Source organism: Rhodnius prolixus, unplaced genomic scaffold (assembly GCF_049639745.1).
Source record: "Rhodnius prolixus isolate KJV_2025 unplaced genomic scaffold, Rpr scaffold_1, whole genome shotgun sequence".
Lineage (NCBI taxonomy): Eukaryota > Metazoa > Arthropoda > Insecta > Hemiptera > Reduviidae > Rhodnius > Rhodnius prolixus.
Genome location: NW_027411581.1, coordinates 60,544,198 through 60,606,655, shown reverse-complemented (window position 1 = coordinate 60,606,655; position 62,458 = coordinate 60,544,198). Strand labels below are relative to the sequence as shown.

Sequence of the window (62,458 nt, the reverse complement as noted above, 5' to 3'; positions counted from 1 at the left end):
CTGTCCGGAGGCCGGCAGTGCACTGGAAAAAGCTCCGGGCGCTAATGACCTCAGCTGTTGATGCGCCAAAAAAAAAAAAAAAAAATAAGTACAGAAAAGATCATGCATGCATCTAACCATTATAACACACTTTCACAGTCCCAAAAATGTACCTTAAATTCAAGGTAACAATGTTTATAGAAAACACTTAAAAACGTATTACTTGTGTGCTCTGGAGATTTTGCTTAGAAACGTAAAACAACAATAAGCTGAAAAATAAATGCCAGTTTCAGTCGTTGAACCACAATTTGAGAGGTACACTTATCACTTTCTAGGTATAGGTAATTATACTTTTAGAAAGCAATTTTATAGAATTCTAATCTGTAAACTGGTAAAAAAAAAATCAAAAAATTTTTTTTAATTAAACTATGGAATAGAATGACAATAATAAACTTTAACATAAATAAATATATATATATTTATATAATTGTATATGTACTTGTTTGTGCGCAATTAGCTATAACTAAAACAGAATCTAATACAAATAAAACCAAAATGTGCATAAACTAACTTCTGTAGTTCTAGACGTATATAAACATATTCTATAAAAGTATTAAAATATATTTTTATGTAACGATATACCAAATAATATTTGTGAGTTAAACTTAATAAAAAGTAAAAGTGTTGATGAGAAAACAGCGAGAGACAGAACAAAAATTAACTCTTTTATAACAAATTATCGGTTCAAAGTCTTTAATAATTATTATTAAAAATCCTATCAAAATTATAACAAAAAAAAAAATAACAACAAAAAATAATCAAACTCAATAATGAATACTAAATTTATTAAAAATGCCTCTTAATAAAACTGAGCAATAGATTTAAGCTCATTTTTGAAACTTAAAAATAAATAAATAAATAAATAAAAACTTAAAATTGTCTTTTTAATCGAAGACCAGGGATATAAAAGCAAGACGCTTAGAGATGACCCTTCTAGCCCTACCAACAAAATATATATTTATAATAATAATAATAATAATAATTAACCAACCCGTTTAATGAAATATAACATGTAAATTAAGAATATAATCTGTAGAAAAATCAAAGACCGGGATGTTTCATTATATAATGAATTTTTAACGAATCTTTTCGTCTATACCTAACGGGACAGAATAAACATTGAAATTTGGAATCTTTTCCACATTCACTTTTCTGATGTCTTTTCAAATGTTGTTTACGTTTGTAGGTTTTCCCGCATGAATTGCACACGTGTCTCAACGGAAAACTATCTGGAAATGAAAATTTTAAATGATTAGCTGTTTTGTCACTAGCATTATTTTACCAAAAAATAAAAATAAAAAGTTTTGTCACTGTATAATTCAAATAAAAATGACTAAAAGTAGTTTTTTTAGATGTTCAAATATTTCTATATTTATATTCATAATTACTTTCAACATATAATTCAGTATTGAATTGTTTAAGTAACAATTTATAATGGTAATTTCTTGAGTACAATTTTAATTAATACATAAAAATTTGACATGCTCATAAAAAAACAATTTTATGTACATAATTAAAATAATTTTTTTCAACAATTTCACAATTTCATATGCATGATGAATGATGTATGCCTGTTAGCAATGTGGGCTTTCAGGTTTTCTTTGAGTTTAGCTCGATAAGGACACTGCGGACATTGGAACTGAGGCTCCTTGCCACATTCATATATTAAGTGTCTTTTCAAATTGTGTTTACTTTTATAACTCTTTGAACATTTATCACAAGGAAATCTTCCTTCAATCTGCCTACCAACTGAAATTAAAGATATCTATTAGAAATTATCATTTTTAAAATAAGAATAATAATAATAAAAAAATTAAAGAAGAAAGTTTATTGACTTCTTGGGCCTCTAAGAGCGCTGCTGGCCTCCATTCGCTTGTTCAACAGAACTTATGAGTAATCAAACGGACTGGCAATTAGATTGGTCTCCAGGAATGAAAAGTCTAATTGTTAACAACCTTTACTCCTATCACAGATCTTAATTTATGAGCTAATTTTATCGATTCTTATTTAAAACATTTTTTTCCTTCTTCAGATATCCTTGATCGCTTCTAATTTCAGCCAGAAATTGTGCATCAAGTTTTAATTACCCCAGTTTAAACGACCAAAGCTTACTTAAGTGAGCTGATGACGCGAATTACAGGAGCAGAAAAAAAGAGCATAATTTTGTAAAATTGAAATGAAATAACAATTTATTAGTGACTCGCCGCGCACATTATGTAAACAAAGCTCTTTAGGGTTACTTAAGAAAGTAAAATTAAGGCGCAGACGACTTATAGCCAAAGTTTACTCCCTCCAACAAAAATTATTCTAATTTTGTTTCTCGGTACAATAAAAACTATTTACAATTTCCCTACTGTACATTTTAATCAGTTAGTTTAATAATAAGACCAGTATTCAAATCTAATCATGCAACTGAATTAAAACAAAATCTTCACAATTAATGAGTTATTAGTAACTTGAAACAAATTCATGAATGGCAAAATTTAAAAAAAAAAATCTATAATTTCTCAGCCATATTAGATGAACTAAAAGAAATCTATATTTAAAGTTAAATCAAATACATTGATTTAATATATATAAATAAAAAAATCTTACTGTTTTAAAAAAAGAGAGAGATTAATATCACAGTATCAAAATTTTTCTCTTTAACCGAACAATTTGTTTTTGAACATTCCGAGAAAGATTATTTTTAGGAAGTGGCGAAAATTTGAAAGAAACAATAGCCAATAGAATTACATTCATAACAATTTTAATATTGGACTAAAAGAACAAAAATTAGTACATGATTTTGGTACATATACTTCATATAGGCTACAAATAGAATTAAGAGTATACATAAACACTTTTAAAAATATGTTTAACAGCGCAATAAGCTAGTAAATACAAATACGCTAACTATAATAATAATTTTGAAAACAAGCAGAATAAATAATATATATATATATATATATTATATACACTAGATTTTTGCACAATATAGGGAAGTTATTTGAAATTAATTAAGAATGCGGTATGTCGAATGGCTATGTGTGATCTAAGATTTTCTTTGAGTTTAGCACGGTATGGACACTGAGGGCATTGGAATTGGGGTTCTTTACCACATTCATAGTTCTGATGGCGTTGTAGATGACGTTTATTTTTGTAAGTTTTATGACAATTAAGGCAGACGAATCTAGGTGGAATAATTTGTGGACCTGAAATTAAAATGTTCATGTATTAACTAAAGTAATAAACATCTAACTATACTGCTTCTACTGCAGTGGCAACTAACCATTAGTTGAGTTAGTTTGCAAGTAAAACAAAAAAAAAAAAAAAAACTACTAAGGTTCTAATTTAATCTATTACTACTAAATAGATAATTCTCAATATTTTGGTAATTCTCTCCAACCAATAATACCCCAAATAAACTTATTATCTTGACAATCAAAGTTCAAATATGTTGATAGAAAAAAATAATAATAATTTATTATATTATTACGAAAACGTGCTGCTTCAAGAAGGCACATTTAAATGTTGGATATATAAAATTTGTTATTAATTTATGGACCTTATATTAATGACGTTAATAAAAGTTATATGTGCATAATTCATAAAGAAGGTTCTACACAAACGATTGTCTTTTTAAAGTTCTGTAGTACTCTATTAGAAAAGTTAAAGGTGAAATCATCTAGCAATATGGTATAAAAGAGTTGGTGCAGATCCTCAGATGATCTTAGCCTTGATAAGAAGGGGGTCAATTAAATAGCTTCTACTTTGGCTGGGCACAGGCCACAAATAAGGTCACAATTCTTTTTTTATTCTTCCAAAAACTATAACATCGAGTAGTGTTTCAGATCAACCCGGATCCATTATCAGTCTCGTACTGAGAACTGTCCTACTTCTTCAGGGGAGATCTGTAACTATTCTCATGTAATAGTTTCTGGAAAAAAGAGGAATTGTGTGACTGTTCCCAATCTGTTAATATTGTAGCTTTATCTGTCTACATAAAATTCCAAATCCAGTCAACATTACCCACGTTTATAAAATGGATGTATTGTTATTTAGAACATAAGACAGAACTGCCAAACCAAACCAAAAAAAAACCTGGCATTTCAACTTATGAAGTCGCACACCCAGAAAAACAAAAATAATTTCGAGATTATTAACAAATTAACTGGGGGAAAAAAAAAAATAAAACTAAAACTTTGATTTTAAATCAAATTTAAATAATGAAGAATCTGGATTATGAATATGTTTAAATCAATAAAATCATTGTAATAACCACGAAGTTGCGCTGGTAGGAATGCTTGATATAATCAGCCTTCTAGGATGTAGTGAAGAAGGCTACACGAAAAGATTATGGAAGGCAATAATATTTATGCAGCTTCTTCTCATAAAATGTTTTCAAAACCTTGATTTTGAATAACGGAAGTAAAGAAATTAGAATATGTAAACGTAATTAAAAAAACAAAACGAGCTACATTGTTACAAGAATGTAAAAAAAAGAAGAAGAAAAATTAAAAGCAAATAATTAAATTATTGAAATATATACGAAAATATTATGTATTAATTTTGATTACATTAGCAATTTATAACACACTTTATCACTAATATTATTAATTATATACATAAAATTTAACAAATAAATTTCAAAACTTATGCAAAATAAAATTAGCATGACGGTTAGCAACGTGCGCCCTAAGCTTCTCTTTACGTTTCGATCTGTGAGGACAATGTGGACACTGGAATTGTGGTTGTTTACCACATTCATACATCTGATGTCTAACGAGATGGCCTTTTTGTTTATAAGATTTATTACAAACTGTACAGCCATATCTTCCAAAATGGTCCATTATGACTGAAAAAAATAAAATAAAAATAAAATATTAGAAAAATTTGCTAATTTAGAGAATATATCTCTTACTTGATATTGAAGATTTTTTTTTTTTTTTTTTTTTTTTTTTACAATGACAAAAGGTTGTAGTATTTAGCACAATTTCACTAGTCTCTTTAGGCCGCTTTATAATCTTCAATCAATCCGTAAATTTATTGTCAAAAGTTCTAATCAGTCAAATTATATTTCTACTTATCAACAAGTTAAAAGTTCCCACTATTTGTTTTCTGTTTATATGTTTCATCAACATATATTACAAAAATAGTAATTTACATTTTACCAGTATCTCTACCATAGATTCAATAACATTTCCAATAAACATATTTCTTTAAGAATATAATAACAATTCAATAAAATTTTAAAATACCAATTTAAAATATTTTAGTGCGTTTTTAAGAAATTAAATGATATGCTCATTAAAATTGGTTCATTAGTTGCAATCGCAAAGAATGCAATGTTAAAAAGTTTAACATGATATTCAGCTGGGATTCAATGAAATCAAAACGAAAACAATCTTTTCAGCCTCCTCATTATCGCTCGCTAAGTTTAATATTACATAGAATGATAATGTAAAATCCTTTCATAAAAAAGCATATTCAGAGATAACACTTATAATAATTACTTCTTCCTTAAAAAAAAAAGGATTGCTTTCTGTGCTTTACATTTCATTTTCAGATTTTTGGTTCACACTGACTGTTGATGAAACCTACATCATATTCAGCGGTCTTACAATCAGATTTTCCAAACGAATATTCAATTTTGTGAATCTGACATGATCGCAATAAGCACTCTTGAGTAAGGGAAAAATAGAAAAAAGATATTTCTAGACCAACTCTAGGATCCAATATATTAAATTGATTGAACTGTTCTCTAGACTTCTAGAGAGATTTTGTAATTTCTTCCTGCCTGGATATCTCCTCAATTATGCGATCATTTCTTTCTCCTAAAACATTATTAGCATAACGTTCTTACTCAGTTTATATTTCTTTAATTTAACTTCTCTAAAAAACTATTTTTAAAATTTCTTTGGAGAAGAGGAGGAGAACTAAGCAAGATAGTATCTTGCTTAAGTTGCGATAAGTTGGAGGCTGAAGTGTAAAGTTACTTTTTGCTTAATAATACTTTTTTTTTTTTTTTTAAAAAAAAAATATATATATAAATCTTTCATTTCTATATAAATGTCTCTTTGAGGTCCATCCTTGGTGTAAATATGGTCCCAGATTTAGAATTCATGTTTAGTAGCAATATGTCCATCAAGAGTCCCTTTTCGTCGCGCTTTGTAAGGGCAATGGGGACAAGTGAAATGTGGCTCTTTGCCGCATTCATAATTTTGATGGCGTTGTAGATGGCGTTTATTCTTGTAAGATTTTTTACAATTTTCACAAACAAATCTTGGTAGTGATAAAACTTCTGCAAGAAAAAAAATAATTCAATTAATTTACCATTAGATCGATATAGATTTTTAGAGCAATAAAATTTAATTATAGAAATGAAATTACCGCATTCATAGTTTTGATGTCTCTTCCAGTGATCTTTACGTTTGTATGATTTAAAACAGGCATTACATACATATCTGAACTCTGAAAAATTAAAAGATCTAAATATTATAATTGTATGAAACAGTTAAAATGATAAATAAAAAAAATTGTAATATTAAAGGTGCTTATCCACCGTTCTAGAGAATTTTAAATTTATTCAAAACGGAAGTCTACAATAAAAAAAAACTCTAAAGTCTTTTTCTATTTCCAGGAGATAACAAATTACCGAAATGTTTGCATATTCCTACATGCGTAATAAGTTTTCCTATATAAGAAAGGATTTTGTTTATAATCCAATCAATAATTATTATCAAATACATTGAGTAAAGTCAAAATTTATTTAATTTCAGAGATAATCGGGTTTGTAAGCATTGAAATTGCAATTGATTGATTAAAAATGATGACGCGGTGCTCTAGAATAAAATTGAATTTATTTCAAATGTGGAATAGACTTCACCTCCCACCAGTGGATAAGCACCTTTAGTTTAAGTATGGTTAATCTTATTTTTAAGCAAAACGACCAGTCAGTAAGTAGGTCTGCGAAAGAAGTTCAGCTTTGCTTTCAAACAAAATATTTTTTTTTTGGTGAAAATAAAATAAAACTAAATTAAATTAATAATATATTTTAGAATACAAAAATCAAAATTTTAATAAATTATTAATAAACCTGAATTATTATTATATTAAAATAAACAATAAGTCGAAATTAAAAATTTAAACTTGCATTAATTTTACAATATATTAATGAAAATACTTATAATTTATTTTACTATGAAAAAATAAAAAAAAATAAAAATAAAAAATATTTTAAATATCACATTTAATTACAACAAGGCTTTAGTTAAGAATTAATTTATCTTACAAAAAATATAACTTTAATATATTTCAAGAAAGAATTATAATAAAATAAAACTGCTACAAAATAAAATGAAAGAAAGAAATAAAAAATAAGTATAAAAATTAATGTGTAAAACAACACAATATAAAAATTTAAATAAACTATCTGAACATATAACTTAATAAAAAAAAAAATTATTTTTAAAACAAAATATAATTAAATATAATCACTAAAATGTTTAATTCCAACGTGAGTTTTCAATGTGCATTTCCGTTTTGTTCTATATGGACAATGAGGACACTGAAATTGTGGCATCTTACTACATTCATATGTCTGATGTCTTGTTAGATGACCTTTATTCTTATAGGATTTATTACAATTTGAACAGGCAAACCTTACCATTGATATATCTATTCCTGAAACTGTTAAAATGTATTAAGTTAAATTAAATTCAAATTATTTAATAATTATTTAAAAACCAACACCTTGAGAGATAAGGTATCTGAAAGAAAACTGACGTGGAAAAAAAAGTTTTATTACAACAGAAATATACAATTATCAATAACAAATCAAATATAATATCTTAATTTTTTTAAAATTGAAAACTAATAAGTAAAATCCATGCTGTGACATTCACAGTAAAAATATTCACAACTTCAATTTTGACACATTTAATATGTAAGCCAAACTAAATATTACTGTTGAAAAGTGAACACCTGATGAACATTTTCCGTGAAGTCCTTTCAAATGCTGCAAAGGAGTCAAATCAAGGAGAAGCCAGCACTAGAAACTAAACCGTTACGCCGCGACCACTAATATTTGAAAGTTATTTACAGCTAATAAATATTATTACCTTCACAGTAATGCTCGACCTACCAACCATTTTTTAAAAAAAAGTAATCTCTCCGCTCGATCATTTAGCAGTGTTGAAATTTCCCATTTATAATGAAGTATGAAGTTTTAATATTTAGTTTTATGAAGAGTATGTGGTTACTTTTTTTTTTTTACTTATAGGCGTTGAAAACGGTATTTCTACTTCCCCCGTTATTATATACAATTTTTAAGCAGAAACTTAGCTTCCTTATTTGGCTCTAAGAACGAAGCCTAAACGTTCACAATTACGATCGAAAGCCGCACATTGTCTTAGTCTCCAGCACATGCGTATTTCTTCACTCAAGAGAGTGGAAAGCTTCTGGAGGCATGTTTTCTGAAAGAAGGGTGCTAGCCAATTGTACCATGTAAATAGCAGCCTTGAAGTTAACTTAATAAAGCAAACGAAATGCTGTTATCTTTTTAAAAGGATATTCTTTTCCTAAATTCCACTTATATATGTTTCATTAAAGTTGGCTTTCTTGCTGCTGTAGTGTGATTTTTTTGGTTTTTGTTATGCGAGCGGTTCAGTACAGTCAGATAGGAAATTTTTTTTTTCTTCTGCAATCAAACAGATCTCTACAAGATGAAAGCCAGCACCAATCACAGATGCCAACATATTTCTACCTATAAATAGAAAAGAATTTTTTACATTCTTTACGTTCGTCAGTTTCGTTTTTGGAGATTAATATTGTCTTAACCCAAAAAATGTTTTTTTATTTTTTGTAATATCTTTCCGAACTGCAAAAATTCTTGAATTACCTGTAACTAATAAAAGAAATTGTTAATTAGGCTTGTTGTTAAATATAAATCCAATTAAAAAGAATCTGGAATAGACACTCACATGCCTTTTATAAACGGCTAATCTCATCGATTCTGCCCAAACTTTGTATTTTCACCATTGACAAAACTTCACTAATAAATAGGATAACTGATATAGGAACGGTACTTTTTGATAGAGGATGTCCCCATCTAAAATCATTGTTCTCCAAAAAAAACAACCTCTCTTCCCTTACAGCATCTGCTCCCTTAAAACATATGTTTCCCTTCAAATGTTTAGAATAAAATTAATTAGAAAATCGCCATCCTTAGAACATCCTACAATTAATGTGAAAGTCTAGAGAACTTTAACCAAAAGTTTGGTTTATTTGGGGTGGCCTCTAAATTAAATTTAAAACTTTTAGCGATTTTCCACTTTTTAAGTAACGCTGACCTCAGGCAGAATTTAACGTACAGAAAATCATCATCACTGAATTTTCGGTAAAAATATTTGAATTCCAAAACTTACTGTTGCGTTTGTAAGAGAAGTGAAAAATTGAAAACAATAATTTTATGAAATGGTATAAAACCCAAGAGGTAATTTTTGCTCTGCCCATCAACTAACCCCTACTAAAAATGTTAATCCTATTTTTGACAGAATATGGTAAATATACTAAAAAAATTAAGGAATAGGATTGGAACACAGTATATGTTTCGTTTCAAATTTATTTTTTATTTTATTCCCTCGATTATTTAAGGAAAAAATTAAAATAAAAAAAAATGTGTGGTTTCTGTCGTACAAATCTTAAAGAGAGAATATTTTCATTAAAGTGATGTCTATTGGTTCGCTTAGATAAGTTTAAAATAAAGCCACTGATTGATCAGCAGGTAGTATCTTCAGACCTTAACGCAATCAGAAATGGTTAAGAATTATTTTATAACTAATTACAAAGAAAATGACATTGAATAGCATTATTCTCTATCAAGAAATTAGTGGATCAAAAAAATTATGTATGAATATAAGCTACATCTTTTCTTTCAGTAATATAATTCTTAAGTTCAAAACTAAAACAATAATTATTTAAAAAACCTTATATAAATATACAGGTATAAAAAAAAAATAAAATAAGCTAAAAGAGTTGACTTAAAATAATAATAAAAAGGTAACTCGTAACTAGAGTTCTGTTATTAACAATTTACAGTAAACCATCGACCATACAAAAACACAGTGTTAATCACTTTTCGATCCATCTCCTATATAAGGACCACAATGTTTTGCAATTACGTGCGTTTTTAAAGTATTTTTTAGTTTAGCTTTGTAAGGGCAATACGGACATTGAAATTGTGGTTCTTTGTTACATTCATAGGTCTGATGTCGTCTTAGATCTCGTTGGGTTTTATAACTTCTTAAACAAACTTCGCACACCAATCTTGGCCTAAATACAGCTTCTGAAACAATATCAGTACTCATGAAAATTGTATTATTACTAAATCACATACTTAAAAAAAATTCAAAATTCTTTTTTACATTTATTGCTTTTAAAATGTATAAAGAGAACAGTTTATATCATAAAGTAAATTATGAAAGAATTTAACTTTTAAAAATTGTTTTCCCAGTTAAATACAATGTTGTTTGTTCAGTGTATAATAGAGTTCTAGGTCCTGGATGCTGTTTTGAAAGGCTTAGCTTGTGTAAGGGATGATTACTACGCAAAAAGTAATATACTGGACTTGAATCATTCAAAAAGAAAAAGATTTTTAAGAGTGGTGTGGAAATAATGACAACTGAAAAGACAACCTTCTCCTTACAAACGGGTGGAGAAAGGAGCACACGTTCAAATGCCAAACTAAGGCGATTTAAACGTTAAAGAAGAGCACATAACTTTCATAAAGTAAAAACAGGGAAAGACGGGATGCAAAAGATTATTCAGGTACATCTTTTTACGCATATCAGATCTTCTAATGGAGGAAGAGGAAGAAGAAAGATGAGGCTACAGAATTTTCACCTGAACTTAATTCAAATCTTCTGAACTAAGTAGCAAATTTAAATTAATTTTTGAAACTATCACATTGCCTTTGAACGAAGTTTATCATTTATGCAATTATTTGAATCTAATGTTACAAAGCCAATATAAAAGAATCATTAATTTCATCACTTCAATGTTTTTCTTTATTGGCATTAAGAAATCTAATATAATTTCTGCTTACTGCACTCATATTTTTGATGTCTTCTTAGATGTCCTTTGTTTTTATAAGACTTTTGGCACTTTGTACAGGCAAATCTTATCGCCGTTCCATCTATACCTAAAACCGTAAAATTGACTGATTTTTTTTTTTTTTAAATTAAAAATTATACTAATAAAATCTTCTAGGGATGAAAATGATAGAAATAAAATATTTAATACTCTTTATTAAGGTAGAAGATACATTTTTTTTTATAAATATAACTCTGTATAAATTTTTAAGTTTAGTAGCCTTTTAAGTGGTTTAAACTTAAGAAAAAATAACAAACAATTGATGCTTGTTTTTATTTGCCATAAATATTTAACGACACCCAACACACAAATTCAAATATTGAATTATGTGTAACTGAATTACGTTATTTCTCACAAATTTCCCATGGCCAACTAACAAATAAGGCGAGAGAGGGGAATAATCAACTTTGACCCAAACTAGAGACTCAAGGAAGCTTCCAATTACTCTCTATATTAACAACTACATTTTCTAGATGATTTCTTCATTAATATCTTTTAATTACAAAATATGGTTCTTGAAGGTTATTGGAAGGAATAGTTTATGTTGCATTCCAAGATTCTCACAGTTTCTAAAGTTTTAGAAATCTAGACTAATCAGGAACATCTTCCCAAACGATGTGCACAAAATGCAGTCATAGATATCTGAATTTAAATAGGCTTAACCATCGAAAATTCCTTCTACTCTTTTTTCTTGCATGAATATTACAATTGTAATGTTTGCTTGTAAATTTCGTTGTATATTTCTGACTCTCTAAAGGGATTCATTCATTTCAGAAGTAGAGAATAAAGATCAAAGAGAAATGTTATTTATCCCATGTAACATTTAAAAAATAAATTAATAAATACAAAATCTGAAACGATTGTACAAACAAATCAACGGTAGGTAATTACATTTCTCTTTAAGATCTTTTACAAAAATTATTTCAAAATGCTTACTACATTCATATTTATTGATGTCTTTTTTAGATGATCTTTAAAGCAGCACTTTTTTTTAGGTCGGGCAAAGTTTGAATGATCTTCAACTGAAAACTGTAAAAACATGTAAAATTAATTGGCAAATAATCTTGGAAGTAAATACATACAAAATAAAAATAGCTTTTATAAAAGTGGTCTTCCTATATATTATATATGCATTTATAAAAAATTTGAATAATGAACAATAAATATCTCATCTTTAACCTGCACTTGTAAATCTACATAATATAAATAATAAGGTCTTTGATTTTCTAAATTCTAAGAAATGAAACGTTAATATTAACATTAAGAGAAAATTTAGTCCTTGATCACAACCACTTAAGGGATTTTAATTCCTACGAGGATTTTAATCAAAATCTGGATCCGTTGATCCTTCAATACAGGGATTCAGATTTAATTCTCAGGTAATAGAAACAACAGCCTATAAACTTCTGGGGAAACTAGAATCTTGTCCACTTATGGAACCAAAAGAGGTTTTAAAAATCAATTAAGGGAGAATTACAATTGTAGAAATTAATAGATTTAACTGCAGGCACTTTTTTTGATTTGTTTTGTTTTTCTAATTTAATGGAACGAAAATAAGAATCTACATAAATAAAATAAATAATAAAAAATTATAACAATAAAGAATAACAGAACATATAGAAAATAAAGAAAAAGCTTAATTATTAACAAGCTATTAATCATAACATATAATACAAAAATGTTTAAGTGCAATATGTGATTTAAGATTGCCTTTCCGTTTCGTTTTGAATGAACATTGTGGACACTGAAACTGTGGTTCTTTGCTGCACTCATATGTCTGGTGCCTTTTCAAATGATGTTTATTCTTGTAAGATTTCAAACAATTTTCACATATGAATCTTTCTCGATGAATTGGATCTGAAATGACAAATATAATTAAGTTAATATTTGAAATGTTGGCTTTTAAAAAAGGTTGAAGTAAATAAAAAAAAAAAAACCTAATTCTTTGACGGTGTAAAGAAAATACGTAGCTACGTAGAACTGCAATTACAATATTGCAAGTATTCGAAGCACGTTCACTTTCCTTTATGAGGCCTAATACTTGATCTTACATATTAAAGCAGTACGCATCACGTAGATGAACCCAGGATGAATCACACCGTCGGTCTTAGATTTTCTATCCCAGCTTCTTAAAGCTCACTGTCCGCAGGTTGGAGCGCACAAAGACGAGAAAAAACAAAAACAAAATTCGGCGCCAGAGACTTCAGATGGTGAAGTGCCTTAGATTAAATATTAATGAAAACTGTTCATATGCGATTTGTTCGTTTTTTTCCAAATTGAATTTCAGATGAGATGTACATGCTTTCAAAAATGAAAAACATTTTTAGCAGCTTACAATGTCTGCATCGTTTGCGTTAATCCTGTCAGAAGAAAAACCTATAAAAAAATAAATAATGTAAGAAGCTTCTATTTTGATCTATATACCCCCCGAACATTATCATCCTTACCTGAGACATGACATTTAATCGCAAGTTAGTTTTCACGGCGAATTACCTGTAATGTTCACTTAAACTTAATTTACTAACTATATGTTGTAGTACAAAGTGCATGTTGCCATCAGTTGACCTTTACTTTTTCAATCTTTGATGTTTTGAAATCTCGTTTGTTGGGTGTAGGTGTTGAGATTCAAGATCTTACTCAGCATTAAGCTCCACTCCAAAATGTAGATCCACTTCTATACATCCTGCACCACATTAGGACTGCTAAAAGCCATTATTAGTCTCATGTTTGAATAAAATTCTGAAAGCTGGAAGGGCGATTATTCGTGATAATGATTGTTGAATTTAGTAAATAGTAACCTTGATTCAATAACCTTAGTAACCTTCTTGATTTAAATAACTAAAACCATACAATTTTTTTTATAAGACAGAACTTTCAATAACATAATTGACATTTAAATACTTGAAAAATTTTGTTATCATGGCCTGATAACTTCTTCTGCTCGAACATAAAAGAACTTAGAATAACGAACTAGCGGTGATAAGCAGACGATACTATGTTATTCTATAGATATTCTAGTGACTTTATGACAATGAGTATCAAAAAATGCATTCCGAATATTAACGTATCGAAAAGTAAGAAAAACTCTTCGCTTTACAGGGATTTTGTAGTGAAAGTTGTCCTATGCTTACGATCCAGAAAGTTCTTTGGAAAAAAAAAGAGGTTATCTCAACGCAGGACTCTTTTTTTGGGACTTCGTCAAACTTAAATTATACCCATTTATTTTGACCATAGATCCACTAATCAAATACTCCTGCCTGCACCTTGTACACAATAGAAATGCCTCTGACCTCACCTGATAATTCTGTTCCAATAACAGCTGGTTAACTAGCCTCTCAAAACAAAGTACTGTCGTCCAGCAAAACGCACATTTGTTTATTACAAACACAATATCTTCAAAGCTTTTGACATATCAGTTAGTCACGATCAAGCAAATGCATGATAAAGATAAGCGACAACTTCTTTGACCAAATACACGCGCAGTAATACCACAACCACCAAGATGAGAAGTCTATTTCTTCATGTAGATCGAAACGGAAGACTGTATCCCCCCCCCTAATGGAAGAGAAAACCAGCAGATTTTTAAATAAAATGAAAAGATATCCAAACCTTCGTTCTCCACGATAGCGTTTCCTTGTACAAATTTGAGTCACATACAATGTTTCGCAATCAAGAGTATGTTTATTTATTTCAAATAGTATCAATACAGGTCAAAGAAATTAAATAAATAAAATTACACATTTTTACAACACACACACAAAAAAAATATTAGAACATTTGATGACATATTTCAAAACACTTCGGACAATACACTTTATTACAAGTTAAACATTGCGTGTCTACTTTTTTTGCTCTCCTGGCAGCCACATCTGATCCACAGACAGTTTTTATATTTTTATAGCATTGTGTACATCGTTTTCTGACCAATGTACCATCTTCTTTCCGAGGAATTTTAGAAATCGTATGTACAATCTGACTTTTACAACAGGTCACTGTTGGCGGTAAATTTTGTCCTGAAATTTTAAATAATTAATTTTGTTAAATAAAGCAGTCGATAAGACTATAAAAATATGTTTGCTTTATATTTTTAATTGCAAGAGAAACACATTAGACTGAAAGATGAGTAGCAACAATACTAAAGAAACAGAGGGCGCCACGGTAGCCGAGCGGTTAGAGGCGAGACCTGCGAAGTTAATATGTATTGTGGTACTGGGTCCGATTCCCGGTCTTAGGCCTTGGATTTTATTTAATGGTTAATAAAAGAAATTTACAGTAAAGTATGTTTGCTAGTCGACTCCGTCCACGACACCTAATTGGTAGTTGGACGTTAAGCCCCGCCTGAAAAAATAGGCGATTACTTTACTAAAGAAACAGAATTTCTACGTAAAAAATCGGGAAGTTTAATTATTTAATAAGTTTTATCAAAATTCTAGTAATTTAATTCGATGTACTGGCTTTATTGAAGCAATCATCTAAAATTATAGAACTAACCCTTAAAAATTAATTTAATCATGTGCAGCCTCCATCATAATCATCCAGCTCTTCCTTAAATCTTTTTTTTTTACCCAACCACAAGATGACCATATTAATGCACAGTCAAAAAGGAAGGAATACAAAGAAATCTGATCATCAAGACTTCTAATCTGGAAGTTCAGGGATATTTTGAAATTAATAACCTAACAAGAGATGAACTCAAAATGTTCCTCTGAAATGGAAAATTCCAGAACAACCCAACCATCCCCCCCTTCGCCTAGCAGGGGCCCTTAATTGATTTTCCCGGGAATTTAATGTTTCAAATAAAGGTTGTGTAGGATTAAGTATGCGCAATAAGTATACAAAAAAATTCAAGAAAATTGTAGTATCTGGTTTTCACATCAAAAGACTGAAAAATTGTTTCAGTATGTCACTCCCAGATGGCTAATTTAAAAGTTATTGTCGGGTCCAAATGGTTGCACATAAACTGATTTATTTATTTTTTTTTTAAATACAATAATACACAGCTCTCTTTTACTTAAAATAAGTTTCACCATTTGTATGTTAACATTTTTTGAAGCATCCTGAATGGGGGGAAAATAATTGCTATTTTAAACAGAGGGAAAAAACAACATAAGGAATATTATAATTTTTTTTTTACATCTCCTCTTAAGATGGAGCTTTTTATTTCAATAGGCAATACATTTTATATCGATTTTAATAGAGACTTATTACTGAAATTATAATTGATTATTGATTTTCTTGAGAGGAAAAGAATTTAGCATAAAAATAAAAACTTAAGTCCAATTAGAAGAATAGAAGATGAACCAAATTAATAAGAATCATTCTGGACTTCCAAAATTTACAAAAAGAATTGAAAATTCGCATCTAGTAAGTGACCATAAAGTTGAAAATTTCAAATCAAGGTAGTACATTTTTCTTCTTTTTTCCAAACAGTCGCAGTAAATAAAGATGGGTGTAAAGATATTTACAATTTACAATACATATGTGTTTATAGACTAAATAAGTAAAAAAGGTTACAGGCTGCAGTGACTGGTTGTATAATCTCAACATTTATCTAGCAAAGATTAATTTTTCACAAAGAAACCATCATTGAAAAGAAATTAACTTATTAGAAAAAAAACTTAACCGTTAAGTTCTTCGAAAATCACCACCGTCTACGTGACGGCCTTAACACATGTAGTAAAGTAAGGCACATTTTAGTCTGTTACACTTTTATTTATTTATTTTTTTCCTAAAACTGCAGTCCACAGCACTAGTATGCACCAAAACATTTGGGTGGAAATACTTTTTAATAATTTTGTCTTTATTAACGGAAAACAATATCACTTATCCTCTATCCATGGAAGAAGGATCGCATAATTTAATACTGACATTGAATATTTTCTTAATTTGAGGATAAAATATTAAAAATAGTATTATAAAGACACAAGTAATAAAGTACCTCTACTCTGGCTACAAACAAACGTTGACGTTAAATTTTAATTCATAATTCTAGAACAAGATTTTAATTTTACTTTGAATTGCTTTCGCTATTTGTTTGTTGCAGTTCAGAATAAATGAGCAACATTGTCTAGTTTAGTGTTTTTCAAAAATGTTGTATGGCTTGCCGCAATATGTACAGTTAGATTGCCTTTTCTTTTACTTTTATAGGAACAATGTGGACAATGAAATTTTGGTTCCACTCCGCACTCATGTCGCTGATGTTGTGTTAAATGATGTTTATTCTTGTAAGATCTGTCACATGTTATACAAGTGTATCTTTGATTCGTGATTCCTCGATTACTATCTGAAAAGGAATAGTATTGTTTTAAGATTAAATTAGGAGAGTAATTGAAAAATATTTATTTAAATAAACAACATACCTTTTATTTTCAATCGTTTAAAATTTAATTCTCTCTTCTTTACTACTTATTATTTGATAAACTCCTTGCTACTTCTCTAATTATGCAGCTTAACTGCAGAGAGAGCATTTAAAAAAATAAATTAGTGGCAGAAGGCAGTGTCCCCTAAGGCAAAGATATCTGCCTGTACTTAATTCAGCTTACTTCAAGCAAGAGTCTCTTGTTTCGTCCCGTTAAGCCAATTGAATTTTAAAGATGTTTAGTTTAGAAAATATTCAGTTTAAAATTTTTAAACTTAACTCTTGTGCAAATGGGCATTTGTGACCCAAGAGCTAGTGCTAAAAAAAATTTGACCCATGTCTCAAAAAGGTTCGCCATCCCTGTGGCAGGCTCTCTCTCAGTGGTTTATGAGAACCCCAAAACAAAACGGTGCCGGGCGCCACGTTAGCCGAGCGGGTTAAGAAGCGAGACCTGCAAAGCTAATGTGCATTGTGGTACTGGGTTCGATTCCCGGTCTCAAGCCTTGGATTTTATTTAATGGTTAAATGAGAAATAGTAAAGTACGTTTGCTATTCGCCTCCGTCCACGACACATAGTAAATGGTAGTTGGACGTAAAGCCCCGCCTGAAAAAATAGGCGATTACTTTACTTTACTTTTACAAGCATGACTTTTTCTTCTACCACAATTTATGCAACAAGGTAACTAACAAAGGAGTTTATCTTATCCTAGAAAGATTAAAAAAAGTTAATGTGCTCATTCCTTATAACCCCTTACAATCTTTAGGGCAATCAAAAAAAAATAAATACGTAAAAAAGAGGATGATCAAGTTTTATAACTTAGTTGGTGAAGAAAGACATCAGAAAGCAAAAGATAGTTTGGAAGCTCATTCATAGGAGAGGTCAAGATTCTTGCAAGACCATCATAATGGCCGGAAATGTGTGAGAAGCTGCCATACAAAAGGGTGTTTTTTCTACTCCTTAAAAAGCGTTTGAATAATAAAATGAATTTAATTACCACTAAACAGCGGGTGTAAATAATTTCAAAAAAAAGTACTTTCAATACTTGCGCATTGAAGTTCTGGCAATTATCCAAATTATTCAATTTGGACAGCAAATGTATACAATTTAATGTTATACAGTTTTTACTTAATACTTTATAGTTTATACTTTTATTAAAAGTAATTAAAAGCCAGTAAAAAACAATAATACCGAATAGTTCCAGAGAATTTAATATGTATCCAATTATGGTACCATCAGCTTCAATTAATTTCAAATTTCTTTTTAATATCAAATTTAAATTATAAAATTTTATAAAATAGAACAAACAACCTGGTAACACTGACTTTTCTTTTTTAAAACTTTGTTGGACGAAATTATTTTATAATAAAACAATCGTTTATAATGGAGCATCTATTTATAATCTTGTATATTAATTATTTTTTTAAGATGTAAACATAATTAGAAGATACATTTTTTTTTTTAAATTTTTATAATAAATGCTATTCTTAAAAATGTTATGCACTTTAAAGTTGGGGAATGGCAAAAAAATTATATCATTACAAAAATAAACTATTAATAATTGAATTCATTTCAAATATTAATAGTTTAAAATAAAAAACTAACTACTAAAATGTTGGGTGACAATATGGACATTGAGTGTTCCTTTACGCTTTGCTTTGTATGGACATAGTGGACAATGAAATTTTGGTTCCACTCCGCACTCATATCGCAGATGTTGAGTTAAATGTTGTTTATTCTTGTAAGATCTTTCACATGTTATACAAGTGTATCTTAGATTCGTGTTTCCACCATTACTATCTGAAAAGGAATAGTATTGTTTAATCTTAATTAAATTAGGCGAATAATTGAAAAATATTTATTTAAATAAACAACATACCTTTTATTTTCAATCGTTTAAAATTTAATTCTCTCTTCTTTACTACTTATTATTTGATAAACTCCTTGCTACTTCTCTAATTATGCAGCTTAACTGCAGAGAGAGCATTTAAAAAAATAAATTAGTGGCAGAAGGCAGTGTCACTTAAGGCAAAGATACCTGCCTGCACTTAATTCAGCTTACTTCAAGCAAGAGTCAAAGGCGTAATACATCCTACCAGAGAGCAACTAATAACACTAAACTGTCATTAAGTTTCGAAATTCAGATAACATCGTCCTGATTCGTGCTATCTATTAGTTACTGCACGAGAGTTTCATTTGTTGTACTACAAATCGTCTTTATTCGCCTAACTACATTATGCGATATTAATAATACTACGGAAGACGTATTAAGAAGAAGAAATCAAAATCCATTAACTTGACTCCACTGCTGTACCTATTTAAACATAGGTTAACTCATACGTAATTAGAGAGTATTATCGTCTCTTAAATTCTCTCTAATTTCCACCAACTTTATAAGTGTAAAATACTGGGGTAGTAGGACTTTGTTCATAGAATTTTCTTACAATCATCACTCGGATGTAAAATTAGAATTATTTAGAGTTAGAATTGTCTAAATAAAAGAAAGATAAGAGAGTAATTATGAGATAAGTGAAGTATGTCTATTGTTGACTTTCTTAATAAATCTTTATTTCCTAAGTTTTGGTCCTGATTATGATTATTATTTTCTAATTATCACATCAATTTTTTTGTAGGTAATTTTAACAATTTCTCTAAACTGTAGAAACTTTAAACTTCTTACATTAAAATTAAACAGTAAAATAATCATTACAACTTGATTTTCCTAAATTGTTTTTTGTAAGTTTTGTTTTTTAAAATTATAAAAGGTAATAAATTCATAAACTTGGATCTACAGTAATTGAGGTAACAGTCAGTTAGTTTTACAATGACAAAAAACTAATACAAGTCAAAACTATTATAAGTTAATTGCTGTTATGTTTTAGACAATTTTTACTCTGTATACTAATCAATTTTGAATGGCAGAATTATTTAAACAGAACAAAAGCACTAAGCTAGGCAAACAAAAAGCGCTAATGTTTACAGACAATATGTGCATTAAGTGTATTCTTCCGTCTCGTCTTGAAAGGACAGTAAGAGCAATTGAAGGATGGATCTTCATAGCATGGATGTTCTTTTAGTTGACGTTTATTCTTGTACGTTTTTTTGCAAACTGCACAAATAAACCTTGGTAATAATAAAGATTCTGTAATAAACAGAAAAAAAAAAGAAAAAGATATTGCAAATTACTGTGTATCTATGGTTCCTACAAAGATGGTGCAGAAGTGAAGGAAAAAATTACTACTTACCACATTCGAAATTTCGATGTCTGTTCCAGTGACTTCTATGTTTATAAGTTTTGCCACAGGCGGTGCAGACATACCTAGATGGTGCCTTAAACGACTCTGAAAATTGAAATTCTAAATTAGAACAAACATTAGTTATATTTTTTTACATTTGATTTACATCAAGTAAATAATTTTCAGTTTAAGAAAGAAATTTAGTCATTAAACGTCTGTTTACTTGAAGATAACTTTTACACATTATACCTCAAAAAGAACGGCTTTATTTCTACGATTTTATTTTTATAAATGAAAATTAAGATTTATTGATTAGGATTAGGATTAAGGAAAAAGATAAATTATTAACCTCATCATGAAAGATCAGCCTCCATTCATTCTTATGGATGAGTTCTATGTGCTGTGGAAAATCCAAAATGTTGATCCACAGTCGTTAGTGAGATGCTGTCGGGCAACCTGGTAGCACTGATGGCGAACCTGTGACCTGCGGGTCAGACACTGACCCGAGCAAGCTTTTTCACTGACCCACAATTGCTAGGCAACCATTTGTTTGTTTGCACGCAGGTTGATTTAGATTTTCTAATTGTGTGGATAATTTATATTCTATCTGTATTTTTTTCAATCACGCATTGACACAAAAGCAATTTAAATGCTATCTATAACCTTTAGTTTGATCATTACAGTTCTAAAACGCAACTAACGACAAATGCTTTTGTATTATTTGAAATAAAGCAAAAGTTTTTACAAAATATCAAATAAAATGTTTAATTTTACTCATATTTTGTTTGTTAAAAAAAAATCGACAACCCAAAGCAAATAACCATATTTAGATTTTCAGATAAAACACACTTTTGTTCAGTTATGTTAGTAAAAAGAGACTTCCATAGCCCTTGTTTCGTCCCCGTTTTACCCGTTAACCCAACTGAATTTTAAAGATGTTTAGTTTTGAAAATATTCAGTTTAAAATTTTTAAACTTAACTCTTGTGCAAATGGGCATTTGTGACCCAAGAGCTAGTACTAAAAAAAAAAAAAAATGAACAAAATTTGACCCACGTCTCAAAAAGGTTCGCCATCCGTGTGGTAGGCTCTCTCTCAGGAGACTGTGGTTTATGGGGACACCATTACAAAACGGAGCCGGGCGCCACGGTAGCCGAGCGGTTAGAGGCGGACCTGCGAAGCTAATATACATTGTGGTACTGGGTTCGATTCCCGGTCTTAGGTCTTGGATTTTATATAATGGTTAATATGAGAAATTATACAGTAAAGTATGTTTGCTAGTCGCCTCCGTCCACGACACTTAATTGGTAGTTGGACGTTAAGCCCTGCCTGAAAAAATAGACGATTACTTTTTCTTTTTTTACAAAACGGAGCCCATGCCGAATGCTTTAGTAGAGTTTGGAATTCTGAGGGGGAGCCACCCATCCGCGACCCCCTTTATGGTGTAAGAGGCTTAATTTAGGAACTATGGTCGGAATGGGTTGACGGTGAAGGAGTTTAGGCTCTCCCCTTAAGTTGGATGCTCGATAACTGTGATGCTCGATTTTCATCTTAATCTCAGTTGGTTGTTATTGTTATTTTATTAAGATGGATAAATTGACTCAGTTTGGATAGCTTAGGGCTTAGGTTTGGATAGCATGATGATGAGAGCTGATGAAAATAGCTTATTTATTTTACTTTTTTTTTAGTATTGGCTAAAAAATAATTCTAATATGAACTTCTGCCTTGTCAGAAGATAAATGCGCACTATTAATTATTAGGGATAGATGTTATGACTTTGTTAATTGCGCAATCTAATATAAAAGAATTTCAGTGTTCTAAGCAATTTAGGAAGCATAAATAACTATTATTATGAACAACTATTTTTTAATGTATGGAAAGGCTAAAAATCCTTTACCGCTTAACAAATAAGTAATTTTTTAAAACTAACAAATACCTAAGTATTATTTTTTTTTAAATTAATGAAAAATTGGTGTTTAGTCAAACTCTAATTTAAAAGAATTATTTACACCGATACCTCGGTATATTAAAGACAGTTCTAACGGTTTATAATTAGTAATCATCAAATCGGTTATTTTTAAGCAGTAAGCTCTTGGTAGAAAGCATTTAATACATCTTAATTCTTCATTTATTAACTTAACAACCACTGAATTGCCTATTTTGGTATCTACTCGAATTATTGAAACGATTGGATACTTTTTATCTATTTGAAGTTCTTTTATAGATTTTGTTTCGACGATATCATATTTCACAGAATTTAAAGCTGATTTTAGATCAGTCATCTGTGAAAAAAATAAAAATAAAAGAATATATATTAAATATAGCTATAAAGAAGTGTAAACCTACATACAAAAATATTGTGATTAGATACTCACTCTGGCAAGGCTGAAGTTCTTACAGACAGACCTCGTTGAAATGAAGTGAAGAGCTTAAAGAAGGCTGTTAAAATATATAAGGCTGCTGATAAATATTCGCTACCACATTAGATTAGATTAAACTAGGGCGCCTCAAAGCCTACACCACTGCGACCCCTTTAGAACTATTGTGGCTGATGACCACATTAATAATGTAATGACCACATTAAAAAAAAGATATTAATATTATTATAAATAATATTATTAAAAGATAACAACAACCGTTGCAGTAGCAAATTTCAATAAAAGATTTAAAAAAAAAGAAAAGATAATAAAAGATATACTTAGCTTTAAATGTAGCATGGTAATTTTCTATAAATAATATTTTTAATATTTTTTAATGAGTGAGAAGCTGCTATAAAAAGGGTGTTTTTTTCTACTCCTTAAAAAGCGTTTGAATAATAAAATGAATTTAATTACCACCAAACAGCAGGTGTAAATAATTTCCAAAAAATGTACTTTCAATACTTGCGCATTGAAGTTCTGGCAATTATCCAAATTATTCAATTTGGACAGCAAATGTATACAATTTAATGTTATACAGTTTTTACTTAATACTTTATACTTTTATTAAAAGTAATTAAAAGCCAGTAAAAAACAATAATACCGAATAGTTCCAGAGAATTTAATATGTATCCAATCATGGTACCATCAGCTTCAATTACTTTCAAATTTCTTTTTAATATCAAATTTAAATTATTATAAAATTTTATAAAATAGAACAAACATCCTGGTAATACTAACTTTTCTTTTTTATAACTTTGTTGGACGAAATTATTTTACAATAAAACAATCTTTTATAATGGAGCATCTATTTATAATCTTGTATATTAATTATTTTTTTAAGATGTAAACATAATTAGGAGATACATTTTTTTTTTTAATTTTAATAATAAATGCTATTCTTAAAAATGTTATGCACTTCAAAGTTGAGGGGAATGGCAAAAAAAAAAAATATCTTTACAAAAATAAACTATTAATAATTGAATTCATTTCAAATATTCATAGTTTAAAAATAAAAAAAACTAACTTCTAAAATCATTATGAAACGAAATTTTCATGTTTAGTGACAACATGGGCCTTGAGTGTTCCTTTACGCCTTGCTTTGTACGGACAAAATGGACAAATGAAATTCGGCTCTTTTCCACATTCATAAGTCTGGTGTCGATTTAGATGTCGTTTATTCTTGTATGATCTATTACAATTTTCACAAAAATATCTTGGCAGTACTAACACTTCTGGAAAAGAAAAAAAAAATGTTTCAATTAATAGAGGGGGGGGGGAAGAAAGAGGATTTCCTGCTCCATATTTCAAAAATTAGGCGATGGAATGTCCGCAAACTTGAGAATAATTGTGCAGTTATAATAGCGTATGTGCCTTTTTTCCAATTCTTCCTAGATTACTAAATAATAATAAGGAAATATCAGTGTTACCACATTCAAAGTTTCGATGCCTTCTCCACAGACTTCTACGTTTATAGGATTTATTACATGCGCTGCAAACATATCTCCCAGATGTAACTATAGGCTCTGTAAATTGGATATAATGCATTAGATCATCATTATTCTATTGAGCATTATTATTGAGAATTTATTCTTTTAATTCTGTTTTAACTTACTACAAAAAAAAGAAAGAAAGAGAATATCGCACTGTCTTGGAGTAACGGCTCTATAAAAATCTTTCCCTTACTTTCAATTCAAAGAAATGGTAGAAATAGTATGGAAGCAGTATGCTACTAGCAGTTCACAATGGCGTGACTGGATTTTAGGGCTTACGACATTTTTAAGTTGCTCGCAAGAGAAATGAAAAAAAATTGGAGTGTAAATTAAATGTTGCATTTCTGCACCTGGAATTATTCTTAAACAGACAGGATCTCGTGCAGCAGCTGTAGAAGTATTACAAAAAAGACCATTTGGTGTGTGTCATTTGGAACGTTATTTCACGGAAAGAAAATTACGATCTCTCCTGGGTGATGAAGGATACAAAGTAAACTAATTACTGTGGGGGTGACAAGAAATATCAACTTTGCTAAAGAGAATATTATTAAAAAAAAAAAAAATTCAAGTGTAGACGCATTTTTTTTAATGTTTCTGGCTGGTTTTGGGTATTAAAAAATTATCTGAAGTTGTTCCAACAGTTTGGTGAGGAGAATTGGACTACAACTTTTCCTATCACACATACTTTACACTTCCTGGTTGTGTGAATGTAGCCTGTAACAGAAACACAAATCTGAAGTAAATTCTCTAGACCAAACTGAGGGGATCAATCACAGATTATGAAAGAAAATAAAAAAAGACGTAGTTGCTGCGACGAATGAAATCAATTTTAGTGGAGGGATTAGCTAGCGAAATAGTGCATTGCATTCCCGCAAGGAAATCCCGGATTGAAGAACTGCATATAGCCCTTAAGATAGGCGCCACGGTAGCCGAGCGGTTAGAGGCGAGACCTGTAAAGCTAATATGTATTGTGGTACTGGGTTCGATACCCCTGGTCTAGGCCTTGGATTTTATTTAATGGTTAATAAAAGAAATTTACAGTAAAGTTTGTTTGCTAATCGCCTCCGTCCACGACACCTAATTTGGTAGTTGGACGTTAAGCCCCGCCTGAAAAAATAGGCGTTTACTTTTTACTTTAGCCCTCAAGATTGTTCCCTACCTATAAGAACTGTTTAATATTTGGTAGTGTCCAGCACTATCTGTAGCTAGAGAACTCTAGGCAGGAAAGCGCTCTAAGGATACGAAGACCTTATTTGTTTACATGCCTTAAATAAATAAACCAAATGACAGCATAATATACTGTTATTTCTGATATCTAAAAATAAAGAAAGTTATGTACTATCTTCGATTACTCTATATACGAATGTTCAGTTATGTTCAAATTTAGTTAATAAAAAAACTGCCCATAAATATATATATAAAAAAAATACTACTTACTTCCAAAGCTGTTGTGATTGCAGAAAAAATTTTTTTTACAGCAGCAGCAATTTTTGAAGATAAAATTACCAAATATTTGTTGAATGAGATTCAAAAAGCTGGATAGTTTAATTTAATGTTAATCTTTAATATGGAACTAATAATCGTTAAGTGGAAAACATACATTTTAAGAAAACTTATCATTATTTTTGATCATGTGTAATTGATGAATAAAGTGGTTAGCCGTCCTTAAGCAAGAATCTTTGTGAATTTTTATTTATTACAAAACACAAATAGAAACAATAATTAAGTAATAAAAATCTTTATTTATAAAACAAAAACTCTCCTTACATATAAGCGCAGGTTTGCTCTCTGTAGGTTTTCTACTTGAGTACACTCTCGAAAGAAGAACCTCGAAAGCAGAAAAAAGAAAATCTAAACTGTTTATTGAATAATGTGACTTGAAATTTTCCTATGGAACACTAATAGATAATGATTAATTCAGATAGAAAACAAACCCGTTCTTTTATTAAGAAAATAACCACTACATGATTGCTTCTAAATCGAGTTAATAAATAATTAAATTTAATGAACAAAAAAAAAAGAAATACAAGTAATTATATGTCCAAAAAGATACTGCTATGTTTAATTGCGAAATGTGCCTTCAATGAATCCTTCTGCTTGGCCTTGTATGGACAATGTGTACAGTGAAACTGTGGTTCCTTTCCACATTCATAAGTTTGATGCCTTTTCAAATGTTGTTTATTCTTGTAGGTTTTGTAGCATTTAAGGCAGACGTGTCTTTTGGCATTATTAATAACTGAAAAATAAATTCTGTGTATTATATTTTTGTTAAAGCTATAAATATAACCAATCAGATAGAACTTTTAAAAATATTCCACTATTCTGAAACGTTAATAATATTTTTTATTAACTTACCTTTTAAATAATTGATTTAATCATTATTTACAAATCTCTGAATCATAGTAAGTAATTGTGTTCGCTAGACGACAAAAAACAACAACCTCCTTCTCTTTTAAAATTCAACTTTTTTCAATTGAAACCTGAAGTAGACAAGACCTTGCAGCCAAAAAATTATTTAACAAATCCATGAAGAAGGACATCGGCTGTGTCCCCAACTTCTGGTTGGAGGTTATTAACTTACAACACAATCCAAGTAAGGACATCTAACCGGAATAACAAACGAATGCTTGGAAGAAAGACTCTTCATTTCAAATTAATTTTAGTTCAAGAATTTTTGTTTTCTCCTTACAAAAATAACTCTTTTATTAACAATATTATTACATAATTCAGGCTGATTCACAAATTACTGCCAAGTGACAAAAGAAAATTTTCTAGTTTTACATCAATTTAATGACTCCTAGCTGGATTTCTAAGTTTTGGCAACTTATCAAATTAACAATTATTTTTTAGTTTTCTAGTTTATAGTAAAGTCAATGGTAATAAGATAAAAATTACAAAAATAAATCTATCTTTAAACAAAATTTGAAAAAGAATTCATTTTAACAATTTGGCTGTCCGACCTCAAAGGGACTAAAACATAAAAGAAAAAAGTCAATGCACTTCTTTTTATTTTCCCCTAACTTTTTGGGGAGAACTGCATTCTAGACTACAACAATAAATTCAAAACTATGTGCACATCCATAAGTCATTAGAGGAGTCTGGCAGTCAATGATTCTCAAGTTAATCCACCGTCTTACAAATTTAATTTTAAAAACGTTCTTTTTTTATAATAAACACAGTCCATGATTCATCCTATTTACAGTAGTAATAAATAATTTACAATTTTATTTACAAATAAGAATAATAAATAATAATAATAAAAGTAATGCTAATATTGTTGCCGAAAAAGGTTACTATGTTTAGTGCCAATATGCAACTTTAAGGATGCCCTTTGCTTGGCCCTGTAAGGACAATGAGGACAGTGAAATTGTGGTTCCTTGCCGCATTCATATTTCTGATGTCTTCTTAAGTGACATTTATTCTTGTAAGATCTATAGCATGTAGGGCACACATGTCTTCCGGCATTGTTCATAACTGAAATTAAATATGGTTTGTTAAACATTATTTGTTTAAAAAAAAAAGATATATATTTTTTCTATTAAAAGTAAATGTTAAATATAAAAGTATTTCCAATTTATAAAGCAAAATGTATTTATTTCCAAATTTTTATCTTAACTTTCTATTTTAAGAGTTCAACTCCTTGCTTAGTCACAATAAACTGATGGAAAGTACAAGACATTTACAAAATTGTCGAATTGTTTAATATTACATATTTTATGTCCTGATCTAGACTGTAGATTAATTTTTTAATCTCTTCGAAGAGAAAACAAGAACTTGACCTACAAATATATGTTGCCACTTGACTAAATTACACATTAATATTTTTTTTGTTAGCCTTCCGACTAAATTATTAATTTATTTAAAGAGATCAGTCAGCTATATATCATTTTGGTCAGCAATCCAATAATGATGACATTTCATTGAGCTAGGAATATTATCTATTTATCTATGTCAGTTTGTGCGGCCTGTAATAAATAGATATCCAACTAAAGATAAAAATTTAGTTGTCTGCAAATGGTCTAAAATTAAGAGCAGGGTGTTTGGACTTTCTAAGTTGAATATGACCAATTTGTGTAATGCTATTTATAAATGGAATTAGTCGCAATAAAGTATTTATTTCTTTTCATAAAACTAATTGTACAGGATAAAATGCACACAGGATAGTCCGAATTTAAAGTTACGTTTGCAAAATCAATAGAAAAATAAAGAATTCTCGTCTAGTTTTACAGCAAAGATAGATGTTTCTGCTTTATACATTTAATGACTAAACCAGAGGTGAAATGTATACATAGGGTAGCCCAGAATTTGATGTTACGATTACAAAATAAATGGGAAAATAAAGAATTCACTTCTAGTTTGACTGGAAAGATTGAGATTTTATTCTTCATTCTTTTGCAATCTTTCTCCTTCATTTGTTTAAAACTAGGCGAGATTCCTTATTTTTCCATTAATTTTGCAATCGTAACTTCAAATTATCGGCTACCCTGTATGTACAATCTTCCTCTGGCTAGGTTTTTAATTTACAGAAACAGAAATATCAATCTTTCCAGTCAAACTAAACGGAATTCCTTATTTTTCCTTTTATTTTGCAATCGTAACTTCAAATTTGGAGTGAATTTGGTATCACCATTACAAAAATAATTGGAAAAATTAGTAATTTTTGTCTAGTTTTGAACAAACTTATTTGATTTCTGCTTCAGTGTATTAATAACTAAGACAAAGGTAGAATGTACACACAGAGTAGCCGTTAATTATAAGTTTTGATTTCAGAATTACTGGAAAATGTGGAGTGTTCTCATCTAGTTCGTTCTCATCTGTTAGGACTGAGATTTCCACATTATTGTTTAAATAACTAAGACAATTGTGAATTTTACACAAATGGTAGCTCAAAAATTACGATTTCAGAATTAAAGGAAAAATAAGGCCAATAACCTTAGATGTTGACACGCCTTAAATCATAAAAAAAAAAAAAAAAAAAAACAACTACACTTTGATCTTAGCTAAAAGGCCGAGAAGCGTCCATGGCACCCGTAATTGGGTTGGTTGGACGTTAAGCCCGCCTGAAAAAGTAGTTTTTTTTATATTTATAACTTCAAAGTGTCATTATACTGGACTGCTAGAAATGTAAATGGATGATAGACTGATTTGGCGAAATAATGATATAAGTATGCATAAGCCGTAATATCATCACGAATTCCTGATTGTCTAAAGTAGCTTTTAGTTGTATATTTTTTGGTTATTGCAATTAAAAAGTGGAATTTTATTTGATTAGCTAAGAAATTAATATTTAATACAATATTTATTTAGAATATTCTAGGCTATTTCAATCAAAACTCTATCGCTATGTTAATTTTTTCACAGATAAATGATTAATAATACTATAAATCTCTTAAATATAAAAAATGAAACATTCTTTTAACCATAAACTATTAAACTTTCTATTTCTCAAATTTCTGGAGTTGATAAATAGCATAATTTCTATGTTTTATCGCAAAATGTGTCTTTAGTGATCCTTTCTGTTTTGCCCTGTACGGACATTGCGGGCAATGAAATTGCGGTTCTACCCCACATTCGTACTTTTTATGACTTGACAGGTGGCCCTTATTTTTGTACGCTCTACCGCAAGTGTTGCAAACGTGTCGTACAACGGCTGCTAAAACAAACAAGAACAAACAAACATTCTCAATAAGTAAGTACATTTTAAAATGCAAAAAAAAAATAATAATAATAAAAATTATAAATATCTTCAATTACCTGAAGATGTATCACTTTCAGAAGAGGTACCTAAAAAGAAAAAAAAATAGTGTCGGACGTTCGTAATAAAAAATTAGAATACAGAAAAACATCAGCTCAGTTTTTATTTTATGATTAAATTACAACATAGTTTTTCAATTTCATTTTATTCTTAAATATTTTAATTTTAAAAATTTCTTGAGATACCTGTAAACTTCATAAAAAAAAAATAATGTTAAACCAAACACATAGTGTCTCAACATAAATAATCGGAAAAATCCTTCGCACTTCCACACCTGAGATTTCTACGAGGTTTTATTCATACATAATCTAACCTAATTAAAACAAAGAATATAGTAACAGTAAAACTAAAATCACAATTTATTGTTTACAAGGCAGTTCTTTGTTTGTAACTCGTTCGGTTTGGCAGAAAGAAAAACAAGGTTTACTAAAAAAATATATTGTAAGGAAAATTATTTGATAATACTCTTAATATTAATTATAAAAAAAGAGAGTAAAGTAATGTCTATTTTTTCAGGCAAGCTTTACGTCCAACTAGCTAGGTGTTGCCGGACGGAGGCGACTAGCAAATATACTTTACCACACAAATTTCTCATATAAACCATTAAATAAAATCCATGGCCTAAGACCTGGGAATCGAACCCCGTACCACAAATACATATTAGCTTTACAGGTCTCGCCTCTAACCGCTCGGCTACCGTGGCGCCTCTAAAAAAACCATTGACTAACTAGGTAATAGAACCTAATATAAATTCAAAATGCTTCTATTTTTTTGGCCTTTTCTTTTTTCATTAACTTTTTTTTACAAAATTTTACAGTAAATTTTTTAATAATAATTAGAAGAAAAAATATTTACATCAGGTAAAAAATAGAAAAATACAATAAAATTCAACAGTTCATTGTCAAAGAATAATTATTATCAAAATGGATGTTTCAAAAAATAAATAAACTAGCATTACATAATGCATATTAAAATAAATTAATAATTAGGAATAATTAATAAATAATTAGGAAGAATTTGCCTGTGCAACAGACAGATATTTGTCTTATTACTTTAATCATTATTTAATACAAAAAAAATCTTGGAAGACACCTCATGCTATCATGCTAGTATATCAATTTCACAAAAACAATTAAATAAAATGTGACTGCTATACAGTAGTTGTTCTTTTCGAGCGAGAAATTCATTGGATTTAAGATTTAAAGAAAACTGAAGAAACAGAAAAATACTCTGTAACCTTGCTATTGAGGGGTTTTGAGTCCAGATTGTATATTAGATTTTTGATTAAGTAACGTGATACTATCAGTTGTGGGGTAAACAAAGTTAACATGGGATTCCTTCTATTATAGTTTCAAAATGTAGACACCATTTCAAATAAAAGACACTTCATGACTTACTGAAAACATGGTACTTTAGATGTAAGGCACGATTGATCATTTAGATCAATGGTAAATATTTTTCTACATCAATTCACACAAACTGAATACATCTTGGAGCGGCTAACTGATAGTATTATTACTATGCAGCTTCCAACCGATCAAAATATGAGTAAACAATGATTGTTGCACCTTAGGCGTACCGGAGGGTGTTAAATTTTTGTCCACTACATCGTGGACCAAGATACCCTTGTGACCATAGCTTCTAGGTAATTAGAATTGTACGCCTGAAGCGTTGCCTAACTCTGGTCGCTAACTGGTAGTTGGGTTTACACGATTCACTTTTGACATTCATCAAGGATGATTTACTAAGAGAGAAAGAATAAGTGTTTTCAATTTTTTAATTTTACATCAATCGCCCCCCCCCAAAAAAAATAAAGTTTCATTTTAAGATGAGCAATAATTAACTGAGAAAAAAGAATTTGTTCAGATTTTCACTTGATAATTAATAAAATAAATTTAAAATATCTGTTCTGAAAGACAAGTAAAAGAAGAATGAACAAGTAAAAGCAGCAGGTGAATCTGTTGGATGTGTGATTCACTTAGTCCTTCACGCGGTACACGATGGGTGAATCATCCAACGGCAAAAGTTCATTCTTATTCTGATCATCCATCATCCTGAATGATAATTTTCAATGATCTGCTAATTTACACATTTCACTTTCGCCGAATCACCCATAATGAACGCTAAAAATGTTTACCTTGTAAACACATCTTAACGTAAACAGCTGCAGACCTATTGACTGGCTACACTGCGGTCGTATCCACTCGAGATACACTTTGGACATGCTTTTTTGGTGGAAGGTTGGAGGAGAAAACAGTTCATGCACAAACACAGAGCATTTACAGTTTCACTTTTTTGGGATCAGAGGACATCAAAACCATCTTCCGAGGAAAACCCAAATTTTGAGTTTGTCGAAAATTTAACATGATCTCAATTGTTACTCTTACTAGAAGTTAATAGAAATTAAAAATGTATATTTATTAAAACAATTATGTAAATAGTAAACAATTAACTTAACTAACAATTACCTACTTTAATACTTTTATTATGTGAAATTGATATATCTGTTACTAATTGTACACCTACAAAATATAAATATGTCTGTCTACCAGGCCGAATTTAAAAAAAAAAAAAAGTACAAATTAAAAATATTTTTGGTAATCTCCATAAAAAAATGCATGTTTTGATATTATATGAGCTTTAAGACCACTCTTGTACTTTGCTCTGAATTCGCAGTGAGGGCAACGAAAACTCGGCTCTTTTCCGCATTCGTGTTTTTTATGTGCATAAAGACCAGCCTTGTATTTGTAATTTTTACCGCACGTATCACAGCTGAATCTAGTGGCTAAAAAAAAAGTAAGAAGAAAAATAGTAAATACAAAAATTAATTCGAATTTAGGCAAAATATAAAACATTGGCATGCTTTGGATTCTAGAAGAGTTTCTTTTAAATGATCTACATTAATATGCTATCTAATATTAGCAAACTTAGTGTGTTTTTTTTAATTTTTTGAACTAAAAAACAATAGTATTAACAATAATAATAATATTAATAAAAGGAAATCCACAATATTTTCTAAGTAATTAATTATTTTTAAAATTAATTTGATTTGCACGGTGGCAAGTAAATACATGCACTTTCAGCGAAAACTTCCTTTTTGCCTTGTATGGACAGAAACTGCATTTAAATTGTGCCTCATTCATGCATTCATGTTTCTGATGAAATGTTAGACTGCGTGCATGCTTGTATGCACGTTTACAAGTGCTGCACTGGTACATACCTGAAACAGAACCAACGTTAAAATATCGTTTCCATTTGTAAATATAATTGTAATACTCACTATGAATTGTTTTCAGTTTACCAACAGATGAATTTTAAAATGACTATCGGAGAAGTTGTTCGAATGGTAAATTTTTATTGCATACTTCAAAGTGAAATGGGTAAATGAAATTAACACGAGCACCATATCTTGATGGATGGTAGATCATCAATAAATTGGACATAATGTTAAGAAATAAGGAGATTCGAATTTATTTTCGACATTAAATGCCAATTCATTAGTACTTTCGGTACACGAAATCGTTCCAAATCATCGGACAAAAATCGGACAAGCACCTTAATGCTTGTTTTGCATTGTTGTGTTAGTACTTGCTCGCAAAGTATTCATTAGTCCATCCATTTGGCAAAAAAAAGGGGAAGAGAAAGCTCCTGGCTTTTCTTAATCTTGGCGAGGAAAAAAGTAAGAGTAACGCGCGGTATCATCATCATACTGATACTCGCGAGTAGTAATTCTAACAAATATCGTATACCAAACTTGCTTACCAACAATATACAAAGTTTGACGGAAGTAATTTTAAGCGGTTGTGTACCGAGTTACCGTTGTATTTCACATGACAAATAGAAGAGAAAAAGAATTTAAAAAACAATCAATGTGAAAAGATTAGGTATTTACCTTCTACTAAAACTAGAACACATTAATAAGCTTTTCCTACAAGTTTTTTGGCAGAGAGGGGCCTTTTTCCTATATCCTTGATGTAAATGAACATCTTCACTGAGCAAGATCCCTCTCAAAAACCGGTAGGGGTCACTAACAAACACTGAATACTGATCAGAGCTGCTGGATTGGGTATATGAACGTGGAGTAGTGATTAATTGGAAAAAATAAAAATTTGTTACACTAATTCACAAAACTATTTACAAGGAGCAAATTTTCTTTTATCTCGAATAATGTACGCGCAATGAATATGTAACTAATAAATTTTACAGGGAAAGAAGTAGATTTTTTTTTTTTTTTTGTATTTTTCTAAGAGAATATTTGCGCCTTGTCTGAAAAGTAAATATAATATATGGTCACTACCCGTTTTCAAGAATACATTACTTTTTATAAAGTTTTAATTCGTTTAAACGGCGCTGAAAGCTGAAAAATATGTTGTCTGATTCTATAAATAGTAAAATATTTAAATAGGAGCAACATTTAAAAACTTCAATATAACAAAAAAAAAATGCTTTTAAGTGAAATATTAAATACATATAATTATCAATTTAAACACAAACACAAAATACAATATAATGTATACATTATTAAAGATCAGAACTTGCAAATATATCTTGGACTTATTTGCGCGTATTGAAGTTCTAAATCAATTTAGAAACAATAAGCCTAAACTAAACGAGAACAATCAAATTGTGAGAAATACAGATCATTATAGAGAACCGGAACCATGGTTCTTACAGTAAAATACAATTCTGTTAAGTTTGAAATAAATCGGGGAATAAAATATTTAAAAATAAGTTATTCTCCTAAAATTTTTATTTTTATTTTGCAATCAAAAATACTCGTAAATTTTGAAGTTAATGCAACTATGAATAAAACTTTACAGATTTACTAAAACAACTTTCATTAAATCGTTAAATTTTTTTATATATATAATTGAACTATTATAATTATTAAAGTACCATGTTAATTTCAAGACTAACACCTTTTTATAATATATATTTTGTTTATCACAAAATATTGATGCAATTTATTTAAAAATTCATTTTTATTACATAAAAATACTTGTAAGAACAATAAACATCGGGAATATTATTATAAACTATTGTTACTACTAAAATCTAAGAGAAAATTAAACTTAGACATAATATTTTAAATTATTTTATTTTTTTGAGAATATTTTAAATAATTTCTGCATTTAAATATTTACATTGCAGTTAAATCTTAATTAAATAATTACTTATTTAAGCATGGTTTATATTTGTAGAGTAGAAAAGTGAGTTAAACCGAAAACAATTTATAAATTATTGAATTTATTATTGAAATGGATGAATATCATGGCTTCCCCTTGTATATCAGCAATGTGAATTGTTTCCACTTACTCCTTCAGAAAAACCGTGTTCATTTGGTGGATGTTGGGTGAAACCATAAGATAAGAATTTTCTTAGGAATGGAATCTTCTTCTTTGATACCTACCCATTTGGTTCATCATTGTGATTGAATTAAGAAGGATTCATGCAAGGCATTTTCAAGATTAGTTAATCACGAGTGTTTGAGACTAACAGAGATAAACCTATAATGGGTTCTAACACAGAAAAGAAGAAGAAAACTTACCTAAACTTAATTAATCACAATTATAAACCATGCTTTCAAAACTTATTAAAAAATTAATACAACTATTTAAAAAAAAACATCAAATAACCAATTATTATACTTTTTTTTTTTTTCAAATTAAATTGAAGGCTCTTAAACATTAGAATTGTTTAGTGCTCGCAACCATTTTCAGTGCACCACCGGCTAAAAGATAGTGTTTTCTTGTTACACGACTACTCTGTCCACCAACAGACTATGTATGGGCGTAAGTCGCTCCTAAGAAGAAGAAAATCTAAGGACAAAAGCAGAACTCGAAACCGGAACCTTCGAGCCCAGTGCACTGACCACTAAGCTAATCCCTTCCCATTTACACTTAAATAAATTTAAATTTCTTTATTGTCAGCTATTTTTTTTTTTTTTTTTTGTAGCGCGACAATATTTTGAAACAGAAATATATGGAAGTTTACTTTTTTCACAATGGAGATCTAGTAATTAACTTTTTTCAAAACTTCATTCCAAAATTTGTAGATGAAGCACATGGAAAAAAGACTTTCAATACTTCCGTTATGTCAACGCCACAGAAAAATATAAACAGAATAAGAAAAATTACAATTTATTGTAAACTAAATAAAAATTATTACTTAAATTAAGTTGTGGATAAACACAATATAGCTTACATTCTAAAAAAAAAATTATATATAAAATTAATTAAGTTACAAAATTATTATTATATAACATGTTTCGAATGAAAATGATTTCTCAAATTACTGGAATAAAATGTCTGATAAGGACAACGGGTACAGCGATATAAGGGTTCCTGTCCACATTTACATTTTAAATGACTTTCATAATGTTCCTTTAGCTCATAAGTTCTTCCACAAGTTGCACATTCATAGGGATGGTCTGGAATAAATTAAATAGTTGTTAGATAAAAAACATTTAGGCATCTGTTATTTACAACTAAAAAATTAAAATCAGTTCACAAGCAATTCAAATGTTCACAAACTGAAAAATACAATTGACTGAGAGTTTACTCTACTGGTTGATCTCAATTAAAATAGATTTATTAATAATTAATTGTTATAATTATTACTTATTGCGTTAATTGATTATACAATATGTTGACCTATCACTATATTTGAAAAATTCTTGGAGAAAAAGATGGCTAGGGTTTCTCAAGAAGTGTCTTTTCTGTGTGTATTGTACTGAATTACCAGCTGTATAAAATTAATTATCAAAAACGTCGGATTAAATTTCTGGATTTGAAGAAAATCGACTGACTTATATAACTAGCTTACATAAACGCTTACGTCCATGTGGCAGTAAGATTAAATTGAAGTAGTTATAATTTTCTGTTTTGGGAACGTGAGAGCCTGCTGAAGAGCTGTTGCTTTCAAATGTTCTTGAATTTCTGAGATAAAAATCAATTAAAAATAAATCAAAAATGAAATAGTACCTACTACTGTTTGGTGTCACTTCGCCTGAATTTGGTTCTTTTTTAGTTTGATTGCTTTCATCAAATTTTGATGCTTGGGTGCTTGTGCTTGGTATCATCATTACTTTCTTTTCTTCTACAATTAAATTTAAATTGATCTTTTATTTTAAAAAACACTCTTTTCTAATTAAATTTTAAAAACTTTCAAGCAGCAGGTCAATTTTACAAACCAGCACAATGTGCATTGCTCTCCATTGACAAAGAGAATTTCTCATCTTGTGTGCTCTCTTCTGTGGTTTTGACTTTATTACCAGCACTAGGCAAAACAATTTTTTTGAAACCTAAAAAAATACAAAATGATCGTTAAGAAAAAAAAAAGATTCAAGAGATATCCTGATAATTATTTAATTTATTTGTTCAACAATAATTACCGCTGGTGCTGGGCCCTTTTACTTCATTATTAATTCCAAATTTCTCTTCACTTTCTTCAAAATCTTCATAAGTTTCATCAACAGTTTCATCATCGGCCTCTTCCTCATCATCAATCTCTACAACATTAGTGGTGGTCTGGTCGCTACCTAACAATATGAAAGCCAACAGTAACTCCTTATGTAACACGCAAACTATCGGAAATACGTTATTTGATCAACAATACTCACTGGACATGTGACGAGATTCAGGCATATCCGGTAAGATGAACTGTTCATCGGATTCATTATTTTCTTCACTATCTGGTACTACATGAATAAGTTTTTGAGGTACTACCAAATGATCAGGTTCTAAGAAAAAAAATAAGGATTTCTGTTTAATTTGAAAAATTGAAATTAGAATGATTTTATAGTTAGTTGGTTGATCAAGTTCTTCTGGGTTCTTAGACTTAAGCTTTAAAGTTTCCATAACTAGATTATGGGTTTAATTGGTTTTTAAATCATCTAAAGCTCACTGAGAAGCAAAATCCTATATCTACCTTCTTCCAGCGAAGGACAACAAAGACGATAATGGGTTATGTTCCTTAGCCATGATTGAGGTAAATCTAACTTCCACGGCTTTTCATCTTACAGAGCCGTAAGCAAAAGGGAATCATCCCATGAACATGTCGAGAAGAGGTTTGGGGGAAGGGAACTAGACTGCTGCACGCCTTCTTTCCGCAGCTCTTCCTAAGCTGAATGAATGGGTCTTGCGTATGACAAGGGTTTAAAACAAGGTCATCAAGGTACCGAGCGCCTTCTGGGGATACGTAGTTCTTCCAGTTGTGAGCAATAGAACTTCCTAGAAAGACATCCTTGATGAGGATGTCAGGTAATGATTTATACCTGGAGGAGGAGGGATGTTAAAATTTTAACAGAAGTTGCTATTACAATCTTCCGGCTTCCTCTTTTTATAGGGAAACGCCAGAGAGCCTGAGCGCTTACCAAGCTCTGAGGTGTTGTTGCTGAATTTACCCTCCCTTAGGAATTGTTTACCACTAGCGAATAGTTTTAACAATCTGCAGGCTTGCTGATTCCGTATTTCGTTAGGGTAAACAACCTCTTTAGAACTAACATTTCCAAGCTTTACTCTGGGGCCAATATTGGAATTATACCATACTTCGATTACCTATTTTTAGCCTTATTTCGTATTAATCAAATCTTCTTCTAATCTCTACCGCTTTTTAACCAACCAATTACAAAAATCCTTCATATAATCATAAAACATTCGGCCCACTCTTTTCTTTGCGCAAATAAAGATATTCCACCATTAAGCATCCAACTACTAAAATCTACAATCATAATCAAAAATATAATATTGTATAGTCTTTATTTACCATTGTGTTGTGATTCGGATAGTGTTTCCAAATTAGTATTCTGGACGCTAGTGCCTTCATTAACATAATTATCTATCATGTCTTTGCTTTGCAGAAGAATTTTTGTAAATTCTGTAAAGATAATAAACGAAAACTTAAGGTTAAGGGAGTTATTATTATACTTAGCTGTATTTGTAAGTCATAATAAAAAAAAATGGTTAATAAAGAGAAATAAAATCGAAATCGAAATATGAAAATTACCTACAAATTATTTAAACAAAGATTCAAAACTAAAGCAATTTTTAACTTAAGTAATTAATATGATTAATTAAAATGAATTAACTCACAAATGATTTAAACTATATTAACTTAATCTAATACAAACTACTAGTACCTTGAGTTGTCTCAGTCATGTTTGAAATTAGCTTAGTTCCATCAACTCTTCCTTTATGCCTTGGTCTTAGAATTTTCAAATAATCTGAAAAAATAAATATATAAAGAAAAGCACAAAAACTAAACTGTTTACTTATTTTTACAATAAATTAACATAAAATTAAACGATCTCTTGACTCTGTTAATAATTAGGAGGAAAACTGAACGTTTAGTTTACAATATTTCCTTAAAGCAATTACACAGCATAGTGGAAAAAAAAACAACTTAGATGTGATGTGTAACAAGGATATGAATTTTCCATTTGTTCTGGTTAACAAAGACATCAAGCTATTACTAACTTTTAGCCGATGGGCTGATATTAATAGGCTTGCGACGAGGTTGTGGTGGCGGTGGAGGTGGTGGATCTTCGGGCATAAGATCTCTTTGGTATCCAGTAACTTCAACCATCTCACAAGAAATAGGTTTTGGCAAGATTCTCTTGAAATCTATTAAAAAAAAAATTATGTATAAAATTCTCTCTCATCAGTGATCATAAACAAAATGTAAAGTATAACTGAATATAAAAGATATAAAAATTAAACTTAGAAAATAATGAAATATATACATAAAGAGAGAAAATTCAAACTTACTGCCATAATTAATTGTATTTACTGGAAGGTTGACTTGATTGATGATTCTCTGGTTCTGCTCCATCCAATCGTTACCTTTTAAGAAGACTGGCATTGGACTTTGTATTGCTACAATGAAAACAAAGTATTAACTTTTGATATTTTAAGGGTTTGAAAATGTATAAACAAGAAAGAATTTATAAAAGTAAGTAAATTGATTTTTCCAAGTCTAGAGATCATAATTAATTCTAATAAACTTTAAATGATTGAAATTCTGGTAATAAAGTACTGTATCTTTTGGAAAGAGAAAATCTTAAAGGCCGGCAGCTGAAATCGATCCTGAGATCTTTGCGGGAGGGGAATCCAAGTCCATAACCACTGGAGCTAGTCCCTTTCAAGTATTTATTACTCATATCTGGAAAGGGATTAAGCCTTTACGCTATTCAAACCCTCTCTGGGCCTGCGAAAAACAATAGCTGCCACAAAAGCCTAGGCTATTAATAATAGAATGAATGTTGTCAGCCGTTCTAGAAAGAATAATATGTCTTCAAAGAAACATCAACGGATTTTTAGGGACCAATAGAGAGGAGAGACGCGCCTAATTTGAGCAACCTACGTAGTCATAGCCTAAACCACTATCTATCTTGGTAACGAGGCTAGAATTTTAACCTTTTACCACCTGTATCATTCTAGATCTAACTTTAAGGTGTAGACCCTAAAGAATTCAGAGACTTGACTTTTGCAAAGATAGAAATCCCATATGAATTCATCTTGTTACAGACATATCTGCTTAGTAAAGGTCAGTAATTTGAAAAAGATAACATCTAAGTGCAATCAGCTGGACACTCCAGACTGGAGTGAGTGAAAGTGTGTATGAGAGACAGGGAGAGTTAGACTGGGAAGGTCGAACATCTAGACGCAATGAACTCACAATCGATAGTCCTGCTTTACCATCAAATAATCTTTGCCCAAAAAAATCATAATTAGATCAAATAAAAAGAAATTTACCTAAAAATTGGCCTTCAGGTAGAAAAGATATTTGTTTCTCACAACCTCCGCTAGTAACCATGATGTGACTGTTTGCAGCCATGATGGCTGATTCTATAAAGCAAAAAAAAAACAAAAAAACTTAAGTATAAAGGCGGAAATACACAATATTGAGAAAGTATACTAAAAAAAAAAAAATATCTAAGATTATTAATTTTGTGAAGATTTTACAAAACTTGCTAAACACGCTCCTTAATTAACTCTTTTTTTCTTAACTTTGCTGAGACGTTTTGCTCGCAGTAAGGCCACCGTCTGACGTAATCTTTTTTTTTTGTCACGGCCAACATTTCACTTTAAGAAAATGATCGATAAAGAGCAAAACGTCCCATCAAAGATGATTAAATAGAATAAATAATAAAAATAAAAATTCAGCATAAGGTGGAATTGAATAACAAAATAAAAATGAGATATTAGTGACAATCCAGTCGGCACTATGAAAAAATAATATTAACAAATATAAGACACAACTAACCACTATGTGGTGGTAAGGTTTGCAGTTGATTGTCCTCACAAACTGGTGGTTGTATTACAGGCTGTTGTATGACAGACGATTGCATTACAGACTGTTGTATTACAGGCTGTTGCATTACAGGCTGCTGCATTACAGGCTGTTGCATTACAGACTGCTGCATTACAGACTGTTGCATTACAGACTGCTGCAATACAGACTGTTGCATTACAGATTGTTGCATAACAGATTGTTGTATTACAGGCTGTTGAATTACAGGCGGTATTATTTGGCTGACTTCCCTTCTTGTATGTGTGGCGATTTTCTCGCATATCGTTACATTTCCTACAATTGTTCAATGCAATATTAAAGTTAAATATGTATAATGTAAGAGAAAAATATAGTAAAATTAGAATATTTAAATACGTTAAAACAATTTTCAAATGAAAGAAATAATAATTACTTTCTTCCACTGGTTTAGGCAAAATAAATCTTGTATTTGGTGTACGATTCTTATTTGTAACAACACTATCTGAGGGTTTCTTCAATGAAGAGAGTTTTATTTTCTTGAATCCTGCAACAATAGTGATTTTATTAGCAAAAACTGCAATAAAAAAGGGATGAAACTTAATTTATATTTTCTAACTTCTATTTAAGTGTTGCTGGTGATGAATTAGCTGGGAACTGAAATATAAAAAGAAAGAAGAGTTGTTATTACATTGGAATCATTAATAACATATTACAATTAGTATAATTGAAGTTTGTACCTGAGCAAAATGTTGCAACTTGGGTAGATTACCCAATAATATTGATTCACGAATCAGGGGCGTGCCTTGCTTATAAATTATCACTTAACAGTACACATAACGAAATACAAAAATCGCTCCAGGCTCAGTAACGTACGTATTTTATGGAGGGTATCACCACATAAATTGTATTGAAACTTTTGAGGCAAAAGCTTTTGCGAATAGCGTAGGTGGTTAATGTTAAAAGAAGTCTATAATGTTCTACAATCTTAAAGTAATGGTTTAAAACTTAAAATAACCAAAAATGTAAGGAAACTTGTATGCTTTACAATATGAACAATACAATACAAACTGAAAATTTTAGGCACACATTAAAATCACGTTTATAGTAGTGTAGGTGATATGTTCATAGATTTCCAGGAAATGGCTTTCTAGAAGAAGGGCTAAACAACCACTTCTCTACCGGATGTACCTTGAATCGAATTTTCATCGATCAAATAAGTAAAATTGCATATCTATATATGTAAAACACTTTTAATGACATTGTAAAAGCCATTTATGAGAAATTAAAAAATAAATCACATTAGTTAAGTTCTGTTTGTAGGATTTTGACCGGTAACTTTCTGGGGCACCATTGGGCTTCTCATACAAAGTATGTAAGTTTTAGCTTTTAGTGCTGCTGTAATTTTCTAAATACTTTGTTCGGAATCGCGGGATCTCAAAATGGATATATTTATTGAAAACGCAATAACAAGAATATCGTAAAAATAGTATGACTTCTTGAGATACCTTTTGCTTAAGAGTTAGAGAAAACAAAAAAGCGTGACAACCAATCACATCATTAAGGATAAACTAATGAGGAATGAATAAAAAAAAACTTAATTTATATTTAATAAGCATAGAAAATTTGTTAAATAAGAATTATAAAAAAAAAAATGGGTGAACTACATTAATAAGGAAAGATATGAAAGAAGTAATGACTCAAACATCTTTATTTAAAGAACATAAAGTATTTCCTTAAATGTAAAGAAATAATAATCATCTCACCACATTTGAGGAAAAACGGTCATGTCAATCTGAGGTTAACAAATCCAAATATTTGTTAAATAGCTGTTTCTTTAGCTTTTCTTTTTGAAAGGTTTTAAAGGTGCATCAAGAAAGGCGGCACTTTACCAAATTCACATTTTCTATGTTTACAGAGCCCTTGTTTGTATTTATAGCTTCGAGCATATGTGCATGCAAAACGATTAACTGAAATACACAATTTTAGTACAATAATCAATACTTCAAAGATAAGTAAATAGGTTTCTGAAAAATTTATGTAAAATATAGGAATTGAAATTAAAGCATTATTACAAAGACGATAACAGCATCTTTTTGCGATAAAAAAAAAATTACATGAACTGATTTACCAACAAATTGAAGCCACACACAATAAGTTATATTAATAAAATCCAAATAAATACCATTTAATTTCACTTTTATGGCCTTTCTTCACAAAGTCATCAAGTACTCCATTTCTAGAAGATGACATTCAATCTCAATATTACATGCTTTAGTACAATAGATCCTTCGTGGATTTCATTATGTGACTATTCGTCTGCAAAATGGATTACAGAAGTGCATATTAAGCTATGTTTGCGTAAGACCCGCAAAATATTTTTTCATACAACTTCCCTCTTAACCACGGAAGATCTGAAGTTACAGTTATTGCATTGTTCCTATTTCCAAATCAAACCAACATTTATTGGTACTTTTGATGGCTACAGGAAATTTTTCAAGATTATATTTTAAAGTTTTTCTCCAAACAGATCACCGTCTTTATTAAACCCTCAATTTCAGAAATATTGATTAAGGAATTAGGAGTTTTTTAAGGTAAACTGGACTCATTTCTTAAGAACCAATTGAACGCTTTTAATTGCAATTTGTTTTTTTTACGATCACTTCTTATACGATACGATAATTAAATACCACAAGCACTAGTTTTGGCAATTACCTTCCTTCTATAGTTTATCATGAAGAAGTCCTGAACTTGCAACATCTAATCTCATTTTGAAAATCAATAGATTCTCTTGCTTGCAGTTAGTAATTCAATTTCTTGATGAGCTGCAAAGAAGATGAATTTTATGACATGAAAAAAAATAATAAAAATTCTTTGAATGTTACTTCAGGAAATGAACTAAAATAAAAGTACCTACCTGGAAAGAGGAATGTTAATCTTTTCTTTTTTTTCCCCAAAATAGGATTCTGATTTCCGATGCGATTTTCAAGTCACTACGTGAAATCCGTTCCGGATAGAAATACTAAAATTTTTACCCCATCTTGAAATTCTTATAAGTTTAAGAATGCTTTCGATGTTTTAAACGAACTCATTTGACTAAATGTGTCTCGAAAAATACTGTCTTCTTTTCCATTCTTCCTTCGTTATAACCTTATCGGTATGCTTCAATTTCTCAAATTTTTAACATCACCTGTAGTAACCTAATTTGTATTAAACCAGTTACAGTAACAATATAGACATTCACAGGAAAGGATACGTCAGTTAGTTAGTAAAAAGGAAAATAATAACAACATAAACATTAGTTTTATTTTTTAATAAACTGGATTAACCAAACATTTACAAATTAGAATGTTTGTTAATAACATGTTGTTTAAGATTTCCTTTATGAAATGATTTATATGGACACTTAGAGCAAGAGAACTGAGGCTCCTTTCCACATTCAAATTTTCTATGTTTATAAAGCCCTTCTTTGTACTTATAAGTTCTTCCACAATTGCAAGCAAATCGATTCACTGAAGCAAAAAAATAAAAAAGCACAAAGAAAATTTTATTAATTAAAAATCTAAGAATAAAAAACTAAAATAAAAGCTATCTTCAATGCAGAATAATAAAAACTACATTTCTGTTGTGGGAAGTCTAACCACGTTGATTAGCAGAACATCAATTTCTCAAGTTGTGGCCACTTATCTTACAAACTGTCAGATTCCATCACTTGTAAGTCAATACTCATTTTTACATCTAAATCTTCAAACAATTCTAAATTGATCTTCTCTCATAAACAAATCCAAACTAATAAAGTCTGGTGAAGATAGGATACGCTGTAATCTATAAATAAAATTGGAGTCCCTGAAACAAACATTGACAAATTTAACTTTCAATAAATGTTACGAGCCTATTTCGTGGTAATTTTTAGATAGTTACCTAGGTTTAATGAGCTCTTTGCGTACAGATGATCCCCTCTCCAAAAATAGGTCTTTTGTCATCTTGCTAATAATTGAAAATTACAAAGTACACACTAGTTTTTTTTTTTTTTTTAATATTCTTACGAATTAAAAGAATAATATACTATAATAAACTGCAATTAAAGAAATCAATAATTTGGAATGATCTAATTAAAAATTTTCCTTGTAATTTTAGACTCTTGAAAAGAATCAATAATTATCGCTGAAGAATCAAAATTTCTAATTCGGAAAGAAACTATGACTTAATGAACCATACCCTTAATTTTGAAACGGAACTGAAGAGATGTTAGAATGAAGTACTAAAGCAAGTAATAATTTTATTATCAAAAATATACAACTTCCTTGAGAAATAAATTTACTTGAGTCAATTTTTTGGGAGTATAATGTACTTCGTTGAGCAAAGTGTAATCCCCTCCAAAAACGTTAAATTAAAAAAAAAAATAAATCAATAAAGTTTGGAATATAAATTAATAATAGAGAAATATACACCTGTAATAAAGAAAACAATTTATTGAAATTCAACATTAACATGTTTAAATGCCATGTGCTTTATGAGGGAAACCTTCTGTTTTGCTTTATATGTACATTTTGGACAGCTGAATTTAGGACTTATACCACATTCAAATCTTTGATGTCTGATCAAACTCTGTTTGTGGCCATAGTTTCTCAAACAACGATCGCAAACAAATTTTAATGATGTAGAGTCGATGCTGTTTCCTGTGTGCACAAAAATGTTATAATTAATCATTAAAAAAAAATTTTTTTTTTACATTATTTATTGTTTGGCAGCAATTAATTCTCAGGCTATATACATAAGGTAGTCATTTTGCAATCCAAGAGTGGTCAGATTTAACTAGATGTGATCCTACAGTACGGGCTTAATGTCTAAGCAGGACTTAATGTCAAGCTGTGGCCTTACATATAGATTTTCATAAATAACACGCAAATGAACATCCGCGACGATAAGGAGGATATTTAATTTGTAAGGAAGAATTTGCAAAAAAGCGTTGCTATATTGTGGAAGGACTTGTCAGCCATAAGAGAACACAAAGATTCGAAATGAATGCATTCAAGAAAGTACAAAGAATTTAGATGTCTTCACTAAAATTAGACATGATTTAAACCATCTTACCACAATCACCATTGAGCATCATAGAGATTCCAAAACTCTCTGAGGAACTTTTTATAAAACTAATTCTTCTTTCAAGATCCTCAGAAAGCCCCTGGACTTCTTAAAGATTTTCAGGAATCACATAGAGCGGCAGTTCCTTTATTTCACAAATTACTTGGAGCTTGTTGAATTAGACTTCTTTATAAAGTACTATTGGATCAGCATAAAGATTACTCATTATCATTACTAACTGCAACCCTGGATAAAGAAGTGATTGGTAAAAAAAAGCTTTAAAAACGAACACAAATGATTTTATTTTATTTGAACTTAAATGAATACACATATTGATCACATAGACATTGAAGCTTTCAATAGACAGAAATGTGAGCTTAATTCGAGAATAGAAATTTTGAAAAACTATTTTCCTTGTAGGTGGAAGTAGTGTGGAGCCTGAAATAGAAAATTTTGTTTATAACCTAGACTTAAGAAAACAATGAATTTGATGGAAGAATAATATATGCATAAAATAATTATATACTATTTTATATGTAATTAATAATAATAAAAACAAAAAAAAACAAGAAACAAGTCTGACATGTTTAGCTGCAATATGTGCCTTTAATGTTATCTTCTGTTTAGCTTTGTATGGACAATCCGGACAATGAAATTGCGGTTCTTTGCCACATTCGAATTTCTTATGTTTGTATAAACTTTGTATATGAACGTACGATCTGAAGCATTGATTGCAAACGAATTTTTCACTTGACATTAGCATGTTGTTTCCTGTCGGCATAAAATTGATTCAATTAGATTACTTAAATATATCTATAGAATCTATAATGGAAATAAATATGGAATTAAATACTTACAGGTTAAATTTCTCTTAATTACTTTTAATTATATTGAGCTAAAGGTGTGTGCTAAGCAGTAATGTTTTCAGCATTTATGAAACTAAAAAAAAATTTGATTTAAATATCCATTTCTCGTGAACTCTTTTATCTATATGTAACCGATTTCCCAGTCCATAAAAAGTTTTCAATTAATCTTGCTTGTTCATGTATATGGGTGCACAAAAACAACTTTTCACCTTTAAATCATGGAGAGCAATTTTTTTCTAGAACAATTTTTTGGAAAACCCGCATCTCATTTTGTAAATTTTTCATTTTCAGGACAGCTCAACATAAGACATTTTCGTTGGAAACTCAATTTTGAAGATATCAAACGATTGCAAAATTTATTCCAGTGGCCTATAAATTCAAAGAAAATAGTATTTTTGGCTGACGAATTTCTTTTTTAAATATTAATATCACTCCAAATATCTATTTCGGAATAAATTTGTCAAGCTTCCTCCCTGACAAACATAAATTGGAACTGTCAGGGAGGCATGATGTTTTATTGTAATTAATATAAAATTAAAAGTGGAAGTGAAAAAGTTTTTGCATTCGCATTGGTTGGCGGTTACTCGCTAAAACGAATTGCATTTCTTGGGTTACGCAAATAGCCTTTTCAAGCAGAAATTTTGAAGGTGATTTCACCGCTTAATTTCCGATATACGAGTATTTTTTTGAAAAGCACTACCTCTAAAAGCTAGGGCATACAACACTACTTCGGTATGGCACCTGAAAAAAAAAACATCAAGATTGTAGCGTTGTTGACATAAACTTAAGTTTTCCGCCAGCTGCATTAAAAATAGTCGCGCACACTAATATCACTATTATAAAACCCATTTGAATAAAGCTCCATCAAGAAAGAAAGTTATTTTAAACGACCTAGGTTTCATGGTTACTGAACTTGCAACTAACAACTTGAGTAATTCCCAACCATTGAAATTGGTAACCCACAATTTTACATCATTCATAAAACATCGCTATTTCCTAGCGAATTCTTTACCCTGTACGTAAATAAAAATCGAAAATAGACTGTATAATAATTTTTGGAAATTAAAATGTACAAATATCTAATATTTAAAACATCGTTTAAATTCAAAATTTTGTACAAATACTTAACTAAATGCTTTATATTTTAACTGTTAAAAGTTTTATGTACATATAAACAGAATTTAGCAATTAACAATTATTGGACTATAAATACTCACATTGTTGAGAAAGTAAAGTTAAATGACACTTTTAAGATGAAATCAAATTTTAAAGAAAAAAACAACTTAGTTTTTTAAGTGATTATGTCACTAATATGTTTTTTCTGTATAATTAAATAATGAAAAAAGGTTTCAAGTTGATTTAATTTCATCGTTAAGTTTTACAAGTTTCTCAATTGGTGATTCTTCAAGCTTTTATTTTACATAATCCAAAATTAGAAACAACTCAAATTTAACAAATAATAAAATACATCAATTTAATAAAAATTTGAACAACAAATTAATCGCGAGTAATTAAACAATGATTTTTTTTAAAAAACGATATTACTTCTTTTTTTATCAACTATCCTATGGTTTGCAAAAATAAGAGAAAAATAATTAATACGGAGGCTCCTCCTACCCACAGCTGAGAAGGAGGTCTGCAAAGAAACGAAAAAAGAGAGATCTTCCGCGCAATTGTAATCGGAAAAGATCTGATGCATACTTCGGCCTTACTAAATTTCCCTAGCTGACAGCTTTTTTTTTCGTATCGACGATTCAGAGGATACTTGAAGAAACTGGGATCAAGAATACGGGAAAACTTCAATACCATTCCCAAATTACTAAGATTGCCACTATGCAAAGAAAATTTCAGACACTGGGAAGTTACCAGCCAAGTGCTGAAGGAGGACATAGATCTTCCTGGATTTCTAGGATATCTCGGACTGGAGAAGGGATTCAAACTGGCACCAGTAAGGTAGACACAGTTGATATTAAAAGTTGCATGAATCTCGATAAAAACTTACTGACTTTATGGTAGGAACAATAAATAATCTTTTTTTTTAATTTTTGAACGATAAAGGGTTTCTTTTCTTCGCCCTCAAAAATATGAGTCAATTCGTGGCCTACAAAGAGAAAATAAAACTAAAACAGGATACATATTATATACATAAAATTAATGTTTAACGGAGTCATAAAGTGATTCTATTATTCAATATGTTCATCATTATTCTATATTTTTATTAATTATTTTAACCGTCCCACCTTGTTTCTGTTATTCAAACTACACATCTATCTTCAAAGATTAAATCATCAGGATAAAAAGATCAAGAGCAGGTTGCAAAATTTGACTTACACTCTCATAAATCTTTTGTCACCACACTATCTGATGGAATCACAGAAGGTAAATGAGAATTTCAAAATGATCAGAATGACAGAAAACGAGCATGCCATGATAGGAATAAAGCATATTTTTTATAACAATATTTATAACAAAAACAAGAATGACTTAAAAAAAATTATAACAGAGCAATGCGTTTATTGTTTTGATTCACTAGTGGCGCTACAATGGTAATGTGTCAAAAATTAGAATCCATAAATTAAAATCATTGACAAAAAAGCAATTTTTTTATATTTTTTTTTTGTTAAATATTTAAATTCTAAATTTCCAATTAATTACAATTTATTTTTTCGGCATCGCTGTTGCCTGAGAATTGATCAAATCACCTAACTGTTCACGAAAACCTACCATATGTATGGTTGCAATATGCCGTTTTAAATTCACTTTATGCCTTGACCTGTATTGACAATATGGACAGGCGAATTGTGGTTCTCTGCCACATTGATATGATACATGATTGTATAAACTTTGACGATGTTGATACACTTTGCCACATGCTGTACATGAAAATTTTGTTTGACCATCCTTGGCTGGAGGTATACTACTGGCTCGTAGGCTTGTAGTACTTGGCAGGCTTACTAATTGACGAATACGGTTCATATTGCTGGAGATATCAATTCTTTCCTGAAGCTCTCTAACACGCCAGTCACCTTCCCGGTCTAGCAAGTCTAAAAACAACAACAAAAATTAAATGACTTTAGATATAATTTGTCCACTAAAGGACATTAACATTTTTGGTTTTGTAAGGTGTTTAAAAGCAGCAAATATGGCTGTGTAAAAATATAGTTTTATTAGAATTATTGCATTTAATTACACATTTATTACTAATATTTCACAAACCCTTCTAATAACTAACTTATGTTTTGAAAATGGAAAACTAGAATTTTCTTAAACATCAACGGGATTTCCATTTCCATGCCGAATAATTTCAGTTATTTTTTTACTAACTAAAGAAAATGAGGTGATCAGATACTTAAGTTTCTTTATAGTTGGATTAACATTTTAAATTCAAACTCTTTTGTCCAATTTATGATTTCCCCCAGCTAAATTTATAATACAAGACAAATAAATAAATTGTTAAAAATTTCTTACTTTCTTTTTAGGAATTCCATGAAAATGCTTTTAGTAAATATATATATATTTTTTGGCAGAATGCTCAACTTTATATACAAACTGCTTCTTCTTTTTTTGTTGCGCTAATAATGGGTTTTATTAGTGTTTTTTTAATATTCAACAGCAATTGAAACTAAATATTTAGCCAGCACATTCAATTAAAGAATGTTTGCAAATATTCTTCCAAATTCTTGATAAATGTCCAAAAAACAAAATTTGGGGTCATTTTGAACTATTGTAACCATGAAAAAATCTGCAGCTTGAGCTAAAGCACAAATAGCCAATTATTCATATCTATATTAAAATAGTTTAAACAAAAATAATAAGAACACAAAAGCGCTGTTAACCTTGGCTGAAGATGCACCCAAATAATAATAATATAATTAAATAAAAACAAATAACAACCTAAAATGGAAAGAATAAAATATTTTAAAATAAAAACTTACCATTAACCATAACCACGCCAAAACACGACCAGTAGTTTAGCTTCCTTTTGATTCCTCAACAAATGCTAACATTTTCTTTCTTGTAGACATTTTATTTCATGTATTTCTTTTTTTTTTTTAAGCAAGAATCTTCAGTTTTTTACACCTGCAGTAGAAGCCCTTTGGTCCGTCTATTAGTTCCCTTATCGGTCTTAGCGAACCAATAAATAACCCACCCACGTTCAGGAGCTCCCTAGTCTTCTTAAGTTTCGGCGATCACTCGAACATGTATTATTTAACTTTTTCGAACGCGTCATTTGTTGTTTCAGACCTCTTAATGTCTTTTAAGAGCCTAAAATTCGCCTTAGCACTGTTTCGCTCAAATGTGTTTATATATATATATGGAAGAAATTAGCTACTTTTTTACGTTTACGATGTTTTGTGCTTCATATATTTAATTTTAGAAATTTTTTAGTTTATTGTCACTTGAGACTCTTTCAAAGAGCATAAGTAAAACAAATAATTAATTAAAGTACGCAAAGTACATTTTTATTCCATTAAATAACCACAATAAAAACAATAACAAAATATAACCAACAAAAATATTGTAAATATATTTTTTTTTAAAAGTTCCCTTTATTATAAGGATAAAGATGTTTGATGCAAATATGCCGTTTTAGGTCACCACTTCGACGACATCTATATGCACAATATGGGCAGTAAAAATGGTAGTCTTTTCCACAATCATGTTTTCTATGCTGATACAATCCGGCTTTATATTTGAACGATTTACCACAAGTTGGACAACTGTGTCTCTTCTTTAGAAGGGTGCTTAGCACGTTCATATCTGTGGAAACAATCTCTAAATTAGATAAAAGAGTAATCCAAAAACAAAAAACAAAAACAAACAAAAATTGGTTGTATTTAAAGTTTAAAACTAGATTTTACTTACAAGAAGCTTTTTCCCGCAATGATTAGTACTTTGAATAAATCTTTATTGTTGAGTGTTTCCGGTAGATTTGATGCCCTTCACTAAGAGCTTGTTTGAAGAGAGAGGGAGAAGAATAACTGATAAAGTACCCTCCCCAACCTTTCTCTGACATTTCAAAAAAACAAAACCACTGTTGTTTTTCAAAACCTATTATTATCAGCAAAGAACACAGCCGTGCGCAGTAGGCAAATCTACATACAAAACGTATTACTTTCTTCGCAGAACAGAAAACTAATCTCATTAAAAGAATCATACTTTAAGAGTCCCAAAGACTCCCGAGAATCATGTGACCTATTACAATTTAATTCATAATCACAAGTGATACAGTAAGCTTATCCTATCATGTCAGATAAGCTTAACGCAAGAAATATTATCTAGCGAGCAAAACAGTCTCTTTGGATGAAATAATTGTTTCACTGTTCAAGATTTACTATAAATACGTGGAGTTAAAATCAATTTTCCAGCACTCACCAGGAAGAGAGTTACCATTGGGCAGCTTCTACCCTTTCAGCTGATCCAGTCATGAAGACATTGTGATTGTGAACAGCAAATAAATGAAAATATAAATGTATTCCATTCATTATATTCAATTTCAACAAATCGAAAACCATTTTACATAGTGGACTGTCGTTGATAATGATACAAATTCTTTTTTTAAAAAAAAGTTTTACACAAAACAAAAATGAAACATTGCCCAAATCTTATTGTTCATAAACATTATTAAATTGTTTTTCTCTTTTTAAAAATATGTTTATTAAATACACGAATCTTTAATGGAACTTTTTGTTTAGACCAACAAGAGCCAATGTGAGCATTGAAATCGTCTATCCTTTCCGCATTCATATTTCTGAGGCTTTTGTAGACTTGTCTTGTAAGCATAACACTTGTAGCAATTGGCACAACTATATTTCTTTCCTAAATTAAGCAAGAACCATTAATGGTGTGACTGAAAAGATAAAATGAAAAATAAACTATTTTTTTAAAGAAGAATTAACAACAATGAAGTATTTAAAGGGCAGGGAATAGATAAATATATATACAATATGTATATATTGACGAAACAAACAATAAAGTTATACAAGTTGTTTTTAAAACAATCTAATCAAATTTAGGCTAAAACGTGCATGCAACCACTGAAGTGCATTGAAAACAAAGAATTTCTGAAAATTAAAAAAAAAAAATGGGTATTATTAAAGTCCAATTAAGACCTCTTAAAACAAAAAACAAAAAATTGTACTACAACGGACAGTACGGAAATCAAAAATTAATAAATCTAAATAACGTTGTACAAAAAAAGTAAATTATTTAAAAAAAAAAAGAGTGGGAAGTAATTTTCTGGACCAAATAATCAATAACCGAAAATACAAAAATAATAATAAAATTATTTTTATAAAAAAATTATATAACATTACTTTATTTTTTGGATATCTAATGAATGACTGTCAAATGTTTCAGAGCATGTACTTTCAGATAACACCTTTGTCTGGTTCTAAATGGACAATTTGGACACTTAAATTGTGGCTCCATAAAGCATTCATACTTTTGATGTTTACGCAAACTCCTCTTGTGAACGTATGAACGTAAACAAACGTTGCAAACGTAAGGTCGTTCCGCTGGAAAAAGTAAATACATTTATATTAGTTATTACAAAATGTTTTTTGTTGTTGTTGTTGTTATGAATTTTTTGTAATGAGCGGTTTTTATTGATTTAATTATAGATTTCTATTCAAGTGTGGAGTATAAGTGAGCCTTTTTGAGTTTAGGGCATCCGTTGGGATCGCGATAGGATTGCATCTTTTTAGGTCCAGAAGATGTGCAAGAACGAGCGCGCATCTTTCTTTTTTTATGATCTACAAACTCCTGTGAGATGGGGAGCAATATTAAAGAAAATGTCACCGTTTAACAATCTTATCATCACAAACATAACTTATACTGAAGAGAAAAATGCCTTAGTTTAATTAAATGGGTACCGTTTCCATTTTTTCCATCAAGTTTTTCATCCAAGTTAATCAATAAGAACAGTTGATACAATTAATCCACACTTATGATTACTTCTTCATTTAAGAACTAACTTTTCAGATCATTCTAACGGTAGGGATGTTTTAGCAATATTATCAAGAAATTGTATCAAACCTTACACGCCAAATACATTCAAAAATTCGTTCTTATTAAATATTTACTTTCCATTCAGAACAAAACATGTCCTCCAAAAATATAGGAATTTAAAGACAAAATAATATTTATTTATCATAAATTTAAAAATTCTCTCAATTTATAATAGCTTACAGTGTTCATTATTTTGATTTAAATACATTATTTTTTTTTTTTTTACAAAATAATATAATGCAAAGCAAAAAACATTTCAATTTTGTGTATGTTTCACAAAAATATGCGATTTCAGATTTCCTTTATATTTAGCTTTATGTGAACAATATGGACACCAGAACTGTGGTTCTAAGCCACATTCATATTTTTTATGATTATGTAGACTCTGTTTTCGCATATAAGTTTTTTTGCATAATTCACATTGGTATTTTTTTAAATTAAGTTGGCCGCCTGAAAATATATTCAATATTAGTGGGTGTGAGATCAATAAACTGAAAAGAATTTAAAGAATATCTCTTCATTGAGTACAATCTAAAAGCGAAGAATTCATGGAATTAAAAATATCAGCTAACATTTCGTAGGTACATCATTGGCTTAGTTATGGCGAATGGCGTTCAGGGCAAATATTTCTTCGACCTCTCGTCATTTTATAGCCTTTATAATTTTGTCGAAAAAAAAAAAAACAAAAAAATTATTGCAGCAAGATACATAATATAAAATATGTGTTGTGGGTAAAGTGGACTAGCCACATCTTCTTGCCGCCGACTGTCGCCGCCTTGAGCAGCACTTGATCTGCACACAATAAATATAGGACCTGCAGAAATAGTTTAATGATTAAACCTTGGTCTTTGCCTGTCCACAGCTCGACATCATTTATAAACTAACTTATACATAAAAATGGAATTACTTTACAAACATCTAAATTCTATGATAAATCTCTGACCCATAGCTAGCCATATTCTGAACCAGCTATTCAGCTAAATACGATGAATATAATTCATGCTAATAAAATTGAACACACTATAATTTATGACGAAACAATAAATTTAAAACATAATAATAACCAATTAATATTGACTTTTACCAATATTTCGACCGTGTGCTCCTTTGACGATTGGCCGAAGTAGATTCTACGAGGGTCGTTTGAAAAGTCCGTGCAAAGTCAGAGAGATAGCACCACTGGCGCGTATCGAGGTTATGTTTAGTTAGTAACATCTCTTGGAAGAACACACACCAAGTTTCAGCCAGATCGGTCTATTTCTTTGTGTTTGGCATTCGTTTGAATCGAGGAAGTCGAGTGATTTTCAAAAAATGGACGAAAAAGAATTTCGTGTGTTGATTAAACACTACTTTATGGAAGGCAAAACGCCTCAGGAGACTAAAAGAGAAGCTTGATAAACATTATGGTGACTCTGCACCTTCGATTAGAACAGTTTATAAGTGGTTTCAAAATTTTCGGAGTGGCCATATGGGCACATGGGACGCTGAACGTTCTGGACGCCCTGTTGAGGTTACTACTCCAGAAATCATTGATAAAATCCATGATATGGTGATGGATGACAGAAGAGTGAAGGTGCGTGAGATTGCTAGTGCTGTGAGCATCTCGAATGAACGGGTACATAATATTTTGCATCAACATTTGGACATGACAAAGCTATCAGCAAGATGGGTGCCGCGATTGCTCACGCTTGACCAAAAAGGAAATCGTGTGAAGTGTTGCAAGGACGGTTTGCAGCTGTTCCAGAAGAATCCGCAGGACTTTAAGCGTCGTTTCGTCACTGTGGATGAAACATGGATACATCACTACACTCCTGAGACCAAAGAACAATCTAAACAACGGGTTAACAAGGGGGAATCTGCGCCAAAAAAGGCGAAGACCGTTCCTTCGGCCGGAAAGATTATGGCGACTGTCTTTTGGGATTCGCAAGGAATAATCCTCATCGACTAAGTGGAAAAGGGTAAAACTATTACAGGTGCATATTATTCATCGTTATTGGACCGTTTGAAAACCGAGCTGCAAGAAAAACGTCCACGATTGGCCCACAAAAAAGTCCTTTTCCATCACGCACAACGCACCAGCTCACACCTCAGCAGTTGTGGTCGCAAAATTAATGGAAATAGGGTTCCAACTCGTTTCACATCCCCCCCTATTCTCCAGACTTGGCTCCCTCGGACTACTATTTGTTCCCCAATATGAAGAAATGGCTGGCGGGAAAAAGATTTTATTCAAACAAGGAGGTGATTGCAGAAACGAATGGCTATTTTTCAGACTTGGACAAATCCTATTATTCGGAAGGGATCAACAAACTAGAGCAGCGTTGGACGAAGTGTATAAGCCTAAAAGGAGACTATGTTGAAAAATAAAAAAGGTTTACCCCCCAAAAATTAAGTAGTTTTTATTTTTGCACGGACTTTTCAAACGACCCTCGTACTTAGCTTCGTCTATGAGGTGACAACACAACTGAAAGTCCGAATATATTATATCTAAAGAGACATGAAAAAGAAGTAGTTACCAAGGGATGCCAATGCCACTTTCAAAAACCAATATTATTAATTTAAATTTATCATTAAATGATTTGTTTTCGTAGAGAAATATCCTAATAATAATTTTTAATTTAAAATAATTTGACGTGAAAAGTCTTAATTAGCTTCAACATTTCCTACCACTTCAAAAGTATTTTTTTTGTAGATATTGCGATACGACTAACGTGGAAAATACACTACAGCTTGATGGTTAGATCATACATAATTAACGCTTTAGTAGTAAATGAAAATTTATTTAGTACATACATTAGTAGTAAATGTAATAAAGTAGTAAAATAGTAATACATGATACTATAAAAAATTAATTCAAGAAGTTCTGATTTCTAAAATCTAAATTGTTACTTCTTAATAATAATTTCAAAATGAAAGAAAATAATAAAATTTAAGAAGAGTAGTTTTTTTTTAAAAAGAAAAAACTATGAACTGAAGAAAGCATAGTTTCACAATATTCAGCTAGTGGATAATTGAAGAAGTTTCCCAATTAAATTCAATTGTTGGCAGTTTTCTTTTTATAATGTCTGTTATAATAATGTGTTTTAAGATGTACTTTCTGTTTAGCTCTATAATCACAAGCAGAACAGGTAAATTGTCCTTGTTGGCCGCATTCATATTTTAAATGTTTTTGCAAATTCCTTTTCTGCTTGTAAGTTTTATTACAGAATTCGCATTGGTAATCTTTTAATGCGAGAAGACTACCTGAAAACATAAGGAAATAATTAGTATATATTTTACAGAATAATGTTATTTATATAATCTAAAGTTAGATAAATCAATGAAATAATATCAAACAATACTACCCTTTAATTAGTTGAATGAAACACCAACGATATTTACAATATTAAAGTTTCTACAATTTGTGAATTGAAAATTTTTAATTAGTACTCGATTTCAACCTTTTACAAACAGCAGTAAAAGTTAATTTAATCTATGATTACAAGGTAAAATATTGTTTTTACAGAATTTATTTGGAGGAAGCTGTAAAAGAAGCCTAGCTCTGCATTTGGGCATTTCTTTTTTTTTTTTTCTTTTTAACTTTCCAAATCTTGGAACTTTGAAAATGTTTATTTTGTAATGTTAAGAAAAAAATGACCTGTGTCAATCTTCTTTAGATTTCATTTTTTCTTCTTACTTCCTTTTCTTCTAACCCAACTTGGAAGTAAATGCCATCGGGCACATTTTCTATTTCTTATATGATACAGGTTTTTAAAAAAAATTGGTCAAAATCACCTATAGTTTTACCAATAAAAATCTAGAAAACATTAAGAAGTTATAAAAAAAAATATCAATTAAAATCGATTCAGTTAAGCTAAACGATCAATAGATTAAATAGCTTTCTCAAGCCCATTACCAAACCTTAAATACGCAAGGTAAAGCCGTTTTGGCTAATCTATAGAATAGCGCCCCGGAGGTGTGGCCTGTTTATTTTTAGGGGGTGGGAAGTACAGCGCACCTACCGGTGAAAATTTAAACTACTTCCCGCCAATGAACTGTTTCGGATTGTGCGAATTTCGTAACGCTTATGTTTCGCGCGCATGCGCAGTACACTTACTGCATAGCAACTGCTTCCTGTTTAATGTATTAATAGTTCCCGCGAGTGCTCTGTATGTGACCTGAGGTGCCTTTTTTTTGTAACTTTATGAGTATGAGCGTATTAAATTTGCAGTTTTTTTTTTTTAAATTAAAGCATGATTGTAGTGTGAGTGAGGATGGAGTAATGAATGTTATAAAATTTTGTTCGATTTTCTGGAGGGAGTTCGACAAGTATACCCTCCTCAAGAAAAGGACTCCACAGAATATGGTAAGTTTCTTTTGTGTTGTTCTGTGTAATTATTGTAATGAATCTTGTGACACAAATTAAAAAATTGAGGGTGATTAGGTAGGTTAGGAGGGGGGTAAGAAAAAATCAGGGGGTGTGGGGGGCGAAGCCCCCCATTAAGAAATAAATAAATAATTCGAAGGGATTCTGATTCGCTGTTACCATATAACCCGCTAGATTTAAGTGTAAATATAAAATAAAGAAATAGTTTTATATTTATATTTGAATATGGCGGGTTCTATAGTAACAGCGAATCAGAATCACTTCGAATTAGGCCACGCCTCCGGGGAGCTATTCTAAAGATTTACCGCCGTTTTAAAGAAGGCTCTAAGCCTAATTATTGTTACAATAATATTACGAGTAATCATTGATAATTTAAAAAAAAAAATTACATTTACCTAATGTTGTAAAAAAAATAATACATAATCAATTGAGTTGCTTACATTTTCAATTTTTACTTCAACAATCATCACTCCTCACAGACGAGATCACTTTTTAAACATCGAAAAAAAAAAAAAAGATTAAAACCATCATCAAACAAACCACTGTTTAGAAGCATCTGAATGTTTATTAAAATAATGAGATTTAAGATGTATTTTCTGTTTAGCCCTATAATCACAAATAGTACAAGGAAATTGTCCTGGTTTGCCACATTCATATTTTTTATGATTCGTTAGACTTTGTTTAAACTTATACGATTTATTACATCCATCGCATCGATGTTTTTTCAGAGCAGATTCTTCGTTACCTGAAAAATCAAAAAAAATAAGAACAATGAATAACTGTAGATGATCAATTTACATATATTTTTAGACATAATGAGTTATGACATTAATTTTTGTAAATACCTGTTTTTTTTTTCTTGTTTTAATCCCACTAAAACTCGAGTAGCACCCAACAAAATAATATAATATAGAGTGAAACGAAATGAATACAATTTAAATTCGTAGAAGCAGCTTCAACAAACTATTTCTATGCAAACATTAATTTTTTATTTTATAAGAATAAATTTATAAAAAAGATTGAGTCTAAATAAGTAAAGAGAAACTAAATACATAATTAAAATAATCACATCACAAATAAATTCGAATACACAAACTATTTGCCTGGCAACTAAATTTTATTTGTCATAATTATATTTTTATTGTTATTTTAAATACTTATAAGTTATACAAACAATTAAAATGAAATTTTAAGGGGTGCTAGTATAATATACCAGCATTAATTAACCAATTCTATCGTCAAAAATATTTTTAGCAGTTTTCATATGTCTATTGAAATAATGTGATTTAAGGTTAACTTTTTGATTGGCTTTATAATCGCAAATAGTGCAGCAAAATTTTCCTGGTTTGCCACAATCATATTTTTTATGTTTCGTTAGACTTTGTTTAGTCTTATACGATTTATTACATCCATCGCATCGATATTTTTTCGGAGCAGATTCTTCATTATCTGAAAAATCAAAAAATTAAAAAAATAAGAACAATGAATAACTGTAGATGATCAATTTACATATATTGTATTTTCTAATAATGTCTATCCCCTGAAACCTGTTGAAGATTTGATTAACAAATATACTTATAGATAGGAAGTTACATAGTTAAGATCAAATATCCCCTGGGAAGGAATGAGGCTTTGAAGTTGGCTGTATGGTGAAAAGCCAATGCCAGAAAATAAATAAAAAAAATTAAAATAATCACAGCACAAATAAATTGGAATACATAAACTATTTGCCTGGCAACTAAATTTTATTTGTCATGATTATATTTTTATTGTTATTTTAAACACTTATAAGTTATACAAACGATTAAAATGAAATTTTAAGGAGGAAAAATATAATATCCCAGCATTTAACATTAATTAGCCAATTCTATCGTCAAAAAAGTTTTTTTGCAGTTTGCACATGTCTATTGAAATAATGTGATTTAAGGTTAACTTTTTGATTGGCTTTATAATCACAAATAGTACAGCAAAATTGTCGCTTCTGACCGCATTCATATTTCTTGTGTTTATGCAAACTTTGTGCATGTTTATAAGATTTGCCACATTGTTCACAATTATGTTTTTTTAATAAGAAACCACTTTGGATGTCTGAAAGAAAAGGAGAAAAATAAAATAGATATTAGCTGATTAATCACCTCTGAAAAGATACAAACAACATTAATGTAATTAAAAATAACAAATATAATTATATATTAATACCTGCTTACACCTTCCTCCCCACGGGTATTTCGACACTGCGACTTTTTAAATTGAGAGCCTGCCGTAGCCGTGGTGATGAAACGATCATCACAGGTATCCTAGATTCTCTAACGAAGTTCAAGAAGGAGAACTGAGACCCGGCAATAAGCGATAATTACTCCCTGGAGTCAGCTACCCTCTCCATAGGTCTTTCTTAAACATGGTACCCCAAGAAGATTCGTAGGTAGCAGATTAGGGTATATTCCCCTCCTAACTTGAAAAGTATCTAGGCTTTCCAAGAAGTGAGGATGCCCCGATGCTCCTTCAGGTCCAAGGAGGAGCAATTTTTTCAGATAAACTCAGAGAGAACTCCGTTTTAGACAATGTCAACCATACTTTGGTGCACGTCTGATGGCGCCTTGGAATGGCTAATAAAATGCTGCGAAGGGAGGGAAGTAGCACTCTAGGACCTAATAACCCTATGGAATCCTCAAATCGTCTCTGCTGGCCAGCTCTTAGGAACAGTTGGCCATGGCTCTCCATGAGAAGAATTGATCAAATTTAGCCCTTCCCTCGGCTTCGCCATAGAATTTTTAAAATTTTACTGGGACGTACAGACATATACATAAAGCGATACCACGATAAATGGAATGTTATTGAAAAAATCTTATACTATCAATATTTAACATTTACTTTGTGTTAATTTTTTTTTTTATGAATTCACTGGTCATTACTGAGTCCCAATGTATTATAACAGTAGGCGTTAATATCTGAAGTACAAACTAAATAAGCAAAGAAGATAATGTTTTTAAAAAATAAATATGTATTACAGGAAAGTATTATGTAACAATTTTAAAGTAAAATATCAATTTTTTAATCAATAAATTCTCTTAATTACCTAATTTTCATTTTATTTAAACTATAATAGAATAACATAACAGATTTTTTGACAAAATGAATTTTACTATACAATGACAGACTAGAAAATGTATTATTTTTAATATTAAATTCATGCACAACCTACTGCTTTTTTTCGCAACTAGTGTACAAGTTTAGAAAATAAGATTTCGAGTAAACCTAGTTTTATTTTGTCAACAAATCAACTAATTATTATTTTGTTAATACCTAAAAATATGCACCAGCTAACCAAGCATTAAAGTGCATACAAAATAAAGAAAGAAATCTTTAGAAAAAAGTTTTCTTTTTGAAAAAAAAAATGGATCGCAAAATTCAAGGCCCACAATTTAAAAGTCCAGTTCA

The 62,458-nt window shown here is 30.0% G+C and overlaps 3 protein-coding genes and 3 long non-coding RNA genes across 17 annotated transcripts; all 6 read right to left on the bottom strand.

Moving 5' to 3' along the window:
• Positions 1-5,037: 5,037 nt before the first annotated feature.
• Positions 5,038-19,127, bottom strand: LOC141450540 (longitudinals lacking protein, isoforms N/O/W/X/Y-like). Of its 6 annotated transcripts, none has more exons than XM_074121157.1 (8): positions 13,620-19,127; positions 13,110-13,548; positions 12,883-13,029; positions 12,109-12,201; positions 11,126-11,221; positions 7,519-10,366; positions 6,412-6,492; positions 5,038-6,322 (listed from the first exon to the last, which is right to left on the bottom strand). In XM_074121157.1, exons 6-8 carry the CDS (start codon positions 7,688-7,690, stop codon positions 6,135-6,137), a joined length of 441 nt encoding a protein of 146 aa, XP_073977258.1. In that variant the 5' UTR covers positions 7,691-10,366; positions 11,126-11,221; positions 12,109-12,201; positions 12,883-13,029; positions 13,110-13,548; positions 13,620-19,127; the 3' UTR covers positions 5,038-6,134. The 6 variants fall into 6 exon arrangements, with proteins under 6 accessions (XP_073977258.1, XP_073977265.1, XP_073977276.1 ...); XM_074121164.1 differs by having other exon boundaries at positions 13,110-13,918; positions 14,468-19,127; XM_074121175.1 differs by having other exon boundaries at positions 13,110-13,874; positions 14,468-19,127.
• A 64-nt stretch (positions 19,128-19,191) lies between these two features.
• On the bottom strand, positions 19,192-24,200 carry LOC141450617 (uncharacterized). Of its 2 annotated transcripts, XR_012456192.1 has the most exons (5): positions 23,138-24,199; positions 21,114-23,044; positions 20,774-20,869; positions 19,408-20,670; positions 19,192-19,328 (listed from the first exon to the last, which is right to left on the bottom strand). It is a non-coding gene; the product is annotated as an uncharacterized lncRNA (long non-coding RNA). The 2 variants fall into 2 exon arrangements; XR_012456195.1 differs by lacking the exon at positions 19,192-19,328 and having other exon boundaries at positions 19,424-20,670; positions 23,138-24,200.
• Positions 24,201-30,505: 6,305 nt separating this feature from the next.
• On the bottom strand, positions 30,506-44,824 carry LOC141450535 (uncharacterized). 4 transcript variants are annotated; one of them, XR_012456164.1, is made up of 18 exons: positions 44,613-44,824; positions 44,411-44,520; positions 43,881-44,014; positions 43,462-43,665; positions 42,315-42,352; positions 42,132-42,242; positions 41,693-42,013; positions 41,182-41,274; positions 40,195-40,302; positions 39,904-40,050; positions 39,567-39,650; positions 39,194-39,304; positions 38,049-38,168; positions 37,821-37,967; positions 37,620-37,730; positions 37,415-37,525; positions 33,499-36,857; positions 30,506-33,212 (listed from the first exon to the last, which is right to left on the bottom strand). XR_012456164.1 is itself a non-coding variant. In XM_074121105.1 (17 exons), the coding sequence occupies exons 4-17, from the start codon at positions 43,482-43,484 to the stop codon at positions 36,682-36,684; spliced, it is 1,701 nt and encodes a 566-aa protein (XP_073977206.1). In that variant the 5' UTR covers positions 43,485-43,665; positions 43,881-44,014; positions 44,411-44,520; positions 44,613-44,824; the 3' UTR covers positions 30,506-36,681. The 4 variants fall into 4 exon arrangements, 3 of the variants coding, with proteins under 3 accessions (XP_073977206.1, XP_073977232.1, XP_073977222.1); XM_074121105.1 differs by having other exon boundaries at positions 30,506-36,857; XM_074121121.1 differs by lacking the exon at positions 30,506-33,212 and having other exon boundaries at positions 36,692-36,857; positions 37,411-37,525.
• Positions 44,825-47,063: 2,239 nt separating this feature from the next.
• Positions 47,064-47,713, bottom strand: LOC141450632 (uncharacterized). The gene is made up of 3 exons (XR_012456201.1): positions 47,638-47,713; positions 47,364-47,551; positions 47,064-47,218 (listed from the first exon to the last, which is right to left on the bottom strand). It is a non-coding gene; the product is annotated as an uncharacterized lncRNA (long non-coding RNA).
• Positions 47,714-47,727: 14 nt separating this feature from the next.
• Positions 47,728-55,107, bottom strand: LOC141450557 (longitudinals lacking protein, isoforms A/B/D/L-like). 3 transcript variants are annotated; one of them, XM_074121202.1, is made up of 4 exons: positions 54,838-55,107; positions 53,964-54,164; positions 51,582-52,407; positions 47,728-50,690 (listed from the first exon to the last, which is right to left on the bottom strand). In XM_074121202.1, the coding sequence occupies exons 3-4, from the start codon at positions 51,589-51,591 to the stop codon at positions 50,305-50,307; spliced, it is 396 nt and encodes a 131-aa protein (XP_073977303.1). In that variant the 5' UTR covers positions 51,592-52,407; positions 53,964-54,164; positions 54,838-55,107; the 3' UTR covers positions 47,728-50,304. The 3 variants fall into 3 exon arrangements, 1 of the variants encoding a protein (XP_073977303.1); XR_012456174.1 differs by lacking the exons at positions 47,728-50,690; positions 51,582-52,407 and adding an exon at positions 53,119-53,497; XR_012456175.1 differs by lacking the exons at positions 47,728-50,690; positions 51,582-52,407 and adding an exon at positions 53,119-53,466.
• A 2,686-nt stretch (positions 55,108-57,793) lies between these two features.
• On the bottom strand, positions 57,794-60,468 carry LOC141450627 (uncharacterized). Its single transcript, XR_012456199.1, has 4 exons — positions 59,866-60,468; positions 59,461-59,765; positions 58,292-58,450; positions 57,794-57,897 (listed from the first exon to the last, which is right to left on the bottom strand). It is a non-coding gene; the product is annotated as an uncharacterized lncRNA (long non-coding RNA).
• Positions 60,469-62,458: the final 1,990 nt, after the last annotated feature.

Bases quoted from the DNA above. Each gene is read 5' to 3' on its own strand.
- LOC141450540 (XM_074121146.1), bottom strand. From the start codon at position 7,690: ATGGTAAGGTTTGCCTGTTCAAATTGTAATAAATCCTATAAGAATAAA. The intron at 6,493-7,518 runs GTGATTATATTT...TTAATTTTTCAG, and splicing joins CGTTGGAATTAAACATTTTA to AGTTCAGATATGTATGTAAT. The intron at 6,323-6,411 runs GTAATTTCATTT...TTTTTCTTGCAG, and splicing joins ACATCAAAACTATGAATGCG to AAGTTTTATCACTACCAAGA.
- LOC141450535 (XM_074121105.1), bottom strand. From the start codon at position 43,484: ATGACCGTTTTTCCTCAAATGTG. The intron at 38,169-39,193 runs GTAAATAAAGAC...TTTTTTTCTTAG, and splicing joins ATCCGAATCACAACACAATG to AACCTGATCATTTGGTAGTA. The intron at 37,526-37,619 runs GTTTGTAAAATT...ATTTAATTGTAG, and splicing joins GAGCAATGCACATTGTGCTG to AAGAAAAGAAAGTAATGATG.